This window comes from Ursus arctos, unplaced genomic scaffold (genome assembly GCF_023065955.2).
Source record: "Ursus arctos isolate Adak ecotype North America unplaced genomic scaffold, UrsArc2.0 scaffold_28, whole genome shotgun sequence".
Taxonomy (NCBI): Eukaryota; Metazoa; Chordata; class Mammalia; order Carnivora; family Ursidae; genus Ursus; species Ursus arctos.
This window is the reverse complement of record NW_026622963.1, coordinates 16,625,796-16,697,612: the sequence shown is the minus strand read 5'-3', so window position 1 is coordinate 16,697,612 and position 71,817 is coordinate 16,625,796. Positions and strand designations below refer to the sequence as shown.

General features: G+C 36.2%; 2 protein-coding genes and 3 non-coding genes across 14 annotated transcripts; all 5 read left to right on the top strand.

The window, feature by feature from the left end:
- Positions 1-13,449: 13,449 nt before the first annotated feature.
- SNURF (SNRPN upstream open reading frame) lies at positions 13,450-30,022 on the top strand. 2 transcript variants are annotated; one of them, XM_044388359.3, is made up of 4 exons: positions 13,450-13,551; positions 21,791-21,886; positions 27,123-27,248; positions 27,992-30,022. In XM_044388359.3, the coding sequence occupies exons 1-3, from the start codon at positions 13,538-13,540 to the stop codon at positions 27,226-27,228; spliced, it is 216 nt and encodes a 71-aa protein (XP_044244294.1). In that variant the 5' UTR covers positions 13,450-13,537; the 3' UTR covers positions 27,229-27,248; positions 27,992-30,022. The 2 variants fall into 2 exon arrangements, with proteins under 2 accessions (XP_044244294.1, XP_057159591.1); XM_057303608.1 differs by having other exon boundaries at positions 27,123-27,275.
- Positions 27,153-66,464, top strand: SNRPN (small nuclear ribonucleoprotein polypeptide N). Of its 9 annotated transcripts, none has more exons than XM_057303607.1 (15): positions 27,168-27,275; positions 33,626-33,772; positions 35,006-35,157; positions 37,054-37,165; positions 37,578-37,730; positions 38,172-38,310; positions 38,700-38,825; positions 38,930-43,098; positions 43,524-43,674; positions 53,226-61,504; positions 61,973-62,084; positions 62,588-62,691; positions 62,783-62,891; positions 63,246-63,395; positions 65,340-66,464. In XM_057303607.1, exons 2-8 carry the CDS (start codon positions 33,770-33,772, stop codon positions 38,965-38,967), a joined length of 723 nt encoding a protein of 240 aa, XP_057159590.1. In that variant the 5' UTR covers positions 27,168-27,275; positions 33,626-33,769; the 3' UTR covers positions 38,968-43,098; positions 43,524-43,674; positions 53,226-61,504; positions 61,973-62,084; positions 62,588-62,691; positions 62,783-62,891; positions 63,246-63,395; positions 65,340-66,464. The 9 variants fall into 9 exon arrangements, with proteins under 9 accessions (XP_048077205.1, XP_057159590.1, XP_057159589.1 ...); XM_057303606.1 differs by having other exon boundaries at positions 62,585-62,691; XM_048221242.2 differs by lacking the exons at positions 62,588-62,691; positions 62,783-62,891 and having other exon boundaries at positions 38,930-40,838; positions 42,438-43,098.
- Positions 42,629-42,701, top strand: LOC113263849 (small nucleolar RNA SNORD107). The gene has a single exon (XR_003319435.1). It is a non-coding gene; the product is annotated as a small nucleolar RNA SNORD107 (small nucleolar RNA).
- On the top strand, positions 45,421-45,487 carry LOC113263847 (small nucleolar RNA SNORD64). Its single transcript, XR_003319433.1, has one exon. It is a non-coding gene; the product is annotated as a small nucleolar RNA SNORD64 (small nucleolar RNA).
- Positions 47,245-47,315, top strand: LOC113263848 (small nucleolar RNA SNORD108). The gene has a single exon (XR_003319434.1). It is a non-coding gene; the product is annotated as a small nucleolar RNA SNORD108 (small nucleolar RNA).
- Positions 66,465-71,817: the final 5,353 nt, after the last annotated feature.

Sequence of the window (71,817 nt, the reverse complement as noted above, 5' to 3'; positions counted from 1 at the left end):
TCCTCTCCCAAACAAACAAACAAACAAACAAACAAACATACTTAATCTCCAAATAAAGATATTACCAATGTACTACTTCTGCCTAACATGATATAGCTATTTTGCGTAAAACTGAAAACTCACTAACCCTTTCCCCAGAAAAGGATATAAAGTCTTTGAGTGATCTTAACTTTTTTTTCTTACTATCCTGCAACTGAAATACTATGATGTAAAGTTAATGATACCTAAATAAAACATATACCCACACACCCACCCACACATATAACAAAATGGAGAGAAAATACTTATTACTATTATTGTCCTCCTTCCTGTGGTTTTAGCTGGTATTTAAAAGTACCTTCTTCCACTACCTATTCTGTATCCCCTTTGCCTTCAGCAAGCACCTCAGCTGGTTGTGGTTCTTTGCCTGGTGGTGTAACCACATCTTCATCTCTAAAGATTCTGGATCATGAGTAGTCTTTCCTGGTTGTTGTAGGTTTTTATTGGCTTTAATTATAGGATATAGTAATACTAAGAGATGTCCTAAGGGATATCCTGTCATCCAAACATCCTCTTCCTTAACTCTCTTGTGGTTAGTAGTCCAATTTTCCATTGGTAATTAGGAACAGTCACCCCAGCCAGCACAGTAGGTCCTTTATTGTTTTTGAGACATAAGGAGACCAAAGTAGCTGGGTGGCAGTCTTAACTTCCAGTTCAGTGGAATCACAATTTGTCTTCTTTTTGAAGTATTTTTTTTAAGATTTTACTTATTTATTTGAGAGAGATTGAGCAAGGGAGAACACAAGCAGGGGAAGAGGCAGAGGGACTGGGAGAAGCAGACTCCCCACTGAGCAGGGAGCCCTACACGGGGCTTAATTGCAGGACTCCAGGATCATGACCTAAGATGAAGGCAGATGCTTAACTGACTAAGCCACTAAGGCACCCCAGTATCCTTCCCTTTGGAACAAAAATCTCTAGGTCAGAAAAGCCTAGGTCATAGGGACAGGAAGTAAAAACTTTGCTAGTAGGTCACAAGGATTAATAAGGAACAGTGCCGCTCCCATTTCTACCCTTTAATTCCTGGATCCATGAATCTTGACTATCTGAGAAACTGTATCATATTAAATGCAGGTTCATAGCATATACATCTTCCTGGAAAATCTTGCCCCAGCCCTGCAAGATATTGCCACTAGCTGGCACTGCATCTGAGTCTTTCAAAGGCCATTTTACCATTCTATCAAGCCAGCAGCTTTAGGATAGTGGGAAACATGGTAAGATGAGTGAATTCCAACCATTGCTATACTTCATTTTCTGTTGTTGGGGAGGAAAAAGTTTTCCTTGACCCTTCTAGGGTCTCTGGCTGGATCTGAATATATTTTTAAGATTTTATTTACTTATTTGAGAGAGAGAAAGAGCACAAGGGGAAGGGAGGAGCAGAGAAAGAGGAAAAGGAAGACTCCTCACTGAGCAGGGAGCCCGATGTGAGGCTCAATCTCAGGACCCTGAGCTGAAGGCAGACTGACTGAGCCACCCAGGTTTCCTGGACCTGAATATTTCTAAAGGTACATTAACAGGAGAAAATCATGTAAATTCATTTAATATAAATTTTATGTAACATGGGACCCTTAGTAAAGAAATGAAGACCCAAAGAAACAGACCTGAGTATATTGATGGTAGGTTTGTTGAAAAGTGGGCGGTCATGGAGGAATACATTAAGACTTCTGAGGTAATTGCAGTAAATATGGGGAAACGTAATATGTCTTGTTTGTTCAGATTTTTCTCAGTATCCCTTTGTGTTCAGAGATAAGGGTGTTTATTTTTTCCGGATATTGGGAGGGTTTTATGGCCTGTTTTAGGGAAGAAGAGTGAAGTGGGGGATAGAGTATGTGTGAACTTCCTGATTCTGTTTTTTTTTCCCCCTCAAACTCCTTCATTTTCAAATATTCAATATGCTAAGGTGACATACTTGGGGGTAGCAGGTCTTGAACTCCATCACTTTGAAATGAGTTCCTTAATCAGAAGCAATGAATGTCAGTGGATACGATAGTCTATAAGTCTATGGATGGTAGTTTGACAGTTGGGGCAGAAACACTGCACACAGGGAAGGCAAATCCATATCCAGAGTAAGTATTTATTTCAGGAAGAACAATCTGTTGCCTTTTCTATGATGGAAGGGGTCCATGGAATCAGCCTGCCACCAAGTAGCTAGCTGATCACCCCAGGGAATGGTGCCATATCAGAGACCCAGTGTTGATCTCTGCTTCTGCCAGATTGGGTTCTCAGCAGTGGCTGCATCCAGGTTAGCGGTGGTGAGTGGAAGTCCATGTTCCTGAGCCCGTGCATAACCTCTGTCCCTGCTACCATCATCTCTCTCTTTATGGGTCTGTTGAGTGATGATGGGTAGCTGGGGAAATGGGCTGACTGGTATCCTCAGAATAGGTCATACTGTTGACTTGATTATTAAAATCCTTCTCTGCTGAATTCATCCTTTGGTAAACATTCACAGGGGACACAAATATCTTGACGTTGTTTGCTCATTCAGAATAGTCTATCTGTATGCCCCTTCCCCAGACCTCCTTATTGCCAATTTCCCAATCATGTTCTTTCCAAATCCCTGGCCATCTAGCCAAGCCATTGGCTATCACACAACAATCAGCATATAATCACAAGTCTGGCCATTTCTCCTAAGCAAAGTAAACAACTAGGAGTACTGCTAGAAGTTCTGCCCACTGGAAGGACTTCCCTTTACCACTTTTTTGTGGTCCTTCAGGAATGTTACAGAAAAGGGACATAGTGCTGCAGCTGTGTACTTTTGGGTGGTGTTTGCATATTCTGCAGGCCTGAGTTTTCTCTTTATCATATGATCATAGGGAAAATATAATCAGCCAATTTTATTTTATTTATTAGTTTGAGAAAGAAAAAAAATTGAGGGTATTATATACAGAGTCACCTAGAATCTTGCCTCTTGTAGTGTGTGATTAGGGTATCCAAAGTTTATATTTTGCATATCTCCATTCCTACATCATACGGTAGACTATCCATGTTCTCTTTACTATTAGCTATGGAACCCTTTAAGCCTAATCGGCTTAAAGAACCATTTACACAAGGCACCTGGGTGCCTTAGTCACTTGAGTGTCAGCCTTCTCTCAGGTCGTGATCCCAGGGTCTTGGGATAGAGTCCTGCATCAGGCTCCCTGCTCAGCTGGGAGTCTGCTTCTCCCTCTGCCTCCCTCTCTTTCACTCTCTCTCTCTCTGTCTCTCATGAATAAATAAATAAAATCTTTTTTTAAAAAAGAACTAATTACTGAAACCCCAGAACCAATTCCAAAAATCCATCCTTCAGATTCTGTTCCTCTAGAACCACTCTATGTACCAAAATCTGTTTTAAGGTTCTCCTGAGAAGCAGAACCAATTTGGTATGTGTATTGTTTGGTCAGTCTGGCAGTGTGTGTGTGTGTGTGTGTGTGTGTGTGTGTGTGTGTGTCCCTCTCTGCCCCTTTATTTTGAAAGGAAGAGAGACATTGATTTTAAGAAATTGACTCATGTAGGGTACCTGGCTGGCTCAGTTGGAAGAGCAAGTGACTCTCGATCTCAGGGTTGTGAGTTGGAGCCCCACATTGGGTGTAGGGATTACTTAAAAATAAAATCTTATTTGTTTTTTAATTGACTCATGTGGGTTTGAAGGCTGGCAAGTCCAAAATCTACAGGGTAGGCTAGGAGGCTGGAGATCCAGTGAAGGGTTGACGTTGCAGCTTGAGTCCAAAGTCAGTCTACTGGCAGAATACCCATTTAGGGGACCTCTGTTTTCTCTTAAGACTTTCAATTGAGGGGTGCCCGAGTGTCTCAGTTGGTTAGGCTTCTGACTCTTGATTTTTGGCTCAGGTCATGATCTCAGGACCATGATATTGAGCCCCAAGTCAGGCTCCATTGAGAGTGGAGCCTGCTTGACCTTCTCCCTCTGCCCCCACCCCCGACTTGTGCACACTCTGTCTCTCAAAACAAAACAAAGCAAACAAACAAACAAAAACAAAACAAAAAAAACAAGAAACCTTAATTGATTGAATGAGGCTCACCTACATTACAGAAAGTTATCTGCTTTATTCTAAATCTACTTATTTAAATATTAATCCCATCTAAAAATATATTCACAGAAATATACAGGTTGATGTTTGACCAAATATGTGGATATTATGGCCTACTCAAATTGACACACAAAATTACCATCACAGTCAGATAGTAAATATTTTTGTTTTGTGGACCATCTGGTTTCTGCTATGTAGGGGAGGAAGAGTTTTCCTCAAGCCTCTTAGGACTGCTGGCTAGGTCTGAAAATTAATGTTAAGTTTTATTTTATTTTTTTAAAATAATTTTATATCTATCTATCTATCTATCTATCTATCATCTATTTATTTATTTAATGTAAGTTTTATGTGGCCCAAAGCCTTTATTTCTAAGGAAATGAGGATCCAAAGAAACAGAGATGATTATTTTTTGCCATATTTGATGAAAGGTGGGCAGTCATGGAAGAATACGATAGGTCAGAGAATATGAGGTTAGTGTAGCAAACTGGGAGAAATTTAGCAAGGTCTGTTTGTTTGGATTCTTGGCATCCCTTTGTCTTCAGAAGTAAGGATACATTTTCCCTCTAGGCATAGGGAAAGTACCTCTCGCATGAGGATTCTATGTCCTATTTCAGAGAAGAGTGCGGAAGGAGATGAAAGTGAACTTTTCTTTTAGAGAGAGAAAGAGAGAGAGGGAGGGTGGGGAGGAGCAGAGGGAGAGGAGAGAGAGAGAATCTTAAACAGGCTCCATGCCCAGTGCTGAGCTCAATTTGGTGCTATATCTCACAACTCTGAGATCATGACCTGAGCTGAAATCAAGAGGGGTGCTTAACCAACTGAGCCAGCCACGTGTCCCCAAAGTGAACTTTTTTTTCTTCTGCCATTTTCTCAAACTCCTTTAGCTTAAATTATTCAGTATGCCAAGGTGCCATATTCTGGGGTAGTGTGGCCTGAACCCCATCAGCTGTAATAATTCAATTGTGAAGTTGTAGCCATAGATAAATATATAAACAAATGGGTATGGCTGTGCGAGATAATAGATAAAAATATATATCAACTATACTTTAATAAAAGAAAAAATATATATACACACACGCTCACAGTGTCTGGCACAGGGCTCCTAAAACCCTTGTGATTTTTTGATTGATAAGAACACTAAAAGCAACTCTTGTTTTAATATTTGGTCTTCAACCCCATCCCTGACACAGAGCTCCTAACACCCTTGTAAATTCCTTAGTGGTAAGAACCCTAAGAGCATCTTTTGTTCTGAGGAGGCAACTTTGGATGGGTTCCTGGATGGCTTCTGGATGGGAGCTGACCACCAAAAAGATGAAGTCATGATTTGAAGCTTAGAATTTTTCAGCCCCACCCCCCACTTCTGTAGAGAAGAGAGAGGGGCTAGAAATGGAGCTAATAATTGATCATGCCTCCCTAAAGAAGTCTCCACGAAAATCCCCAATGTATGGTACTAAGCTTTTCCAGGTTAGTGAAAACATCCATGTACCTGGAGGATGATACAGCCCAAGCTATGGGACAAATGCTCCTGCTCTTAAGAACCTCTCAGACTTTGGCCTGGGTATCTCCTCATATGGTTGTTCATTTGTATCCTTTTATCATATCCTTAATTAAACTGGTCAGTGTAAGTACAGTTGACCTTTGAACAATGTGGGGATTAGGGGTGCTGATATCTATTGACCAGAAGCCTTAGTGATAACAAATAGTTGATTAACACCTATTTTGTACATTACGTGTATTATATATCATGTTCTTACAACAACACTTTTTCTTTCTTTTATTAGAAAGCATTGGTATTTATTTTTATTTATTTATTTATTTTTAATTACATTCAATTAACCAACATATAGTACACCGTTAGTTTTTGATGTAGTGTTCAATGATTCATTAGTTGTGTATAACACCCAGTGCTCATCACAATACGTGCCCTCCTTAATACCCAGTTACCCCATCCTCCCAACCCCTCCCTTCTATAACCCTCAGTTTGTTTCTTAATTTTTTCAGTATTTTGAGGCTACATGGTTCACCTGCAAGATTTTTCAAATTGACACAAATCTCCGAAAATCTTTCTAATTTATTTTCTGAAAAAAAAAAAAATCCACCTATCAAAAGCAGACCCATGCAGTTCAACTTTGTGTTGTTCAAGGGTCAACTATAAATGTTTCCCTGAGTTTTGTGAGCCACTCTAAGACATTGATTAAACCAAAAGGCACAGAAAGTCACAGAAACCCCTGATTTGTAGCCACTCCAGACAGACGTGGGGAACTTTTGGACCTGCTACTTGCAATTGGCGTCTGGAGTGGGTGGGAGCAGTCTTCTTGGACCGAGTCTTAACTGTAGAATCTTGACACTACTTCCAGGTAGGATAGTACCAGAGCTGAGTTGAATTGTACAACACCTGGCTGGTGTCATGGAGAATTATTTGGTGTGGAGAAAACACCCCACATATTTGGTGACAGAAGTATCAAAAGTGAAGTATTCCAAGTGAATGGGGTAGTAGTGTGAGAGTAAAAGAGAAACACACAGGAGTGGAGAACTGGATTTTTCCCTTTCAGGAAGGAAACACTGGGCTTTTCTATTCAGCTGTGTTCTAATTACATTTTATTTATGGATAATGAAATTTGAACTTTATGTAATTTTCATGTGTCACAAAATTGCCTTTCTTTTGATTCCCTCCCAACTACTTAAAAATGTACAAGTATAGATGAGATTTGGTGTCCTTTGCTGAGCATCTAGGGTGTTCTTGCACAAAGCCTGGATACAGGGAGAGTGTGTGCAAAAGCCATGGGTGGAAGAGTGTCTTTTTTGTTACTTTTAACCTGCTGGAATATTCTCCAGAGGAGTAGGTACTTCCTTCCCCTGCTCAGCCTCTTCTGGAGCTGGTTTTGGGACTTTCAAGAATGCAGTTCCCCAGATTGGGGGAAGGGAGCCTATGGCAAAAATACCTCTTGGTCAGTTTTCCTATGAATAGATTGTGCCCATAGGGAAAGGCTGCCACCCAGTGCCTTGAGCAATGTGCCTCTAGGCGCTGTCTTGGGCTTTTGTGCTCATAGTGTGTGTTCTGTTTTGTCTTTTCACCCAGCTTTCTGCTTGGGCTTTAGGTTTGTGGAATTCGAATTACAGTGAAAGTCATTGCCCGTAATAGTCACTGCAACTTAGGGTAGTGGTTAAGAGCAGGGGCAAAGTAACCAGAGAGCTGGGCTTGAATTAGGGTTCAACTGCTTGTGAACTGTGTGACTTTCGGTGTTGTTCTGGTCCTCTCTGGGCCTCAGTTTCCTAATATGTAAGAGGGATGGAAATGCAAAGCAGCTCATATGGTGGTTGTTTGGATTAATGGTAAAATACCTGGAAAACTACCTGATACATAGTAAGCAGAATATGTGTTTGTAAAATAAATAAATGAATAATGAAAAATAGCTGCTAACATACAATGCAGACTTCAAACCAGGTAGTCTTTATTGCCTTGAATTTCTGCTTCTGAATTTTAAATTTTGTCATAAAAAGGACTTCAGTCTCTCTGCAGTATCATTTCAAATATTGTCCACTTTCCACAAATGTTTAAGATATGAAGTCCTTTTACCTGTATCTCAAATTATTTGCATCTTGTTTTATGATTTAAACTTTTATATTTGTTTTAGTTCTGATATGTTGGAATAAAAATTTCAAAAAAGTTGTTTTAAGGGGGTATGACCTTGATTTTCATACTAGCAAAAATGTTTTTGAATAAAAAAGGCAGATATCATATTTTAAAGACTTCCACAGAAGTCCTCCTAATGGCAGAAAAGATAGACTAGAGATTATCTAGTGGTCCCACCAACAAAACTTCATAATATCTTATTTTATATTTAAAAAATTTTATACCTTCTTCTGTAATATGGTTGTATTTATTTTATTTTAAAGTTTTTTTTTTTTTTTTAACCCTCTCCAAGGGGCTTTTATCCAAGTAGCAGGACATCTTATTTTCAAACCTGGGCAGGATTTTTATACTCCCCTCACATTCAGGAAATACAAAGCAATTTGTATGAGTCAAAACCATCACAGTCTATCACTCACTTTTCTATGAAAATTTATTAATGTTGTATTAATTATATACATTTTCACCATATAATAATTTCACAATATAACAAATGCCAGACAGAAATCCACTTTCAGACTATGGACTCTGAAAAACAAATTGAGGGCTTCAGAGGGGAGGGGGGCTGGGGGATTGGGCTAGGCTGGTGATGAGTAGTAAGGAGGGCACATATTGCATAGTGCACTGGGTGTTATACGCAACTAATGAATCATCGAACTTTACATCAAAAACCAGGGATGTACTGTATGGTGACTAACATAATATAATTAAAAAATGTTGTTATAAAAAAAAAAAGAAATCCACTTTCAAAACAAACTTTTTCTTTGTTCTTTCCCTTCCTCAAGCTTTTCCCCTAACATTGACTGAGTTACTTTAGAAAACGTCAAGTCTGTATATTTGAACTTGTCACTGTCTATTTGGATTATTTCAGAAAGCAAGAAAATTCAGAATAATGCTGTTGGGATTTATGCAGACCTTGCCCAAGCAGCAGATTTTCTAAGGACCAGAATGTGTGTGTGTAAATTGGAAGGCCTCATGGTTAGAATCCAAACATTTTCTTTTGGCTGGCTGCCTCTTGATCTCTTCCTATTTACCTGCTTGCCCTCTACTCCTCCTGATGGGCTCCACTGCTAGTGACGGAGCAGTCAGAGGAATTAGACGGGCCAAAGTGGGGAGTCTACCTGTTGTGTAGTTTTGACTGTGGCAAAAGCAGAAGGCGGGGAAGGACCACCTAGGTAGAGAGATCAGCAGCAGAGAGAGAGTAGAGAGATCATAAAGAGCAAATACATACAATGACTGAACATCCTTGCCCTTTTTTCTTTGAAATTCTCTTTTCCTTATTGATTTCTATGAGTTTTTGATGTAGTAGGTATATATTAAGTATATCACAAATGGATTCTCCTGTCTTTTCTAACTTTATCATATATTTTGCCAGACAAGTGTCCTTAAACAGCTTTTTGTGTATCATTTGATTGCTTGCTTTTTATTTGGCACAGTTCATAAATTCAAATGACAATGAGAAAAATAGACTTAGAGATACTTCAGTGGTACATCTCCTTTCTACCCAGTCCACCAGCCTTCTCCTTTGTAGGTGACCATGTTAGGAAACTTTTGTATGTAATTTCTGATCAGTTTATTTTCTTAATTAACTTTTTATTTCAGAACAGCTTTATATTTACATAATTATTTCAAAGATAGTGCAGTTATTCTATATCTCACACATATATTCCTCTATATTATCAACATCTTACATTAGTATGGTGCATTGGTTGCAATTAATGAACCAACATTGAAGTTCATATTTTATTCAGATGTCCTCAGTCTCTTCATAATGTCCTTTCTCTGTTCCTGGATCTCATCCAGGATAACATTACATCTAGGACTCCTCTCTCAAGGCTCTTCTTGGTTGTAACAAAACTCAGAAAACTTCCCAGACTTTCTTTGTTTTTGACAATTTTTGGATTACTCTTCAGGTATTTTGTAAAATTTCCCTCAGTTGGAAATTTAAAAAAAATTATAATGTATACAGCATAATATCTACCTTTTTAAAATTGTACAATTCAGTGATTTTTAGTATATTCACAATGTTTTACAAACATCCGTACTATTTAATTCCAGAACATGTTATCATTCTATAAAGGGACCCAATAACCATTAGCAGTCACTCCGTATTCATCCTTCCCCTATTCTCTGGCAATCACTGCTTGGCTTTCTGTCTCTATGGATTTGACTCTTTTGGATATTTCATGTAAGTGAACTCATATAAAAATGTGGCCTTTTATGTTTGGATTTTTTCACTTAGCACTAACATTTTTCAGGGTTCATCCATTTTACAGCATGAATCAATACTTCATTCCCTTTTTTGGCTAAATGATATTATATTGTAGATATGCCATGCCACATATTTTTGTTTATCCATTCATTAGCTGATAGACATTTGAGTTATTTCCTCTCTCTGTGATAATAAGGCTGCTATGAAAATTCATGTACAAATTTTTGCATAGATGTGTGTTTTCATTTCTTTTTGGTTATATACTTAAAAGTAGAGTTGTGGGTTATAGATAACTTTATGGTTAAATTTTTAGGTATTACCAAACTTTTTTCTAAAGTGGCTGCACTAATTTACATTCCTATCAGCAAAGTATGAAGGTTCCAATTTGTCCACATCCTCCATAACACTTGTTATTGTCTTTTTGATTATAGCCCTCCTACTGAGTGTGAAGTGGCACCTCACTGAGCTAATCTTTTGCATTTCCCTAATGACTAATGATGTTGAACATCTTTTCATGTGCTGATTGGCCATTTGTTTATCATTTTTGGGTGAATTATTTATTCAACTCTTTCACAGTTTATTTTATCTTTTTATGTTGAGTTGTAAGACTTCCTTTATATGATATTTGCAAATATTTTCCACCATTCTGCTGGTTGTCATTTTATTTTCTTAATAGTGTTATTTGAAGCAAAAACTTTTATGTAATTGGGATGAAGTCCACTTTCTTTTTTTGGTTGCTTGCGCATTAGGTATCCTATCTAAGAAAATGTTGCTTGCTTAAGTCAAGGTCACACAGATTTACACCCATGTTTTCATCTAAGAGTTTTATATTTTAAACTCTTACATGAAGTCTTTAATCCATTTTGATTTAATTTTTGTATATGAGGAGTCTGATCAGTTTTGCAGATTCTTTACCTTCAGTTGTGTAGAGAAAAGGTTTTGTTTTTTATTTTTTGTTTTTGTTTTTTTTATTTTGAGAATAGTTTTACTCCAGATTTGTTGTCCCTTAAGCTTATACCTTCTAGAGTATGACTTGGGGATAGGTCTAGACTTTGGAAAAAATGGAATTGTTGGGAGACACATCTGTCTAGCAAAACAGTCCTTATAACAAAGCGTATTGGAGAAGCCTCTCTCCCTCTCTCTCTTTTGCATATTTACTTCTCAATTACAGGGCATGCTCAATTAGGCTTGTAAACTGATATAAATTATACTCTTTAAGTATATGAGTGATCCAATATGGCAGCTCTCTTTGGATTGCGTGTAAGGCTCAGGGAGCTTATCCTGTCTTCTTTGGCATCTAAAGTCAGCTTCTTAAGGTGGTAGAGCAGCCAGAAAATTATCAGGAGTGTGGTCAGAATTGTCAAAAAGAGCAGGCTTGAAAGGATTTGAAAGATGGGTCAATAAACTAGATAATCAAGTATTTTAGAGTTGAGAATTAAGTATAATTTTGTTTTATCTTAATATTCATTTTTTAATTCTAAAAGTAATTATCACTGTGTAAAGTATAAACCTGGTAAAAACATTAAAAAAAAATACCCAAATTGTTACAGCCAACAGGAGCCTAAAGGGACTTGACTATTGAACATGTGTGCAGTATCTTGCAATGAGAAAATGACATTAAGAAAAATCTGAAGAAATATGATTAAGGTACAGATTTTAATTAACAAAAATAATATATATACCCAATTTTTATTTCCCAGTGGAAGTTACCACTGTTTAATAGTAATATTATTAAATATTATTAAATATTAAATAGTAATATTTGGGGCTGTTTGAAGAGCTAACACTTTTATAGTTTTGGTCTGAATCAAACCCTGTTCTATATATGCATATTAACTCATTTAGCTGTCAAATCATTGCATAAGATAAGTACAATTCCCCCATATTTTACAGACTAAAAAAAAAATTAGACACCGAAAGTTAGATAATTGCCTGAAGTAACACTGCTGTCAAGTTTCAAAACTAGAATTTGAATCAAATGAGTCTGAGTCCAAGGATGGTTTTCAACACTATAGTGTTGTGTATTGGTTCATACATTTTTTTAAACGTGCATATAAACATATATTTACATAAAATATTCACATAGCATTAATTTTACATAATATTTTGCTATCCACTCCCATGATCAGCATTGACTTTCTATTTATAGGGGAGTAACTAAAAATAGTATGCCAGAGTGGCATATTTTGGAGTAGTATGTTATGAACTCCTTCCTATGTTACTTCACAAGAATGTGTAAAAATGAACTATTAGTGCAATTTTGTAGATCAAAATCTGTTCAATATTGATAATTTCAAATGATTCATTTTTTATATGAGCTGAATTATATTTATATATATCAGTCTATTATTATTTCTATATATAGGTAAAATTTTACTTAGCCTATGTATCTTTCATGAGGCACATTACATAGTTTTCAAGATTTTATTATGATAGATGTCTGTATTGACATGTCTCTTCACAGTCGTTTGTGTAGCATAAGATGACTGGAAAGAGAGCATTAGCTTAGGGGGATGGGGAAGGGATTTTAGCCATTTAGTCACCATTAGCCCACCCTCACTCTCAGTTCTTTGACATGGAGAATTGAGAAAATAGCAAAGCTATGTAAAATTCTATGCAAATACAGCTTCAGGATTATTTCCTTAACTTTCTCTCCTTAGCATTGTCTTTTTCCATGTTACACATATGTAACAATTTTGGAGTTACCAAAGTGTCTCTTAAATCTGTAGAGGGTGTTATTAGGGGGAAAAAAAAATCATTGTATCTACTTGCTCATTGCTGTTGTGCGAAAGCGCTATCTTCCCCACTCCAGTTATCACTGATTATTGGCAAAAATTTCAATATACCTATGTAAAGGTTTTGTTTTATGTTGGAATCCAAGTTCATTTTTCATTTTATACGAATTGAGTAGACAACTTTTCCAATTTAGTTACTTATCCATTCTGTATTGAAGAGTTTAATTACATTATGATTGTTTTGGCATAATTTTCACAATTTGCAAAACAAAAACAAGCAAAAACACCCCAAACCCGTAGAAAGCAGAAAAAGAGGGAAAGAAATTGCACCAAATTCAAATAATATATCTTTTAAAAGGGATTGTCTTCTAGACTGGGCTTCGATTATCGAGCAATATAGGATTGACTGTGGTTTTGCACCAATTTAACTTTTCCAAATCAGCATTTCTGACATGGTATAGGAAGACATGAAGATAATTTTAAATCAGGATTGTTTGGCCCATGGTGTCTGCAAATATTTGTTGGGGAAGCAAGAATTATTTCCTCAACATTTTACACGTATTTAAAAAAAGAGAGATCGTGCCATTGAACGCCAGGGTGGTGATGTCGTCCCTGGAGTCCCTCTGCTAAGGCGCTAAAGCCTTGGTTATTTGGAGTCCAGTAGACATCAGGCCCTGGTAATTCCAGTTAGCAGGGGCGCTGGCACCCCTGCACTGCGGCAGGACCTCAGCACTGCGGCAAACTGTTGCGGTTGCGCAGCCAAAGCCGGAGGGGCGTTTTGCTGCGCATGCGCAGGTAGAACTGGTGTGATTAGTTGGTGTTGCTGCAGTGACTCAAGCGCAGAGTGGAGGGGTCGCCGGAGATGCCTGACTGTCTGTTCTGAGGAGCGGCTAACAGCGCGATGGAGCGGGCCAGGTTAGCTGTGTGGATCTGTTCCCTTAGGGACAACCTGGGGAATAGTCATTTTTATTTGTTCAGTGTTCCAAGTTTGCAGAACTTAATAGTATTGTTGTATATAGTGGGAATCTGGGCTCTAAAGTTCTTTGTTCTGGAGAACTGAATGGGACACTTTTGAAGGTTTGGGGATTGGTTGTACCTCCGTGGACGGTGCTCTGATCATGTTGTGTCGTATCGCAGCTGGTATACGCCACTGTATCGTGTCCCATCAGATCCTCTCTAGAGTGGCCCTTTGTCCTTGAGATCTGAGGCCATGACTGTGGTTGGGGAGGGTATATTGTGATGGCTGTGGTGCGAAGGGCAGGGGAAGGTTCGACGGTGTGGGATCAGTGGGGAGTCCACCGTACCAAGGAGAGGGTGACATGGTAGGGCATCCGGTATTGGTGACAGTGGTATCTGGAGGGGGGTAGCAGGGTGGCTGCAGTGGTGATAAGGAGGGGTCTTTAGGGTGAGGTGTCCTCTATGATGTGATCGTGGTTGTAGCAATGGTGGCCACCGTGGTGGTGGTGGTAGGGAGTATAAGCTGTTCTTGGTGGTGACGGAGGTAAGGGGGTAGTCACGGTGGTAGTGCTGGTAGTTCGGGGGTCAACGAGGTGGCCACTGGAAGAGATGGCAGGGTGACTAGTAAGGTGATCATGGTGGCTATGGTGGGGGGAGGCAGCGAAGTGACCGTCATGGTGGCGATAGGGAGAGGCGGAGGTGGTACGGGGCGGTGGGGGTGGCTGCCATGGCGGTGTTTGGGGGCGGTGGCAGGGAGGCTACCGTGAGGGTGATACAAAGAGGGTGACACGGTGAAAGGGGTGACCCACCTTGGATATGGTATGTGTGGGGGTGGCAAGGCAGCCATTATGGTCTTGACAGGAGGGGTGATTGGGTGGCAGTGGGGGCGGTGATGGTGGTGTGTGGGAACCCTTGGAAGAGTGGCCGCCATGCTGGTGGTTGAATGAGTGAGCGTGGTAAGAGGGGGCGGGGGTGGTGGACCAGGCGTCTGGTGGTGGGCTGACGGAAGGGGCACCGAGTGGTCCACAACCCTTAGTTTGAGAAAAAGGGAAGAACATTCACTTGTTCTCTGATCTGAAGCAGTCTTAAGAGTTTGTATTAGGGTGAACCTGCTATCCATTGCTCACCTGAAGGGATAGCTGCAGATTTGTCTTTAGATATTTTACTCCTTTATAATTCCTTCCTTTGTGGTTTTGGTGTAAGATTAGGAATATGCTGTGCAGAGCTTGCTTTATGAACTTGTGAGAGTCACGCCGGGTTCTGGGATGTAATACTGCAGAGGCGTGTCTTCTTTGCACTGATTTTCCCTGCATTGGGAATAAGGTTTTCAGGGGTCCACTGCCGCGTCACGACCATTGTGCGGCTCACCAAAGATGGCTGCCGCTGCAGATGTGTGGATCTGCGCAGGCGTGACAGAGTGGGGGGCAGCCTCCCCCTCCCCCAGTGCCGCAATGGGGGAAGGGTAGTCTCTGCAGCGTCTCCCAGGCAATAATTTCGGCGGCATCTTCAAAGCGCAGTGCTGAGGGGAGGAGGCGGCAACGTGGGCAGCTGCCCCCTCCCCAAAGTGCTGCAGTGGGGAAGGGTGCGGGATTTTGGGTGCGCAGGCGCAACGGGGAAGACAGCGTCTCCGCCCGGCAATGGGGCGGGCACCAGGGGAGGGGGTTTGCGCAGCGTCCGCTTGGTGGGGCTGGCAGCTACCCCCTTCACCTGTCTGCTGTAAAGGCTGCTCCTTTCCTCTTGTGCTGCAGTGGTGGAAGGAAGGAAGACACGGATTTGCTGAGCTTGTACCTTGGGACACCCCTTCCCCATAAGGCTACATTGGAGTGGAGAGGGCAACGGGGCAATGGATGTGTACATTCTGTGCCTGCCTAGACGGGCAGCCATGCTGTGCCCCTGCCTTTTTATTGCGCTGTAGAAGGGAGAGATGGGCCTACAGGCAGGGCACGAAAGGCGAAGTCATCCCATGAACCACAGTGCTACTACTTAAGGCAGTCTCTATCAGTGGTGCTGAGTTTAAGTGTTCTCTGACTTTTTAGAGAGGCCTGCATTTTCATTTTTGTAGATTCCCTGGGTTGTATTATAAGCAGTCTAATTGTTCTTAATATTCAAAGGGGATTCAGTAACCATTTAGAAAACGCCTTATTACATTCGATTTCCACTTCGCAGGTTTGATAATTGTACTACTGCATCACCTTTAAGGTCTGTCGTACTTCTTAATCTGTGGATGTTCTTTTTGTGATGCCGCTTTTATATACAGATTCCTTAAATTGGGGATCAGGGCTCCTCCAGGGTTCTTAGGAACTGAGACCTCTAAGTTTTGTTTGGTGAAGGGGAACAGAGAATCAGAAAAGTAGAATGCTAAACGGCTGTAAGTACACATTGGATTAGAGAATTCTTGCCCCAGTCAGGTTTTTAAAGTGATGCTTTTGATCCATCGTTTTTGAAGTTGGAGGTACTATAAAAATTTGGTGAGAATATATAATTAACAAAGTAACTATTCCAGTGATCTGTGTTCTTCCACCTTTGTAGGGGAGCATTTTCAAGGACTTTGTTTTTCTTTCCAGAACGTTGATGGGCTTGCCTTTTTTCTTTTTTTTCCCCCTCTGTCACAAACAATATGGTTGTGCTAAGTTGGAATGTAATGAAGGAAAATGTAAACCCAGAAGCCTTGGAAAGCTTTGTTGTGGAATTGTTTCTTTTTGAGTAGTTTTAAAAATAGCAGAAGGCTGGAATTCTGTGATACTTAACGGTTTGCTCATTTTTTCCTACTTGCATACACATACTGCTTCAAATAATTATATTTTGCTTTAACTTCTGATCATTTTAGCTATTTGCAAAATGAGTGTGTATTATCCTGGTCAGCCATTTTGTAGTTTTTCACACAGGCTCAGAATCTCAATATGGCGGATCCCTTTGGAAAGACCTCTGAGGTTTCAAGGTCTCTGCCCTGCCCACCGAATATTTGGCTTAGTATCAGGGCTTTTCAAAAATGACAAGGCAGTGTGAACCGTTTCTGTGGTTTAGTGCAAGGAAACAGTTCAGGGATTGTTGTATTGCTATTTAAGACAAGGTACTGTCTGGTTTGGGTTTATTCAGTTTACTTTGTATTATCTTGGTTTGCGCAGTGCATCTCTCCTATGTTTCATTGCTGAAATACTTTCCCCATGTGTGGTGATGCTACATCTTTATTCCTGCCCTTTCCTCTGAATATGCTCAGATTTGTTCCCCTTCACCTATTTTGCCCCCCCCCCCCCAGTTTCATCTCTGTACTTTTGGGTGTCTGTTTCTGTTTCTTTGTTTGCTTATTTTTTTTTTTATTCCACATATAGGTGAAATAATAAGGTATTTGAATTTCTCTGACTTATTTCACTTAGCATAGTACCATCTGGGTCCATCCATCTTGTCAAAAATGGCAAAATTTTCTTTATAGTTGTATAATATTGTATTTATATACTGCATCTTTATCCATTCATCTATTGACAGACATTTAGATGGTTGCTTTAATATCTTGGCTATTATACATAATGCTACAGTCAATCCAGGGGTGCATGTATGTTTTTGAATTAGTGCTTTTGTTTTCTTTGGGTAAATACTCAGAAGTGGAATTACTAGATCATGTGCTATTTCTATTTTTAATTTCTTGAGGAACGTATATACTGTTTTACAGTTTTTGCACTGGTTTACATTCCTACCAAGAGTGCATGAGTTTCTTTTTTCCACATCCTTACTAAGAGTTATTTCTTGTCTTTTTGATACTAGCCATTCTCACTGGTGTGAGGTGAAATCTAATTTGGTATTGATTTGCATTTTCCTGTTGATTAGTGATGTTGAGCATCTTCTCATGTGTCTGTTGGCCCTCTGTGTATCTTTGAAAAAAATGTCTTTTCAGTTCCTCTGCCCATATTTTAACGGGATTTTTTGATTGTGTGTGTGTGTGTGCGCGCGCACGTGTATGTGTTGGGTTTTATGTTATTTATATATTTTGGACATTAACCCTTTATTAGATACATCATTTGCAAATATCTTCTTCCATTCAGTAGGTTCCCTTTTCTTTTTATTGATGTTGTCCATTGCTGTGCAAAAGATTTTTATTTTCGTGTAGACCCTATAGTTTTAATTTTGATTTTGTTTCCCTTGCCAGAGGAGTCCTACATAGGAAAATGTTGCTAAGGACAACGTCCAAGAAATTACTGCTTATATTTTAATTAAGGAGTTTTATGGTTTCAGGTCTCACATTTAGGTCTTTAGTCTATTTTGAGTTTAATCTCTTACTTTGACACTGTACTCTGCTACTTAGCTATATTTAGAAAGAATCCTTGAATTAAGCAGGGTATGAGTATTGTCCAACATGACAGGGACAATGAGATTTTTTATCTTTCTTCAGTGTACATTAGGCTTTTCTTTCTGGTCTCCTTCGCCCCTTCCATTTTTCTGGCCCAGAGGCAGAAAGCTTAAGAGTTGTTGATGGTTAAGGTTGTCTCTAACTAACAAAGGTTGTGTAAGGGAGTCATTTCTTTGGTCTTCAGTGCCTGAATGTTGGCTGGCTTAGAATTTTCTTTTTGATGGTTCCACAAGTTTTGGTTTAGAGGCACTGATTTTCTCATGATTATGGGAATATCTGTAGACTGAGATTACCTCACATTTTCTTTTTTTCTTTTTCATTCTTGAGATCTGAGTAGTTGAATTTTACTAGGTTTTTGGCAGGATGTAAGGCATATATTTGACAGAACGTTAGTCTATTTGGAAAAATATTGTGTGATCTCATCATTTGTTGCTTCTCAGTGTATTTCCAAATTATTATTTTTTTTAATGAAAGTAATTTTGGAGCAGAAAATGAACATTGTGCACATATAACTTTTTCCCTCTTTTTAATTAACTTTTTAAAGTATATTCTATGCCCAATGTGGGGCTTGAACTCACAACCCTGAAATCAAGTCACATACCCTACCGACTAAGCCAACAAACCCCCTCTTTTTTTCCTTTAGTGTTTACTTATTTATTTAGGATTTTATTTTGAAGTAATCTCTACATCCAACATGGGGCTTGAGCCCACAACCCTGAGATCAAGAGTTGCATGCTTCACTGACTGAGTCAGCCAGGCACCTCTCTATTTTTCCTTTAAATGCTTATTTTCTGAAAGCTGGTTTCTAGGTTGGAAATACAGTAGGAAGATTATAAATGTACCCACATGTATGTATATTTAGAACAAACTTCCTATATTATGAAAACAGTGCTGCTCCTTGATGATTTTACATGTAGCTTTAAAAATGGATTTAGAAAATTGAATTGTATGGTGACTAACGTAACATAATAAAAAAGAAAAGAACAGGAAAAAAATAAAAGTGGATTTAGAAAATTGAATAATTTTGTGTGCTGTTTCATTTCTCCTATGAACTTAGACCTTTTCATACCGAGCAACTGCTGTGAAGGGATAAAGGAACTGAAGATTTTTATTTTTTTAATTTTTTGGTAATGGCGTATTTTCAATTTTACTATTAGAGTAATCATAATTATGGTCTATAATATGGAGGTCTCTGATAGTTCTTTTTATTATATAATTTTAATATAATATTTACAAATATATTTATGAAGCCATGTTTCATCAGTAAATCATTCCTTTTTGTCACTGAATGACATTCCATTGTATTGAATATACCATGCCACACCATATTTGGTTTGTCCATTTTTTTGTGGTTGTACTTTGGGTTGTTTCCACTTTTTGGCTCTTACAATTAATGCTGCTAGGAACATTCGCACTCAAATATATATATATATATTTTCTATTTTACCACCTCTTGTGCTTGCTTCAGCAGCACATACATATTTATTCCCCCTTTGAGTGCAGTTAGTGTCAAATACTAACTACATGGTTCACATTTTTAGGAAGTGCCAGAGGTTCCACCATTTCACATTCCCACTACCAGTTTCTCCACCTCCTCCTCCACTCCTGAGGTGTGAAGTGGTATGTTTGTAGTTTTTATTTGCATTTCGCCAATGACTGTAGTGATATTAAATATCTTTTGTGTTGATGTAAATTTGTATGTCTTTGGAAAGCGATCTGTTCCAGTCTTTCACCCATTTTTAAGTGGAATTTTTTCATTTTATTATTGAGTTGTAAGAGTTCTTCAGTATTCTGGATGCTGAATTTTAATGAGCTGTGTGAATTGCAAATATTTTCTCCCATTTGGCCAGTTGTATTTTCACTTTCTTAATAGTGTCCTTTGAAGCAAATATGTTTTTTACTTTTGATGAAATCCAATGTATGGATTCCTTTCTCTAGTACTTCAGGTATCTAAGAAACCATTGCTTAATCAAAGGTCAAGGAGATTAGCAAATTATGTACTTTTATCATTAAAAAATCTGATATGTACATATGTGATTTTTAAGTGATTTCTATTGTTTGATAAAAACACTAATTTTTTTTTTTAACACTAAAGTTTTTGAACCAGTAAAACAACTTGGGAAAGCTATTTGATTTGGTTACTTTGCATAATCTAACATGAATTTGAAAATAGCAGGGGTTCAAAAATTAGTTTTGGGGATGCTTCCTTTGAATTCTGCCGTGGAAATAGTCCATTGCATGACTTTTGTAAAATGCTTTTTCCTCTGTCTTCTCTGATTAACATTGTTAAATTGCAGCTTTAAGAGTGGTTCCTGTAGTTTCTAATCTCCCAGGTGGGAGATTACGTGCTCAGATCCCTTGAGCAGCCATTTTGTGAGCTGTTCAGCAGATCATAAGATGGTGGTAGCTATGTTGGTCTTCTGTATTATAATAATTTTTTGCTTAAGCATCACTTTTATTTCTTGTTTTGCAGATCCTAGGAAAAAAACATTTGCGCAGAAGTTTGCTTAAGGAGAAATTTTATAATTTAAACTTTATGGTTTATTCCATTATACTAAAGGATCTGTCCTAATAAAATATTTTCAAACCAGGGGCACCTGGGTGGCTCAGTTGGGTAAGTGTCTGCCTTCGGCTCAGATCATAATCTCAGGGTCCTGGGATCAAGTCCCTCATCAGAGTGCTTAGAGGGACTCTGCTTCTCCCTCTCCCTCTGCACCCCCAACTCCTGCTGTCTCTCGCTCTCTATCTCTCAAATAAATAAAAACATCTTAAAAATATTTTCAAACCAGCTTTGGAATCAATATTGCTATTTTTTCAGGGTATGTAGGTAGTAGCTTAGTGCATATAAGTATATCTCTAAATATATAGATTTGTATGTAAAAATAAGTGGAAATAAATATTTTTGCTTAATTCTCTGATATACACCCCCCCCCCCCCAGTTTTCTCCCAGATGTCAGGAGACTTTTTTTTTTTCTTTTTAAGAGTTTATTTATTTATTTGGCACACAGAGAGAGAGAAAGAGAACAAGGAGGGGGAGCATCAGAGGGAGAAGCAGGCTCCCCACTGAGCAAGGAGCCCAATGTGGGGCCGGATCCCAGGACCCTGAGATCATGGTCTGAGCTGAAGGCATACACCCAACTGACTGAGCCATCCAGGTGCCCCAGGGGGCTTTTTAAAAAGATTTATTTATTTTTTTTAAGAGAGAGAGAGAGAGGGTCCTTGTGAGTGGGAGGAGGAGCAGAGGGAAAGAAACTCAAGCAGACTGCCTGCTGAGCACAGAGGTCGACATGAGGCTTGATCTCACCAACCTGAGAACCTGAGATCATGACCTGAGCCGAAACCAAGAGTCAGATGCTCAACTGACTGAGACACCCAGGCCACCCTGATTTTAAGGGGCTTCTAAAGGGAGAAAGTGGCTTTAGGATAGATCCTGACTACTGCAGGATATTCTTATTAAAATTTTGCCTCATTTCTTTTCCCCCATTTTTTTTGAGATACAATTGATGTACATTACTACCGTACCTTGTTGTAATTAGACTACAAGTACTTTAAAAACTCCATCATATTAAATACAGTTCTAAATACAGCCGTTAGGGGTGCCTGGGTGGCTCAGTCAGTTAAGCGTCTGCCTTCAGCTCAGGTCATGGTCCTGGAGTCCCGGGATCAAGTCCCACATTGGGCTCCCTGCCCAGCGGGGAGGCTGCTTATCCCTCTGCCATTCACCCTGCTTGTTCTCTCTCTCACTCGCTCTCTCTCAAGTAAATAAATATTAAAAAAAATAAATACAGCCTTTAAATAAGTGGTTATTTTAAAGTTGATGAAGTCTTATGAAATAAATTCCTCTTTCTGCTTCAGGGACCGCTTACACCTGAGACGGACTACGGAACAGCACGTACCAGAGGTGGAAGTCCAAGTCAAACGTAGAAGGACAGCCTCACTGAGCAACCAAGAGTGAGTATAGTCTGGGTTGAGAACCAGTTTAGTTTAGAATTCTTGTTCAGATTTGAACGGGGTATTATGCAGTGAGGGGGTACTGAAATCAATTTAATTAATGAGAGAAACCTAGGTTTATAATATAGAAGATATAGCAAAACAGTTAAATCAACCTTAACCGTCCGTGTAGTACTAACTTATGTTAAAAATTTTAATAAAATGCATTTTTTCCCAATTGTGTAGGTAGGTTTTATCAATAAAATTCTACATCCTTCAACTATGATATTTACATTATTTCTGTTTTATTTGTTGTTACTAAATCACTTCTTCTATGTTTGAAAAATTTTTTATTCATTGACCGAATGCTAATTTATGTATGTATGTTGCATTATTCAGATTTTTATTTTTGGTTAATACATTTATCCAATTAAAAACTTGAAATGTGGGGCACCTGGGTGGCTCGGTAGGTTAAGCGACTACCTTCAGCGCAGGTCATGATCCCAGGGTCCTGGGATTGAGCCCCACAACCCACTTTCAGCTCCCTGTTCAAGAGGGAGCCTGCTTCTCCTTCTCCCTCTGCTGCTCCTTCTGCTCTCACTCGTGTTCTCTCAAATAACTAAAATCTTAGAAAAAAACTTGCAATGTATACATTTATTCCTGTCCTTACATAGGATATCTACACATAGATACATACACTTTTATTTTCTTAATTTTTTAAAAGATTTATTTATTCATTTGAGGAAGAGAGAGTGTGAGAGTGAGTGAGGGGAGAGGCAGAGGGAAAGAGAGAATCTCCAGCAGACTCCCCACCAAGCATGGAGCCTAACACAGGGCTCCATCCCAGGACCCTGATCATGACCCAAGCCAAAATCAAGAGTCAGACACCTAACCAACTGAGCCACCCAGGCACCCCCCCACACTTTTGAATTTAGGTTTCCAGCAGGGCAATTTTAATAGAAAATATGCCAACATTTTTAATGATCTGATACATAGTATTTATTGGATCTTGCATTTTGTTATTATCACAAATCTTGACAGAATTAGTGGGTACCTTTTTTTTCCTTTCCCAAAGCTGTTTTACTTGGTTATTTTCCAAAATGACAAATATTAAAAATACATGAATATCATCACTTTATAAAACACATAACTTTGACATAGAAAGAATCTACTTCAACTGACCATCAGTTCATCTCCTTCCCTCCCTAGAGATAATCCACAGATATGTAGATGTCTATACTTCCAGACCTTTTCCTGTTCTTTCATATGTATGCACACATGGAAGGGGGGACAGGGAGGGAGGCATACTTGTGATCTCTTTACATATGTGAGGTTTATTCTGCAGCAATAGGTCTTGGGGATCTATGCCAATGCATATAAATACTTTATTTATTTTACAAATTGTAGAGGATGGGTGGTTTAATAACAATTGCATTTATGATTAGCTTACTGATGGATAGGTTTGCATTTCCTAGCTATTAACAAAGATAAGGGCAGTCAATTTGAAAGTTAATATTCCTTATTAATATTATTTACATTTCAGTTCCTCAAATATAAAGCTTTTTTAAAAAAGCTATTATAAAATAGGGGTAGAATATTGTCTTCTGTTTTTGTTATTTGCTCATTTCATATATGGGTAAATTGCAATATATTGATTTGCACATTTTAAATTACTGGTGAGTTTAACAGTTTCCCGATCTTCCCTGTTTATTCATCTGAGCTCATTATTTTATTACATTTTTATTTTGGGAATTCCTTTAAAAGAAGTATTGTGAATGGATAGTCTATATAAATTGTTCTTTTTTTAAAAGATTTTATTTATTTATTTGACAGAGAGAGAAAGCACGAGCAGGGGAAGCTGCAGAGGGAGAATCAGCCTCCCCACTGAGGAGGGAGCCCGATGTGGGGTTTGATCTCAGGACTGTGAGATCATGACCTGAGCTGAAGGCAGACGTTTAACTGACTGAGCCATCCAGGCGCCCCTAATTTGTTCTTTTTAAAAAAGATTGATTTATTTGAGAGAGGAAGAGAGTGCAGGCCATTCACAAGTGAGGGTGGAGAGGGGCAGGAGAGAGAATCTCAAGCAGACTCCCTGCTGAGCCTGGAGCCCTAGGAGAGCTCAGCCCCACAACTCTGAGATCATGAGCTAAACCAAAATCAAGAGTTTGGCCACTTAACCAACTGAGCCACCCAATTGCCCCTATAATTTGTCCTTTATAATAGACTTTTTGCCTTATTAACTTTCTCCTGTAACGTCTTTTGTAACTTAAAAGCTTTTAAAAGTGGCTTTTTTTTTATAATGATTTTTTATTATATTATGTTAGTCACCATACAGTACATCCCCGGTTTCCGATGTAAGGCTCGATGATTCATTAGTTGTGTATAACTAAAAGTGGCATTTTTACCCAGAATCTTGGGAAGTATCTTGAGGTTGTTTAGAGATTGTGGTTGAGGTATGGGGTATTCTCTTGAGGGGTGATCTTTTGTTAGTGGGTAATGGTTCTATCATAGTTAAATTTCATTAGAGCCTTTATCTTATGCAGGACCAGTGTGAACCAGCATAACAGGTAATCTCATTCTCATCTTTAAGCCCTGTTTAGGTGTCATTTTCTTGTCCAAATCTATGGAAACATTTTATTGCTTTCAAAGAAGAAATAAATTCATTTCCTGACCTCTGATGTTTATATTATGTATAAATACTACAGGGTGCTAAACGGGGAGGGGAGTTTTGAGTTAGGGAAATAGTGTAATTTCCCCAGTCCTTTCTCTCCATTTTGAGAGTGGATTATAAAATGGGTAAGCAGTATTAATACTCACTAAGCCTTGCATACTGATACATATGCTCAGAATTCTCTCATAATTGGGATAGTTAATAGTTGCAGTCTGTTTATTTTAATGATAATCCATCAATATCCCACATTTTCCCAAACCCTAAGTGCTAAAAGTCAGTATCCCTGAGAAATTATGTGGTTACTGGTTCTAATGCTAATTAAGATTTGTGATTCATGTTCCATCCAAGATACAAGCAAAATTGAATAAAAAGCAAAACGATGCAGACAAAACCTCTCACAGGCCAACAATAATTGTTAATAGAAGCTCCTTGGTTTATATTCTTGGAATTGATGGTTATACCATCTTCCAGTAGATCTATAAAGTAAATCAATTTTTGATTTTTGGGGCTGGTGAATGTCTTTCCTGTTTCTTGATGTATTATGAATTTGAGAGAATTTGGGGATTGGGGCTGGAGAGTCTTTTGGAGAGTCTATTTTGTGTACCCTTTTAGATGTCTTTCTAAATTATATGCTGCATTTTATGAACTGAATGTTACGTGTACTGCATTTTATTTTATTAGTTTTAGTTTAGTCTGCAGCTGGGTTTCAGGTTAAATCCAAGAGGAACACTCCAATAGGAGTTTAAAAAAGCCGAAGGATATAATTTTTTTTTTTCTCTGAAACACTTCTAGAACCATATTAGGTCAGACTTTAAGTTGCCATTTGGTAATGAATTATTGGAACTAAGAATACCCAAATAAAAGTAGGACAATTTAAAAGCATGAGCAATGAAATTCAGAGTCTTGATGGAGTTAGTGCAGATTTGGCATGTTCAGGGTACAGTCCCTCCCTAAGATTACCCTTAATACAGATACCAGCTGCAAGTCGTAGACTTTCTAGGCCACCTGCACTTCTGAACAGCTGGATAGAGATTCGAAGTTTCCAGTATTTCCTCAGGTTCCATAATTTGTTAGAATGATTCATGGTACTTGAGAAAAGTGCTATACTTACTGTTAAGTTTACTGTAGGGGCTATAAATCAGGATAAGCCATACGTACAGGCTTATAGGGCAAGATCCATAACTTCATGTCCTTAGGTTGTAACACTCTCAGCTCATCAGTGTACATATATCACCAACCAGGAAGCTCACCAGAACTTTGGGTGCCTTCTAGAGTTTTTTGTGTTTTTTTTTAAGTTTTCATTTATTCACGTGAGAGAGAGAACATGAGCAGGGGGGAGGGAGAGGCAGAAAGAGAAGCAGACTCCCTGCTGAGCAGGTAGCCTGACATGGGCCTGGATCCCAGGACCCCAGGATCATGACCTGAGCTGAAGGCAGACGCTTAACCAACTGAGCCACCCAGGCACCCTGCCTTCTAGAGTTTATTTATTAGAGTTTCATTACTTAAACATGATTGAATCAGTGATCATGTGGTTGAACTCAATCTCCCTTGATGCCATCACTTCCCAAGAGGTCAGGCCACATCCCTCCACTCTAATCACATAGTTGGTCTTTGTGGATTGGCCAGCCCCTATCCTGAATCATCTTGTTAGCATTAACTCAGGTATGATCCAAGGGGCCCACCAAGAATAATGAAGATAGTTCTAACACTTGGTAAATTAGAGAATGTAGAGATGACCTCCCATGAGCCATGGACAAAGTCCAACCTAATTCTTTATTATATAACAGAATGTTAAAAATGTCATTTAAAAACTGTAGAAAAATAGTGGAATACCTTTTTTTGGGCCCATTTCCAAGTCTAACAGCTATTGAGTAGTTTCATAAATAGACATGTATACACACACTTGTATACACACACACACACACACACACACACACTTAAGGGCAGAATTGGTGGAGATTTTTTTGGTTTTGTTTTACGATTGTCTTATTAACTGGTAACACTTCCTACATCATTATTCACAGAATCAGATTCACAGCCAGATTACTGATCCATAGGGATATGTTGAGGACTTTTGTCTGGAATTCCCTTTCAAATAATTGGTAGTCAGTTTATATAGTTTGAGAGCCTAAAAGCCTGGGCTCTGGTAGTTCCTTGTTTCAGGTGATTACTCCTTGGGGTATTTAGTATGGATATCAGCCTTAGTGTCTTGCTGGAAATGCCTAGCAAATGCCTCTGTCTTCTTACTAAGGGTTAAAGAATTGTTTCCAGATAGGATTGGAAAGTCAGTAATGCATATGGTTCTGATGGTTTTTCCACGGGGCTTTTTAAAACAAAAAGAATTTTTTTTTAAAGTTTCTCGGGTAGTATCCCCAAAGTAGTAAGTATCTTTCTGTTCCTTGCATATTCTGTGTACAGAGAGACTCCTGTTTCTTATAGTCTCTTCACAAGATAATGGGAAGCTCTGACCCTAATTGAGGCTCTCTTTAAATGTAAGGGTCTCTACATTTTCTTTCTTATTGTTGCCCATATAGGCAAATCTCTTTCCATTTGTATTAATTTTTATGTATTGTGTTCTTGTCATAGGTGTCAGCTGTACCCAAGGCGATCTCAGCAGCAGCAAGTACCTGTGGTGGATTTCCAGGCAGAACTGAGACAGGCATTCTTAGCTGAGACACCAAGAGGTGGTTAAAGCAGTATTGGAACATCCAGGTAGCTGATTTCCAAGTGAAAAACCAGGTTAGAACTGATTCAGTCACAGTTAGGAATAAGTAAATAATGTGTTTAGAGGTCACTTAATTATTTGGGATATGTTAAAATAAATTCTTTCTTAAAAATTTCCTAATTGAATTTAATTAAAAAAAATCATGTTATAAGCACATTGCAGAAAGATTAAAAAAGTAAAAGCCAGCAGTAGGACCTTGGTCTTCTTAACCAGACACTTAAGTTTCGCAGTCATTGTAGTACATGCTTTTTAGGTAGCTTTATTTGTATCTAATTTCTATTGGTTTTCCAATTAATATTATATAAACATACTACATTATAAATGCTGCTGAATATCCTGGTAATGAATGTTTTGTAATTACCTTTTTTGAGAAACTTCATCTTTTTCCTGGTAGTTTCAGTAAAGCTTCAGTGAACTGCTGAGCATAACATACTAGATAGGATCATTTCCTCAGATATGCAGATGTGAAAATAAACTGGAACAGAAATAAAAGCTTAGGTACATTTTCTAAATTGTATTACAAAGTATTAGTCTCTGTTGCCCCGAGAAAATGGAATGCCAGTTACGATACACTACACACGCATTGGTGGTTTTAATTACATACCATTTGTGCCTACTGAATTATAACACATCACATTCATAATCAGATAAGCTAAATAATTTCCCATGCATATTTACTAATTATTCCTTTTTTTTTTGTTTTGTCTTTTTTTCACTTTTTTGTTTTCAGCAATGTATTTGAATCAGCTGACAATGTATCAATGTATTTGATTCAGCTGACAATGTAATAAAAATATTACCCATGATTTTTTTAATGTGATGTAGATTTATTTACAGTCTGTCTTTTTATGTTTTATGTGACCTTTTTTAAATTTTAAGATTTGAATGCCTGTAGTCCAAAGGGTTTAATACACTTTTTAGAAACTAGGAGGCAGGAGGCTTATAGATGAGTTTTCTTCTAGATTTTATTTCTGTTTTGGTATATATTACCCCTCAACTCACATTAATTAGGCCTGTTTACAGCCACTATTTTGTTTTAATTTAAAAGATAGAAAAAAATTTTCTGAGAATTCTCCCCTGCTGAATCCTTTACTCAGCATTCTCCAGTAATTACCTGGAGCTGATTGCAGGGCATGGGATTGATTTTGAACAGTGGAATCTGATCATTGTCCCTAGCTGTTCCCCAGAGTAAGGCCATTTTTAAATAATTAAGTGAGAAAAGCAAATTTTTTTTTTTACCAGGAATTTTTTGGATCTTCAGTGCAGTTAATACACTCTTGTAAGTTCCTAATTATAATTTAATTAATTTATTTATTTACATGGGGCTCAAACTTATGACCCTGAGATCAAGAGTCACATGCTCTACCAACTGAGCCAGCCAAGAACCCCTATATTTAAATCATACATTATGATGTGCATATAGGATCATCTGATTTTCTGATGCTATGTACTATTCTAGTCTCAAGTGCTAGTTAAACAGCACTGGTTACTAGGATTATTTTAGAGCAGGGTTAGTAAAGTATCTTACCCACTGACTGTTTCCCTAAAGGAAATTTTATTGGCATACAGCCATGTCCTTTCATTTGTGTATGGTCTGTGGCTGTATTTGTCACTACAGCAGCAGATTGAAGTAGTTGTGACATATTGAATGGCAGGCAAAGCTTGAAATACTATCTTCTCCCTTAAAATAAAGTTCTCTGGCATCTTTCTTAGAGAATTACATTTAAAGATGAAAACACCAAGTTGGGACAATGGGGAACTGGTGATACTATAAAAGGTGATGAAGAGAAAGGGGTTATAGGAAGGAAGGTATATGAAAGTAAATATTACAGGGTAGGGAACCAGATGAATTTCTGGGTTAGGGGTCAAGTCTAAGAATCATGTTAAAGAATCATGTCTAAAGAATAAATGTAGATGGGTAGTTTTTAAAGACATCTTAACAATTGGTATGTTTCTTTTTTACAATAAAAATCTAAAACATCACGACACATACCCTACTTAATACCCATCACCCTGATGAGCACTGGGTGTTGTGTGTAACTAATGACTCATTGAACACTACATTAAGAACTAATGATGTACTGTACAGTGGCTAACTGAACATAATAAAAGAATTTGGAAGAAAACCCTTTGCTCTTTTCAGAAATTATATTTTTAAAAATGGAAGTGAATCCAAATCAACAAGTCCAAAAAACAAAACAAACAAAAACAAAAAGTAAAACAAAAATCCAAAGCATCCAAGTGATAGACAAGAAAAATGGGGAAGTAAGCCAAAGATTTTAAAACCACAGCATAGGGTTGAATTTTCTTTCATTTTGCCCATTTGCTTTTTTTTAGTTGGAATCATGTTTTTAAATGAATTTATTTTGTATTTATTCCACTTAAATGTATATCACTAATGTTTCCTCATTTTATTATAGTCATCATAATTTCCCTTTGTAATGAATAAATGATAGTTCATTCATGATTTGCTTTTCCCTTGTACTTGTTTTTTTTTGCTAGTTTGCTATGTTTTTATAAATACTCTATATTTTAAAAGAGATATTTGGTATCTTAAATTTATTACGGTAAGAATCCAGTTGTGGACTGTAGGGTATACATATTAGTATGACTCCTAAATGTTTTGTTACATTGCTTCTGACAACATCATAAGCATTGTTAATTGCTATTAAGAATAATTACTACTAGTGCTAGTTTTTCAGTACCATCTTTGGTGTCATTTTTTTTTCTTTGATAAATAAACAATTCCAAAAATGGAAAATTGGGTGTGTGTGTGTGTGTGTGTGTGTGTGTGTGTGTGTGTGTGTGTATGGTTTTAATTGGCATTGCTTTGTGGATGAATACTTTTCCAATTATTTGTGTTTTCTCCTTTTTGCACATTTTCTGTGAAGGGTGTGATATTTTACCAGATTTGAATGTGAACTAATGCATTACCATTATTATATGATTTCTCTTTTGTTGTATGTATCGTGGCCAAGTTTGACCATCTTATCTTTTCACTTACATTTTTATAAAGTTCAATCATTTGAAAATCCAGGCTTTCCAAAAGTTTAAGAAATTCTGTGAGGAATTTCAGGATGTTTGAGTCAGGGACTTGAGGCCATTTATTTGTTTATATGCTTTTTGATATAAGGAGATTTATCATAACTGCTAATTCATCACCGTAGTATGTCACTGCTCTTATGCTCTTCTTCATGAAGCATTTTGCTGTCATTTGCTATGGAGATAAATTTGGTCAATCTCCAAAGTGAAACATCCTTTCCCTTATAAGGGTTCACGATTATGGTGTACTAGATTTAGGGATAAGAGATAACTTTCTAAATTTTAGGTCCTGTTCGTTAAGGAGGGTTTGTCTTAACCACTTCAGTGAACCCCTATTCTGAGCTATGAATAAAATGTATATCTCTTATTTATATAGAATATTCTATATTATATTACGTGTCCGTGTTCTCAGTTCTTTAGGTCTCCAGTTCTTTAGATTATGACTCACCTCTGCAGGTACACATTTATACTTGGTAACTGGTCAACAACATCTAGTAGATGCGGAAGGCGTTTGGAAACTCAAACAGGTTAGGTGATGGACAGAAACAAGACTGCAACTGGCCTTTCCTTTTTGCCCTTCCTCTATACAAGGAAATGTTTGAATTTGTTGGTTTCTTGTAGTTAAACTATGAATTAGGCCTGATAGTTCTGTGTTCACTAAAATGCCAGTTGTGACAGAACATTTAAACTGAAGCTCATAGGGAAATCTGTACTCGAATCTTTTTGGCGTCTGAAGGTAAACATTTTGTTTCTGCATTTTAAATTTTTACTGGAAAGGTGACTCCAAATTCACCTTAAATACAGATTTGATGTGGGGTTCCATTGCGTTATTCTTTAAATAAGAAACTTTTCAGTGATTACATTTTTTTCCCTTAAATGAAGTCTTGAAATCTAGCCTTACTGTTTTTTGTTTTTGTTTTTTTTCCCCTCTGTTCTAATAATCACAGTCTTGTGGCTCAGTGTTTGGTAGCATGCCTCCATTGTTGATGGAAGAGGAGATGTACTCCAGTAATAGTGTCTTGTTGAATGGTTAGCATTTTTTGTATTTTTTGTTTTGTTTGTTTTTTTCACTAATGGAGATATAAAAAGTAATGTTACAAACTTTGTACATTATGTGAACGTCTTGACGTTTTACATTTTAAAAATGGCTCTATTGATGTATAGTTTATATACCATAAAATGCACCTAATTTTTTCGTAAATTTACTGACTTTTGCAACCATTGCCAGGTGCTTTTAGGATGCTGTGTTACCAAAGTAAGATCCCTCATGCTCATTTACATACATTCCCTATTTCCGCTCTCAACTTCAGATTACCATTTAATTTACTTTCTGTATCTATGTGTATTTTTTCTATTTCTGTAGATAATTTACTTTCTGTTACAATGGATTGCTGAAGACTTTATATCTTAATAGACACAATATTATAAAAATGAAAATTGCTAAAAAATGAAAATTGCTAATTTAAAAATAACCAAGTATAGGATTTAGACTCTGCTTTATAGATAATCCTGTCCGGATTAAGAACATGTATATTATAGGCCTTAAACTACTCATATGTTGGCTAATTGAATTTAAATTATAAAAAGAAACTACATTTATTTGGGGGAAGGGAGGGTACATCAGTCTGCTGATTTGAAAAGATTTTTTGAGATCTTTACATGCCATTTTTATGCAAAACATTAATTCATGTACAAATACTGGATGCTACAAAAGGGGGTATCCCTGATGTCATTGTATCTTTGAAGACGAAGATTAGGTAGATGGGAGAAGAAGCAAGTGTATAGATATCATAGTCAGTTAAGATAAATGCTAGAGGGGCGCCTGGGTAGCTCAGTCTGTTGAGCATCTGACTTTGGCTCAGCCCCACATCAGGCTCCCTGCTCAGTGAGGAGTCTTGACTCTCCCTCTGCCCCTCCCTGCCACCCCACCCCACCCCCCTGCTTGTGTGCTCTCTCTCTGTCAAATAAATAAATAAAAATCTTTTTTAAAAAAGAAAAATGTTAGAGAAGAATGGACCATGCTGAGGATATAGGTAAATTGGCGTTCAGAAAAAATGCACAAATGGTACATGGCAGTATGCATTTGGAGAACAAAGGTTAGTAGATATTCTGAATAATAATGAATCTATTTTTTAGACAACCTGATACTCCAGATTCTCATACAAATGAATTTAACTACCATCAGATTTTTGTAATCTACATCTTACCACCCTTAACTGAATTATTTCTTTAATACCATTCTGTTCTCTTCTGATCTAGTGTCCTATAGTTCCACATGGAAAACTGTATCCTCAAAACATTCTTTTACCTTGTTTTGATGTTACAGTTCATACCCACTATTTTAATTATTTTATTTTCACATCCTGAAATAGATAAGTCATAATTTACTTAACCAGTGTACATTGCTGTTTGAAAAGTGTCTCTGTTGAAAACAGAGGAGAACAATTTTACTGGAAATGTCTGTATTGTTAAAAGTAAAATTATATCAGATTTTGTGTGTGATATGGGGTTACTTTTATGCATAAAGCCGAATTCCCATTCAAGTCTAATTTGTGTGTTTACGTTTCAAATACATATAATTAGTAGTTTGAGACCCTTTTCCAATTTTGACTATATTTGGTTGCCAGATCAAGAGCATTTCCTTTAGTATATTGGGAAAAATACCACCGTTGTAATAATGCATGTTTTTTTTTTTTTTTTTTTGATTACTAAGAAAGTTGCCCATATATCCATATAAACAAGTACTCAGTTGTACCCTACTTTAATGTAGGAAGTCATAAGCAGGTACATGGTAATGCATTTGATTCTTGGTAAAGAAAGATAATCTAACATTATTTTGAAGCAGTTTGGGCAGGGCTGAGGAGTGGGGGGGAGATTGAAGTTGAAAACATTTAGGTGGTTTAGCTAAGAAGGAAAAGTTTTAATGTAACTCAGAACAGTAATTCAGATGGCTAAATTAAGGATATCAAAGTATTGAAATTGAGATGACATGGTGGTAACTTGGGACCAGAAAATGAAACACTACCTAAAATAAGAATGGAAAGAGAAAAGATCACAATTTTTGGAATGGAAAATGAAATAATTTTGGAATCATTTAAAAATTTCTGCATGAAATAAAAATTTAATAAACTTTATCAATTTTAGGTGCATAAAATGGGAGAATTAAGGTAAGGGAATAGTGAAATTTGATGTTTACTTGATGGGTGTAAGAACATGGGAAGTCTTTTGAACATTCCTGTTAAAACGATTTTCATGAAAAATTGTCTGCCTGTTTTTAAACATGGTAGATCGCAGTGCAGCTAGATCATGCTTTCCTCTGCAGGCTCCATCTACTGTTTGAAGCTTCTGCCCCAAGCTTGCATTGTTTGTAGGAGAACCTGCGTCATACCTTTATCTGTAGCCTTCCCTTAGGTCTTAAGGATCCTGAAACCTTACTGTGGACATTGGATTTGGTGGAACAGCAACCATGGTAAGATCTATATTAAGATAGAAGGGTGAAAAGCTACTGGAAGGGCCTAATATAATGGTTTACCAGAGTGTGGGGTGTCTTTGGGTTCTTAATGTTAGGAATAAGGAATCAGTTTTTAGAGATGGTATCTCATTGTATGACAAACCAGCTGAAGAAGAGCTATGTCTGTTCTCCTATTGTAGGGAATAAATGGTTGAAACCATCTTAAGAGGGATTTTACATGTGAGAAAATACAGAAGAGAGTTTTCATTGTAATTTATAATAGTAAGGGACCATCCAGTGGGTGGAAGACTCAGGTTGTAATAGATGTAAAGTCTGCATTCTACATTAAAAATAGAGGAGTTTAGCAATTCATGATATGACAAGTACACACACAATAATAAACAATCCATAAAGATAAAACATCCTAATCGGTTTTGTGGTTCTGTTAAAGTTTAGATAACTTACAGCATGTGTTCCCAACAGGAAAGGAATCTCAAGGCAGCAAAAATTGATTTGGAGAAGTGGAAGGAATATTAGATTTTACAATAGCTTGTGGTCTTCCTAACGACTACAGTATATAAATAGAGTATTATCAACATACTAAAATTTCAGTGGAGTGGGTGATTTAGGATACAAATATTTTTAAAAGGTGACTTAGTAGGGTAAATGAAACTGAAGTTTGAGAAACACTGAGCCAAGTTCTGAATGGGAGGCGATGTGGGGTGTGATGTAACTAGGATAAAGGTCATTGGGGAACTAAATAGTAGTTCGTATTTTCATTAGGATGATAGGGATTGGAAAGTTTCTGATGGAGGTAGGAATTTCCCATCGTTTGGCTATGTGTCTAGGGGAAAAGAAATAGTCCACAAGGACAAGTGTTCTGAAAGAGGGTGGGATTTGGGATTAAAATTGGGAAAGGAAAGAAATTAGAATGACAGAATACTAACATGAAACTAGGTTCGTGAATCTGTTGGGGAAGAAATATAGTTAGGGAAATATTAGGATGGTGGGAAACTGCATAGGGAGACATTCTGAGAAGTTGAGGGTTCCACAGAGGAGTATAGTTGTCCTGGGCCTAAATTTGTTCCGGTATCTTGAAACTGTGAAGGGATTTTTGGAGAAAACATGGGAGGAAAGATGCGTTAAGGAAACCAAGTTTGGATTGATACAGGAATAGGAGGACATGGTAGGGAGGGTTATAATGTAATTGCAGACAGGCTGATGACTGACAACTTTTCTTACTCCTTTCAGACTGTGGGAAAGAGCAGCAAGATGCTGCAGCACATTGACTATAGGATGAGATGTATCTTGCAAGATGGCCGAATCTTCATTGGCACCTTTAAGGCTTTTGACAAGCATATGAACTTGATCCTCTGTGATTGTGATGAATTCAGAAAGATCAAGTAAGACCACTTTGGGTCTGGATACTGGGAGACTGAGGGAGAGGGTAATAGGAGTAAGGGATTATAGAGGGTAACTGAAGGAGGGAGGGAAAATGTGTCAGGGCTAGTCTATTGCCTAACCACCTAAACCATCACTGAATTGGATCATGGTCTCCCAGTCTTAAAGTCACTGTATTTACAGTACTGTTTCAAGTTTGCAAACATACTCATGAACTTAATTTGGAATAGAACTCACAGTATGAGCAGAATATCAAGTTAAATTTATTTAAAAAGTTATGAAATGTTATGAATAGGTTAGGTTCTGTAGCATTCCTTCAGACTGAAGGAATCTTAAGAATAACAGTTTTCTCTTAATGGTTGAGGAGTTGGGATATGATTAGAGTACTCCAGACTAGGTTTAACATTTTTTCTCCTAGCCTCTTTGCACATACTCCTTGTTTTGTCTAAATCATCATGTGCAGTGTTGATTTGGTGTCTATTCTTAACCTTCTTCGCTTATTGTATTTGTGATTTGCCCATTTCATTTCTTCAGGAATAACCTCTGTATTTGCGCCTTACCACATTATGCTACCCTCTTTTTATCTGTGACCAGGGAGCTTCTTTCACAGGGCGCTGTTAACTATCTGCAACAAGATCACAGAAATTGGTGCATCTTAGTGGCATCCTACTTCCACTCAGTTGACTTTTCATTTAGAGCAGTTGAGTTGGTGCCTGTGAAGATCTCTGGACATTCAGGATGGCTTTGTTTCAGGCTTTTATCATGGGGCAGAACTTGCGAGGCATCACCCTAGATTCTTGGCTTGATTTAGTTTATTTCCACAGTCAGTGATAAACTATCCAGAAGCTTAATTTGCCTACTTCACATAGCTTTTATTAAATTTGAAGAAAAAGGTGATGCTCAACACCAGTTGTCTACTGTACTCTTAAGTCAGTTCCTCTCGGGCAAAAAACATAACCATCATCTTTCCCTCTTCATGTATTCTCAGTCTCCTCCCTGCATGCCAAGTAGGAATATTTCAGATAGTCTAGGATGGTGGATATTTCAGTGTTACTTTGTGTGTGTGTGTGTGTGTGTGTGTGTGTATGTGTAAATAATCCAGATTTTTTCCCTAAAATACAAGAAACCCTATGATACTGAAAATTTTAAAGGTATTTGATGAGAGTTTTAGGCGTATTAATTTCTATGTTTCACTTTTCTCACTAAGTTATAGGGATAATTTCACATGCATAATGCTTTAAATTGTGCATTATCCTCTGATAATACTTAGGATTGTTGAATGGCATTGTCAATTGCTTTTACATGTATTATGTAATATATGCCTCATGAATGATTTTTGCTGCTGACGGTTGTGACTCTACACAAGGTTCCTCTTTTTTTTTGTTGTTGTTAATTTGTTTTTAATTCCCCATGGTTATATAGTAAGTGGTAAGTCCAGGAATGCATAGGCATCTCTTACTCAAAGCCTTTTTTTTTTCTTTATCATTTGTTATGACCTCATTGCCTGTTATTGTTACTATTTTAGTTGTCTGTCATCTAGATTTACTTAAAAAATGATTTAAAAAAATTTACACCCCATGTTAACATGAAAACACATTTCACTTGTCTTAAAAGTTTTAGCCACATTATTTTCATCTGTGTTTAACAAAGAAGAAATTAATCTTGCTGAAATACAACATTGAGGGAACATTCTGGAAAATTTTGATAGGAAAAGGGCTTTACAATTTACCCTTAATGTTACTGAGTCTAGTGTTTTTGTATTTTTTTATTTTCTCATTACTTAGTAACTGAGCATGAATGTCTTCCATCAGTTATTGTCTTAGTTGATACTTAATGAACTGTAAAGTTTAGTGGGTGATTTCTAACTTATCTTAACAAAGTTTACTTGTGATTTATAGGCCAAAGAATGCGAAGCAGCCAGAGCGTGAAGAAAAGCGGGTTTTGGGTCTGGTGTTACTACGCGGGGAGAACTTGGTTTCCATGACTGTGGAAGGACCACCCCCTAAAGATGTAAGGAAGCTGTAGGGTAGGACAGAACATTAATGTGGAAGGACATCACATTATTTGAGATGTTTGCTAAATTAGGGTACAGTGAGGCACAATAGTAGTATACATTTGTCAAATCAAGTGTGCCCAGCACTTAATGTCAGTGCTTACTTGTCCATATTTGGTGATTAAGGACTTTCTTATGAATTATTTTATGCTGGGGACTATATGTGGTTGATTATATGTACTCAAAATTTGAGATATGTACATTTAATCTGTTGAATGCCTCCATGCTGTACTTGTCTACTCCTTTGAATATAGAACTAATACAAGATAGGTGGTATGGGAAAATAATAGGAAGGAGTGCTCTTTTAGGAATAAGATTATTCATAATGTTGGTTAATCATTTGATTTCAAATAGTTTTTCTTATTTCAGACTGGCATTGCTCGGGTACCACTTGCTGGAGCTGCAGGAGGTCCTGGTGTTGGCAGGGCAGCTGGCAGAGGAGTGCCAGCTGGTGTTCCAATTCCCCAGGCTCCTGCTGGATTAGCAGGCCCTGTCCGAGGGGTTGGGGGGCCATCCCAACAGGTGAGGAACTAGGAGAAGATTTTATATTATTGAGAGAAAGTACCTAGCGGCTGACTAGATTTAAAAGCCTGAGCGCACATCCTATTCTATGTAAGCAGCATATGCTGTAGACTGTGCTGAAAGACAAATACACATTGAGGGGAAAGGATTAAAGCCACCTTGATAAGAAGAGCTTACCACTATTGGTGAGTAAAGGGAAATGTGGATGGGTAAATCAGAGTTGAGAAAATCTGAAATGACTTAATAGGTTAAAATAGGGAATGTAGGGTTTTAGGAGAATGTATTAGTGTGCCAAGATTTTTTAAATGAAAATAATGGGAGAAATACAAAATTGCTATAATTATTTCATATTTAACAGGCCGTGGTATCCACCAATTATTTTGTGTTTAAATAATGTGAGGAGGTGCCTTTTCTTTACTATATCTGACCATGCCTTCTCAGGTAATGACTCCACAGGGAAGAGGCACTGTAGCAGCTGCTGCAGTTGCTGCTACTGCCAGCATTGCTGGAGCCCCAACTCAGTACCCACCAGGACGAGGGACCCCACCCACTCCTGTGGGCCGAGCAACACCACCTCCAGGTAAGGAATCGATCCAGAAGTAAGAAAATTTGGAGATACGTATGTGTGTGTGTGTGTGTGTGTGTGTGTGTGTGTGTGTATAGTTATCTGAAAAAATTGTATTATCTGGAGGAAGTGATGACTAAAAAAACTCTTAAGAAGATACTGAACTATGGAACAGCCTAAGTACTGAACTAGTTGCTTAGTTTATGTTTCCTACTTTTAAACAGTAGTTTTTAATGAAAAGCTGTGGACTCTATTGAGTTGGGGATAGCTTACATGGTAATGGTCCAGAAGAAATTGTTCAACCCTCTACTTAGTATCTGGGCCCCTTTGTTTAAATATTATCTTGTATTTTATTCTGTCAGCTTATTTATGAGGCCTTTATTTCTACCATTTTTCTTGTATAGGCATTATGGCTCCTCCACCTGGTATGAGACCACCCATGGGCCCACCAATTGGGCTTCCCCCTGCTCGAGGGACGCCAATAGGCATGCCCCCTCCAGGAATGAGACCCCCTCCACCAGGAATTAGAGGTGAGTGGCTGCACTTTTGTGCAATGGTGGCAGCCGGGCCCCTTAATATTTATGTGATGTTTTTTTTAATGGTCCCATGGAATTCTGCTTTTTTTTTTCCCCAGGTCCACCTCCCCCAGGAATGCGTCCACCAAGACCCTAGGAAACTGTTGATCCTTCTTAAGTCACTTTTTCCCCTGCAATGTGTCTTGTGAAACTGTGTAGAGTGTTTGTGAGCTATTGTTCCCTTCTTGCTGCATTAATATTAGCTAATAAATGCACAGAGCAATTAAACTGCGAGGTACTGTTGTATGTTGTACATTTTTTTGCCTGTTGATTTTGTTGAGGTAAAAGTGAAGACTGGTATTTTTCTGGGATTGAAGTTGTTGTGGATGTGGTGAATTCTGTTAAGCACTGCATTTAAATAATTTTCTCTTTAACTCTTAAGATAAAATGGTTGTGATACCTGATTAAGCTTCTTAACTTTGATTTTGTGCATTGACTGATTGACTGGTATCAGTCCGTAACCTTGAAAAGAAAACCCTTAACCAGGGGTTTAAGTGGCTAGGGTAAGACTCACATATGGCATCTTCCTCTTTGCTATGTCATACATACCTGAAGGGAAGAAGGGATGGGATGAAAGGCCTTGTAAGTCCACCTATGGAAGGAAACTGTGGTACTGAATCAGATTTCATTAAATCATTTGGAATTGGAGATACTCCTTTTCATGGATATTTATCTCAGTTGATGAGCTTTTACAGTGCCCTGTGTCTTGTGTGATCAGAGTAGATGATATCCTGGAATGATCATCACTACCTACAAGTAAGTATTTACTTAAAAATTTTTAAATGAATGGAAGAGCCTGGGTACTGGGAGCCAGGGAGATTTCATACTTGGGATAAGTTGTATTACTTAAAATACAAATAACTTATACCCTAAAATGTAGTTTATACTCTTGAGTACAAAATATCCAATTGCATCACTTAGTGATGTACTGGAAGTGATTAGAGGAGTGGACAGTTTCTTCCAGTTAAATAGCTAATGGATGCCCAAATATCTAGGTCCAGATTGAGTTGGTTATGCAACAGTGATGAACTCACTTTTAAAAGGAAGAGAGAAGAGGTTTTTAGGTTTTACTGCTAAGCTTTCAACTGGGCAATGAATCAGTACTTATTGATTGTAAGAGTAGCTTGTAAAATATGAGTTAAAGATCGGTTTTAAGTCCTTACTAACATCAGACTGGTAGATTGATTGTGACCTCTCCTTTGATTTTACCAAAAAACGTAGTATGTGTATCAGCATTTCCATCTTTTATTTTTTTATTTTTAAATTGTTTTAAAGATTTTATTTTTAAATAATCTCTATACCCAAAATGAAGCTCCAGATCACAACCCTGAGACCAAGAGTCATATGCTCTACCAAGTGAGCTTGCCAGGTGCCCCTCCAGCTTCCATATTTTAAATCACGGCCTTTCAACTAATAGTCTCCCAAGGAAAAAGGACTCCCAAAATTACTGCAGTTGGTGCCACCAAATTTATATGGTCTCTTCCAATGTAGTTTTCTAGTATTGATGGCCACTCTCAGGAAGGGAACATAAAGTAGCCAGGTCCTCCTTGGTTTGGTTGGTTTATATAAGAGAAATGTGATACTTATTTAAGAGATTGTGACTGTTACAATGGAACTCCTTGGTTATTAGAGCCCCAGGCAAAGGACTTTATCTATCTCTGAAGGCAAAGGAATTCTGTTAAGATAAAATTGACTCTGATATATATGACTTTAGAACTTTTGCTCTAAATTGTGTGGGTGGTATGCAAAGAGCCTTGTTTTCTATCCAGTTGGTTCTCAAGACCAACTTTTGAGTAATTTATGGTACTTTTTCCTGTTTTGAAAGGAAAGCTTTCAAACTTGCATAGATCTGCTGATATGGATGGTCCTTAGATTTTGGCATGAGTAAGATTGTGCATCATATTCAAAGGAAACCTGTTCTCTCATATTTCCTTAAGTAAAGTTGATGGCCACTTTTGCAAGGTAGAGGTGAGTGACAAGACCTCTAGATTCTGCAAGATGCTTATTTCTAGTGGGTGTTTCGATTTGGCCATAATATTCTCTGCCTAGAACTTCCTTGAATTGTTTGATAACCTTGATTGTGGGAACATACATTGAAAAAATACTTGGCACAGATACTCCTGTAATTGCATGTGGAGTATAAGATGAATGTGGATCTTTTGTTATGGATTGCTAGATCTAAGCTTCTACAGAGTTCCATTGTGAACACATAATAACATAAGAGTTTTCAAACATTCATGGCAGTAGATACTTGTCCCTTAGGGTTTTTCCCATTCTGCATTCACACGAATTGCACTTTATATCTAAAGCACAGTTGGGCAACGACTTCTTGATTTCCCAGTTACATTTATTAGCAGTAAGTTCATAATTATGTACCCATTGCACATCAAAATGGGTTTTTCATTGTGGTTTAAATAACAGTTTCAAACAGAATTCTGGGATTTAATAATTATGCTACCTTAAATTTTCATGGTTTTGAGTTATTTGTGATATTCTGTGTCTATATGATATGATGGGTAAACTGGGACTTAGTAAACAGTGTGTAAAAAGTGATGTGGCTTCCTGCCTCCATAAACTCGTTACTCTTCAATCATGTAAAATTTTAGAAGTCCTGTAATTTTCTTCAGCTTTATCAATATATAATTGATAATATTGTGTAATTTTAAGATGTGCTACATGATCATTTACTATACACCTATATTGTGAAAAGATTACTCCAACAAGGTTAGTTAACACATCCATCACCTTCCATAGTTAGCTTTTGTGTGTGTGTGGGGTGGGGGGGAGGGTAACATTTAAGATCCACTCTTGGCAAATTTCAAATATTATAATACAGTACTGTTAACTGTAGTCACCATGTTGTACATGAGATCCCTTGAACTTACTCATCTTATAATGAAGTCTATACCCTTTAATCAGCATCTCCCCATTTTGCACACCCCATCAGCCCAAGGCAACCACCATTATAGTCTGTTTCAGTGAGTTTAACTTTTTCAGGATTCACATGCAGGTAATAACAGAACTCTTCTTTTTATTTATTTATTTTTTGTTGGGCAGCAAAGCAAGGTTTATTGAGTGATAGCCAAGTGGTGCAAAGCTCCTATGGAGGGAGGGGACCCGAGGGGGTTGCCCAGAAGTCTTGTAATTTTTGTAAACCTATCTGATGTTTTATTTATTGCAGGTCTTAACTTGTAGTAGAATAATAATGTAGTAGAAAGTAACTTATGTAATTATGTGATACTAGTAATACTTGTCTAGAATTTTCATAATCTGATTTCAGAGATTAGGAAAACAATTTATTGTGTTCATTTCCAATAAAAGTTAATTGATTTCAGCAAATAGTCACTTACAGCCTCTGTGTTAATTGATTTCAGCAAATAGTCACATGTTATCTAGTTGATAATACATCGCCACATTCTTACTCATCTTTGCACTCCAGTTCCCTTGGGACTGGCCATTCATAAAATAAAGCTCAATATTTGAATTATAGTAAATAAGTAAAGCAAGATATTATTTTTTTGTATTGCAGTTTTTTTAGTCTTATGAAGGTCTTTTTTTCCCACATAGTTGATTACTCTGAGAGGAGGAGAGAATTTGAACACTCAATTATCTGACATGTCAGTGTGGATCCTACTCAGTAGTATCGCAAGGAAGCTGAAAATGGTGTTAGCTGCGTTTAGGACAAACATAAACCACTCCAGGTAAAATAACCTTGTAAAAAAAAAAAAAGGAATAGTGTATTATAGAGGCCTTGGCTAGGTTTGTGATGACAAAGGACCTTGTCTGAACATAATGATTTCAAAATTTGAGCTTAAATGACACTCTGAAATCCAGTCAATGTGCCTCAGTAGACTTCTAAGAGAATATTATTTCAGTAGAAAATTTGGCTTACTGCGAAAACTCTGAATACTTAGAAATGGCAGGTGTAGCAGTATACATTGCCAATTCCTCAGACAGCTTTTTTTTAAATTTTCATAAGATATTCTGAGCTCATTATTTTTCCCTTTTTTTTTTAAACATACATGCTGATGAAAGCAAAAAAGGAAACACATCCTTAGATCCCAGAGGGCACACACATATGCTGAGATGGAAGCAAGGACATGTGAAAGGGAGACGACTACCTCTTGGATCAAACATTGAATGCCAGAATTAGAGGTGTCTAAGTGATGTCCAGGAAAGAGGTGAACTAATATTTGTGGAACGTGTGTTATGAAATGCAGTGAGTATGGTAAGTGAACACATTTGGTGTTTGAAGACAATTTATTTTGGTTTTGTTTTTTTTTTTTTTTCAGTTGTCTGTAGTGATCAGTGGGCATAGAGCCTATCTCAAAGTAGATGTTTAAGAAATGTGTCAGCATTACCAATTTTTTAAATGTTCTGGTGCAAGTTTTTAGATTTATTATGGTTCCTTCCATGTAGTGGAATGTCTGTGATTAGAATCTATGCCTATCTAATATCGAGCTCCATAATCTTAACACGGAAGTGGTGAGCTTTTCCTAAATAGGAGCCAGTCAAAACTATTCGGTGTTTATCTGGACTTGTTTTAGTAAAGCTAGGTACTTTGTCATGAAGTTGACAGTGTGTTTGTAGGGATACCTTTTAGTCATTTTTGGTCAAAAAGTAGAAATAAGAAAGTTCTGTTTGATTTTACAGGGGTGAGTGTATCTCTCTTGCGTAAGTGAGATGATGAAGGCCCAGTAAGAGAGCAGTATTTGAGATCCAAATCCAAGGATATGTTTGTTCTAGATGTGAATGTTGATTAACAGCTTCAGATGTTAATGCAGCAAGTCCATCTCTGCCAAAAGTGAGTAGACCGTGAAGGGGAGCAGCTGGGTGTTGGCTACAGTATACTTCTTTCAACTTCTCAAATGATAGATGAGGAAACCTCAAGGGACTTTCCTTATACTAAAAGGGATGTGCTATTTTGACCCTGGTATCCTCTGGTGGCAAGGATGCAGACTGGAAGAAACAGTCTCAGTAGTTTCTTCTGCATTCAGTATCACTTGAGTTTTGCTTTGGAATCCATGTTGCTAACATTATGTTTTTTGGCTATAATTTAGGAAATTGTAATGTGGAATAGAAGTGATTCATAGGAGAAGACTTGACTAGGTTAATTTTCTTTGGTGAGCAAAATTAATCTTAAAAAGTAGATGAGACAGCCAAAATTCAATAAAAAGCCTCATAGATCAGCCAGATATTTGATGATTTTGAATCATTTGTGTTAGATTTACAATTGGTGAGGATAACACAATGACCCAGAGGGGTTAGGTATTTGTACATCTGAAATCACTGAGCTATCTGTTCCTGTATTTTTTAATTTAAATTCAATTAGACAAGCTATAGTACATCATTAGTTTCAGATATAGAGTTCAGTAATTCATTAATTGCATGTAACACCCAGTGTTACATCATGTGCCCTCCTTAATGCCCATCACCCAATTACCGCATCCACCCACCCACTACCCCCTAGCAACCCTCATTTTGTTTCCTATGGTTGAGAGTCTTTCATGGTTTTTCTCCTTTAATGACTTCCATTCAGTTTTCCCTCCCTTCCCCTATGATCCTCTGCACTGTTTCTTATATTCCTCATATGAGTGAAACCATATGATAATTGTCATTCTCTCCTTATTTCGCTCAGCATAATACACTTCAGTTCCATCCATGTTGATGTAAATGGTAATATCTGTTCCCATATTATATGAAATTTATTTGTATCCCTATATAGAGAGTTTCTTTTTTTTTTTCTTTTTTAAAAAATTGTTTTTAAGTTATAGTTGGTTAACATGTAGTGTAATATTAGATTCCGGTGTACAATACTGTGATTGAGCACTTCCATACAGCACCTGGTATATCACAAGAGCACTCATTAATCCTATCACTTATTTAACGCATCCCCCTACCTCCCCTTATTTGTGCTATTATAACAGAAAGAAAATTAAAAAGTACACTTCCTGATAGGAATAATTTATTGTCTATTAGGAGATCTATATCAGGAAAAGGAGTGTGTGCTCTATTATTTCCATGATGGATTGGATTATATTACCATATCACTTCTTTGTATTAGAGATGTTAGACCTCCTTCAGGATCGTCAACACCTTGTATCAGTGGACTTGTTGGACTTTGTGTTTTATCTGTTTGATTTGCCTTAATTTTATTTGACCATTCACATTTATTCTCACTTACCTCCGCAATATTTTGGTGGATGTTTTCAATGTAATCTAGGTCCTTAAGCTATTTGAATATATCATTTTTCAATTTGTTGAATGGTTTGGTTGTAGAAATAGATTATAAACTATTCTATTTAGTTCTAAGATACCAAAGATCTTAATGTTACTCTGTCACATTGCTGGGGTTTTATTGTCTTTAATTTTTCCCATGTTTTTACCTTAATTCTGTGTCAGTTCAATGATTTGCTTCCCTTTAACTTACATTATTACACGAAGATGATCATTTTCCTTAGCTAAAAGACTTTGCATTAGTAGAAAGGTGCTGTCTGCAGGTATTAATTCCTTCACAGAGTTGCAGTAGTTGTTGGGAAAGACCTTAACTGGGTTTATGCTGAGTTATAATTACTGACCATGATGGAGTGAAGCTCAGTATGAGTACTCTGAAGTGTAGCCTAAGACTCAGTCCAAGTACTTGGGACACACACATTCTGAACATAAGTTCTTAGGCTGTTAATTTCACAAGCTATTTTGAGCAATACTGTGCAGATCAGGGAGGACAGTAGTGTAGGTTTTTCCAGTGCGATGAAGGGAAGTGAATTCCGAATTGCACTACTGCAGTTTCCTTTTGTAGAGTGTCTTCTATGTTTGTAACATTTGTATATCTCACCTGTGTTTTTCATTATGAATTTCAAGTAATAATTTCAGGAGAGTAAAGACTTGATAGCTACTATGCTGTTTTTTTTTCTTTTTTTTATATATATTATTACCATCATTCAGCTCTAGCCTTATTCCTGTTTCCCAAAAGCATGTCCCCAAACTATGAGGCAGCTCCAGTTACCACACGAATAAGTAAGTGCTAGTTTGTTGTTGAGCTGTTGCTTTGGTCTGAAATAAGTTACACCTTAAGCAGAATGCTAAAGATACATCAGATGGATTACTCTAATTTTCTTAATAAGGTACTACTTTCTGTATCTTAGCAAGTCCTAAGTTACACCTTTAGCAGAATGCTAAAGATACATCAGATGGATTACTCTAATTTTCTTAATAAGGTACTACTTTCTGTATCTTAGCAAGTCCTACATGGAGATTTAGAAATTTTGACTGTGATTCAAGGGGATGAAAGTGGCATTTTGCAGTTAATACTGAGCCCTAGAGAGGAACTGATTTGACAAGTACCATGCATTTTGTTTTGAATCAGGACTTTAATCTCAAATTGTTCTTAATTTATCTTTACTTGAATGAGTAATGGACCTTTTGTTATCTGTGATTGGCATTCTATGATTAGGTCCTTGTGGTTTGCCTATTTTAGTTTTGAAGGAGTTGAGTAGGAATTAAACAGGTAATTCAGAAAAAAACCTTTATAGAAATGTACCATGGATAGCTGAATATACCAAGATCTTATTCTTAAATAGTTATCATAACCTTCAGGAGTATGTGTGGTGTGTGTGTATAAATAACATGGGTATTGATACCATGACAAGTGATAGTTTATAGGGAAAAGCTTTTGAGGTTCAGAAAAATTACATTCCTTTTTTTTTTTTTTAAGAGCAAGATGGATAAGTCTTTTCACAGGTATTTCCCTTACTAAGTCCCTGTTTCCCTGCCAGAAATTTTAGAATATTTATAACCTCATACTTGCTTGGCTTCTCTCAGTGTTCCTGATTCTGCCCAAATAGGGATATGCTGGATGAATTGAGAGAAATGTGCTACCCTTTCTACTAACTGAGTTAGATTAGAAACATACATTTAGATGAGGAAGGAATAACTGTGAGGAAGCATGCAGTGGTATTTGCTGGCTCAGCCATATCCAAATAACTTCATTTTTAAATTAAATTAAATTAAATTAAACTAAATTAAATTAAATTTATTTTATTTTATTTTATTTTATTTTATTTTATTTTATTTTATTTTATTATTTGAGAGAGAGAGGCCTAAGCGCACTCAGGAGGGAGAGGGGGAGAGAATCTGAAGCAGACTGCACTGATTGCAGAGCCCGATGCAGGACTCAGTCTCATGATCGTGATATTAGGACCTGAGCCAAAACCAAGAGTAGGCTTCTTAACGGGTGCCACCTGGGTGCCCCCAAATAACCCCATTCTTGGGGTGCTGCTGCTTTATAAGTGATCTAAAGAAAATCCTCTATAATAGGAATCTCTAGAAGATGATCAGTTCTTCAGTTTTTATTTTTGTTTTGGGGGGGGAGTTGACTTGATGATCAGATTCATTGTTTCTTGAACCTGATGATAGTGTTCATTCCTACAAAGAGAATCTGGGGTTCAGCCAAGCTAATTTATGATAGAGTGCTTTGTTGAGAGTATTAGAAAGAATGAGTTAGCAGTAGGTGGTAAGAGCATTGGTGAATGAAAGGAAGGTAAGAAGGAAGAAAGACAAGGTGTAAGTGATTATAGCATGTCCTTAGTGTTGTAGAAGTGTGATGGAGACCAGTAAATTGAGAGCAGTGTTAGGATTCTTTCAGTTGTTGGAAATAGGAAAGTTCCCCTGTTGGAATATTGGACCAGTAGGGGTAGGTTAGGAGTCAGAATTAGCTACCATTTACCCTCTCCTTTGTCGTTAAGTGTATAGGTTTCAGCAGCTTTGGAATGTTAGATTCTGTGTGCCTTTTCTTGAGGTGACTAGGCAGTATTACGTCCTCTTTTGAAATTACTGTGATTAGCAAGATGTGCTGATCAAATATCTGTTCATTATACACTTACTGGAATGGGTAGAGTTGTATATTTATAGGCAACTTAGATTAAATCAAACTTTCTTCAACTTCAGTACACTTTAAGAGTCACTGGAACGTTGGGGCGCCTGGATGGCTCAGTCATTTAAGCGTCTGCTTTCTGCTCCAGTATCATCCCAGTGTCCTGGGTCAAGCCCTGTGTCAGGCTCCCTGCTCAGCAGAGAGTCTGATTCTCCCTCTGCCTCTTCCCCCAGCTGTGCGCTCGCTCTCATTCTCTCTCTCTCTCTCTCTCATAAATAAATAAAATCTTTAAAAAAATAAAAAATAAAAAAAAAAAAACAGACACTGGAAGGGCTTGTGCAGTTTGAGTGAGAGTTTCTGGATCGACAGTAGGTCTAGGTCTGAGAAGTTGGCAGATGATGATTTGACCACCACATGTAGAAAACACCTGGGTTTTATTCAGAGAACAAATTGCCAGTATACATTTAAATTATGTACTTCATTTGAGGCAGTAAATTTCTTTTTGATAATGCGTCAACTACACAAATTTTCACCAAGTTCACATTTGGTAAAATGACCAATAAACAAAAATTTACAAGAAAACCATGAATGTTTTTTAAGACATTTCAAAAGTAGATGTGATCTCAGTGAATAGTGTGATTACCAGGACATGGTAATTTCTGCATAATAATTCTACTTTTGGGGCAAGGTTTATCTGTTTTGTGTTCTGTTAGTCACAGAACAATATAACTTGAATTATGTTGCATTTGGCCATATGTTTTTTTCTTTTAAGATTTTATTTTTAAGTAATTTCTGCACCCAGTGTGAAGCTCAAACTTACAATTGCCCCAAGATCAAGAGTTGCATGCTCTACTGTCTAAGAGAGCCAGGTGCCCTTGTTTTGTTTTATTTTAAGCATCCACTTCTGGATCATTTCAAGTAGGCCAGAAACTGGCAATACGAATGGATTTCTCTGTGTTGAGTTTGGGATTGAGTCTCTTTTCTAGGGAAATTTCAACCACTGTGTTACAGCAGGGCTGTGAATACTCTGATGGCTCTATTTGATCATTATTCTAGTGCTGTTTTCATTCATTCTTTTTTTTTTAAAGATTTTATTTATTTATTTAGCAAGGAGAGACACACAAGCAGGGGGAGTGGGAGAGGGAGAAGCAGGCTCCCCACTGAGCAAGGTGCCCTCAATCCCAGGATCCTGGGATCATGACCTGAGGCGAAGGCAGATGCTTAATGACTGGGCCACCCAGGTGCCCCAAGTGCTGTTTTTTTTTTTAAGTTTCTGTTCTTTTTTATTTCTTTTAAAATAAACTGACAATTGTCCTGCTGTCAAGACTCACACTAAGACACCATATGCTTTGTTTTTTTGTTTTGTTTTGTTTTTTTAATAATAATTTTTTATTACGTTGTGTTAGTCACCATACACTATATCCTTAGTTTTTGATGTAGTGTTCCATGATTCATTATTTGCGTATAACACCCAGTGCACCATGCAATACGTGCCCTTCTTAATACCCATCACCGGCCTATCCCAATCCCCCACCCCCCTCCCCTCTAAAGCCCTCAGTTTGTTTCCCAGGGTCCATAGTCTCTCATGGTTCATTCCCCCTCTGTTTACCCCCCCTTCATTCTTCCCTTTCTTCTCCTACCGATCTTCCTACTTCTTATGCTCCATAAATGAGCGAAACCATATGGTAATTGTCTTTCTCTGCTTGACTTATTTCGCTTAGCATTGTCTCCTCCAGTTCCATCCATGTTGCTGCAAATGTTGTGAAATCGTTCTTTTTGATGGCTGAGTAATATTCCATCGTTTATATGAACCACATCTTTTTTTTTTTTTAAATCATTCTCGACACATAGCAAATGCCTTTTTTTTTTTTTTTAAGATTTTATCCATTTATGTGACAGAGAGACAGCCAGCGAGAGAGGGAACACAGCAGGGGGAGTGGGAGAGGAAGAAGCAGGCTCATAGCGGAGGAGCCTGATGTGGGACTCGATCCCGGCACGCCGGGATCACGCCCCGAGCCGAAGGCAGACGCTTTAACGACTGTGCCACCCAGGCGCCCCTTGAACCACATCTTCTTAATCCAGTCGTCTGTTGAAGGGCATCTCAGCTCCCTCCACGATTTAGCTATTGCGGACAATGCTGCCATGAACATCAGGGTGCATATGGCCCTTCTCTTCACTACGTCTGTATCTTTGGGGTAAATGCCCAGTAGTACAATTGGTGGATCATAGGGTAGCTCAATTTTTAACCTTTAAAGGGACCTCCACACTGTTTTCCAAAGTGGCTGTACCAACTTGCATTCCCACCAACAGTGTAAGAGGGATCCCCTTTCTCCACATCCTCTCCAACATTTGTTGTTTCTTGCCTTGTTTCTAATGATGCTTCTTCATGGGAATAGTGTTATAATGGACTGTCTACTTCTACTTTTAAACAACAAAAATTAGGCAAGGATTTCTCTAGGCTTGAAAGTGCTGAAGAATAATGATACAGGTCAAATCAGAATCACTTCCCCATGCTATAGCAAATAAGGAACCTGTAATTGAAATGAGGGAATTTTTTTTCTGTGACTTGGAGTGGGTAAAAGAAATTACAGAGGATATTTTTGTTGTTTTTCGTTTGTTTGTTTTGTTTTTTGTTTTTCTTTGGCTTCGTCATATTTTATTTATTTGTTTGTTTGTTTCTTAATTATTATGTTTAGCTAGCCACTGTATAGTACATGATTAGTTTTTGATGGAGTGTTCAATGATTCATTAGTTATGTGTAACACCCAGTGCATGTCACAACACATACCGTCCTTAATACCCATCACCCTGTTATCTCCTCCCCCTACCCCCTTCCTTCAGAGACACTTAGTTGTTCCTGGGGTCCATAGTCTCTCATGGCTCATCTCCCTCTCTGATTTCTCCCCCTTCAGATTTCCCTCCCTTCTCCTGTGGTCCTCTATGCTATTGCTTATGTTCCACATATGAGTGAAATCATATGGTGATTGTCTTTCTCTGCTTGACTTATTTCACGTAGCATAATCCCCTCCAGTTCTATCCATGTTGATGCAAATGGTGGGTATTCATCCTTTCTGATGGATGAATAATGTTCCATTATATATATGGACGACATCTTCTTTATCAATTCATCTGTTGAAGGGCATCTCGGCTCCTTCCACAGTTTGGCTATTGTGGACATTTTTGTTATGAACATTGGGGTGCATGTGCCACTTCTTTTCACTACTCTGTATCTTTAGGTTCAATACCTAATAGTGCAATTGCTGGGTAGTAGGGTAGCTCTATTTTTAACATTTTGAGGAACCTCCATACTGTTTCCCAAAGTGGCTGTACCAACTTGCATTCCCACCAAGGTAAGAGGGTTACCTTTTCCCTACCTCCTCGCCAGCATTTGTTGTTTCCTGCCTTGTTAATTTTGGTCATTCTAACTGGCGTAAGGTGGTATCTCATTGTGGTTTTGATTTGTATTTCCCTGATGGCTAATGATGTTGAGCATTTTTTTCACAGATCTGTTAGCCTTTTGTATGTCTTCTTTGGAGAAATGTCTGTTCATGTCTTCTGCCCATTTTTTACGGGGTTATTCTTTGAGTGTTGAGTTTGATGAGTTCTTTACAGATCTTGGATATTAGCCCTTTATCTGTAACATCATTTGCAAATATCTTCTCCCATTCCATGGGTTGCCTCTTTGTTTTGTTGACTGTTTCCTTTGCTGTGCAGAAGCCTTTTATCTTGATGAAATCCCAATAGTTTATTTTTTCTTTTGTTGCCCTTGCTTTTGGAGACTTGTCTAGCAAGAAGTTGCTGTGGCCCATGTCGAAGCAGTTATTGCCTATGTTCTCCTCTAGGATTTTGATGGATTTTTTAATATTGTAACTTAGGATTTCTGAACATAAATTATTGCAGTGAAACTGGTTTTCTTATTTTTGAAGAATCGCAGAAAATATGGGCATTGTATTTTTCTTATTTACATTTTGTATAATACATAACCTTCTCTAGTGAGCTTATCTGGACAATGGCTTTGTAGTTTAGATAGATGGCATGTTTTCTCATTTTTTTAAGGTTTTACTTGTCCGAGAGAGAGAGAGCAAGCGTGCACAAGCAGGGGGAACAGCAGGCAGAAGGAGAAGCGGGTTCGCCACTGAGCAAGGAGCCCTATGAGGGACTCGATCCCAGGACACTGGGATCATGACCTGAGCCAAAGGCAGCCTCTTAACCAACTGAGCCACCCAGGCATCCCAGATGGCGTGTTTTCTCAACTGAGTGAATCATGGCTCTAAGTGATATCAAAGTAACAATAGAAATACTTGTTTCCTCTAAGATTGCTGAAGTCACAATGGAGAAGCAATGCATAAAAGCCCTGACTTAACAAATAATATTTGTATGTCTAAGATTATAACATGGAAGATTCATAAAAATGGTTATAAGAAGGCATAGACTTATTCTTCCCTTATAGGGAGAAGAAAACAATAATTGGAATCTAGAAGGAGTTTGGAAAGTTAGCAATTATTGTTATTTGGTATTTTGTTAACACGGCTATTGGTAGAATCAATACATAAATGAACAAAAGGCACAAAAAATTTTCCTTATGGTATAGGCAAAGCTTGACTTCATATTAAAGCTCAAATTTTTCATTCTTTGTGATTTTTTTGAGTCACGAAACATGGACATTTTATTGTGCCACATTCCTGGGAGCATAAAATTAGGTGATATTATCTTAAAGTCAGCTTGCCCATTCTATCATTTAGAGAGTGCCAAATTTTAATTTGGGGCCTTGGTGGAAAGGGAAAAGGGTGCTCCTTAAGGTTGTCTACTCTTACTGGATATTTCTACCTGTTTTAGTATAACTCACAGGAAAATAAATCTTCCATGTTTAAATATTTAAAAAAGCACGTGTTCAGTTGAAATTAGCCCTTTGTGCATATCTCTTAGAAATCAAGAGAGCATTGTTGTTGAGGATATAAGACAATTTACTTGTCAGTAGGAAAGAGTGCATGGCCACATAAAAAGATGTGAAAATGTGTCATTTTTTAGGTTGGCAAAATATATTGGTTCTTCCCTTTGTTTTTGTAATGTACATAAACATCTGTACAACTCTAAAAGAAAAGACTTGGAACAATTGTATTCAAAGTGACAAAAACGTACAGATAATTCAGAGAAGAAAATGATAGCAAGTAAAATGAAATGTCTAAAAATCACTCATAAATATTCTTAAAAATCATTGTATGATAGATTTGGTTATCAGTTTTACATACATGTAAAAAGGCAGTGCCAGCTAGGTCAGGAAGTGGCTGTCATTCATGGACATGAATGGAGCCTAAGAAACATGGACACATATTTCATCCAGAAACTTAGAAAATTTTTTGGACAGTAGATGCTGTATAAACTCCATTAGATGGTTGTTCTGAAGCTGCCTTTCTAGATCAGTTTTGTTGTTATTGCTGTCTTCTGACTGTATTAAAACTTCTAACTGGTCCCCTTACTTCTAGCTTCAGATTCTCTAATTCATCTGTCTGCCAGAGCAGTCTTCTGGAAAAGATGACAAACCACATCACGTTGCTTCAAAAATCTGCAGTTGAAATGTTTCAAGAGTGTTAGAAATAAGCAATAATCAGAGAAGAAGACAAAGATTATATAAACCAATAGTATTTAGAGCATCTTTTGCCACTGACAAACTGGAATTTTTCCACTTTTAGTCACTGAACATTTGGATTCATAAATTTCGTGATCTTCCTTTACTTTTATCCCCTGAATAAGACGCCCCTGATAAGAATCTGGAGAAATTTGTGCAGCAAGAAACAATGTGATTAAAATCCAGGATGATGTAGGATAATGTGCAAAACTTTCATCCAATAACATGAACAGGAAAGGATAGCTTGAGTACCTCTGCATTGATAAAATTGTAGTTTTCAAATTCTTCTGGAGTATCCTGTGCAATTTTACTTATGGACTGCTATGGAAGTCTAAACCTGATGCTGATTTAAGGGTTCATTGACCAGGACCCTCCTGTAGAGACACGCTAGATCTTCTACTCTATTTTAATTTCATGGTCCAGCATGATCAGCACAGCATCTCTCATTCCAAATTATTCCCCAAAATGCTGTTGTGTGATACCGAATTGAAAATTATTTCAAGTGGATGGCATTTGTAGTATTGGTCTAGTGTGGGCAAATCAAGTGAATATAAGCCAGCCTTCTAGGAATATGTGGAAAGAAGGGGAAGGACAACACATCCTGAATTCAGCTAGAAGCTTCACCAACTTCAAAAAAATCACAGACAAAATAAAGATATGTATAGTCCTGAAATTCATCTTGCCTTTCAAATATTTATATTTCATTGGCAGTCTTTGGATTTGGAAAAAATATCTCAATATTATTCTTTCTATGGGGTGTCAATTTGCCATCAAAATATTCACCAGTAAGAGCCCTGCTTATTTGACATTGCGTGTGTGATAAACACAAGTATTAGTTTTCGTTCTTTTATTTCCTTCACCTGCCATTTTAAAACAGCTAGGAACCTAATCTATTAACTAATTTACTGGACATATATAGCTTAAGAATTCAGTACTTAAGAAAATTGTGATTGGGTAATGGTATTGAAATGGAAATATAAAATACTCAGTAAATGATGAATATGCATGAACTGTTCACTGGATGTTTGGAGGTGAAGAGAATGAAATTCAACATTTGATAGTTTTTTATTGTATTTTATTCTTTTTTTGCTTAATCTTTTTTGGAATCTAATGCTCAAGCACTGAGGCCTGCATTTATAAACAAATCTATTGTTTTTAGATACTTTTAAAAATGGTTGCTGCGATAATAGAGCTGGTTTCCTATGGAAGTTTCTAAAAACATGTTTGGTAAAACTGCCTTCTGGAGAATATTTTAGAAGGGAATGGGCCATTTTGTAAAGATAGACTCAGTCCTGTATTTATTGTTTGAGTGCTTATGTAAGGCAAAGAGGAAATGGCCATGGGGAGTGTTTACTACATTTATCGCGAAAAAATGTAAGGCACTAGTTATTTATGTGCGTTTTGAGAATATTGTATATGAAATAACCAAATACAATTGCTTTGTAACCATAAGGCATTGTGATTGCTAAGAAAGCAGTTACTAACATATGTAGAAGAGATATTTTTAATACGTGACTATAGAAATTGAAGTTACCTCTGAATGATGGACATTTAAAATCATTTGATTCGATTATTGCTGTTGCTTTTTTGGGGGGGGCCAGGGATTGTTCTATATGCAGTTGTCACATAAGTTTCGTTAAGGCTGCTATATGTGGATGTAGATGTTACTCTGTTAAGTGGTCTTTATGTTAATATTTGTATGGTATGAGATTTAATTCTCATGATGGAATTCCTGCATTAGAGGCCAGCCTCTATGCATATTTGATGGGCTAGGATTTGATGGGCTTTTTTATTTCTCTGTATATAATAGAAAAAAGGACTGTGTTAAGACCTCCTATTAAGCATGGTGATGGCTGACATTTGGGGCATTTTAATTGTTAGAATATAATTTTGTTGGTTACTGAGAGGAGTTCTAGACTGCTTTGTTTGTACTAGACAAATAAAAGCAGAATTTAAAAGGTAGAGAACAGGGAATTTTGAGGGCTCTATGTATATGCGTATGTACAGAGATAGTTCTTGAACAGCCAGGCTTTACTTCATGTTCAGATATTGGGAATCTACATATATTTTACTAATACTGTATTGTTAAACAGGTGTGGGTTTTTGTTATTGTTTTAACCAGTGGAATTATTGAATTGCCTCTTAACATTAATTCCTTTTCAGTAGATATTGTTATACTTTTTCTTACAATGTTATATATAATGTAACATTTTTTATTTAACATCTAATTCTCTACATGTATAGGCATCTCTGTAAATACCCATCACCCTATTAGGATAAACATTTTTATTTCCCAAAAGTGGTATTATATCTAGCCTCTTTGTGTGTTCATCAGATCTTTAGGCTCAATTTTTAGGTTGTGGTAAATGTTTAGTATGATATCTCATTGTTTTACATAAGATTCATCATGGTGGAAATGGCATTGTAACTGGTGGTCTACCTTTTTTCATGGTTTTCAGATGTTTGTATACAAACAAAATATAGTTACTTTTTTTTTAGAGGTGTGGTTAAACATAACAGGTTAGAAAAGTTTTCATGTCTGTGGAATTTGACATTTAATGGTAACTGAATTGTTCTTGTTTTAAAATACTTACATCTAGTTGTATAGGTGTAGGTGATTATAAGTTTTTATGGGGGATGTTCACAATTGTCTGTCAGACCTATGGTCATTAAAGGCTGGGTTGATCCAAGAAATGTTTTATACGATGTGTATATGATAGACACAGCTGTTATGTTTTCTTAAAGCCAAGGAACTATTATATCAGCATGTTTTGTATTTATTATATATGGAGTGAAAATTACCGTAACAGTTGTCAGATTATCTCTTAGTAAATAATTGGGCAGCTGAAGTTTGGGGTATTTTGTTAGATTGTTCTGTGTATAATAGTTAGAATACATAATAGTTTTGCTTTAAACTTTTAATCCTTGTAGGGGTTGCTTTCATGTACGCCTGTATATAGACTCACAGGTGTATTGTATAAATGTCTATAAAATAAGTGTTTATTAAAAATCATAGCAAACACTTTTTGGCCAAGTAATTATCACTCGGCCTTAGTCTGTTGTTTGTGTTGTTTTGTGGTTCATGATACAGGGAGTTTCAGTTTGAGCTTTAGTTGCTGAAGATATTGTTAGATTGCTACCTAAATTATAGACCGGTGTTAGTTTTTGTTTGAAAACATCTGCATAGGATTTGCTGATAGGCACATATTTTTTGAATACCAGTCTGAGAGACAATGTAAAAACATTTTATTTTGGCAAATTGAATCACTATACCATGTCTATTTGGGATGGTGATGGAGATTGTATTATTATTATGTTTTTGGATATAGAAGATCAGTGTCATTTTAGAAAACATTGTTGGATATATGATTTCTGTCAATAATTTTGGAAATACATTTTCATTGAAATGATAAAGGTAGAAACATTGAGTATAGATAGTGAGCACCTTCATGAGTTAGGGTTGATTTTGATGTTTTTTTTTTAATTTTTCTGTCCTTTTTAAAAAGTTTTTACTTAAATTTCGGTTAGTTAACATGCAGTGTAATAATAGTTTCAGATGTACCATATAGTGATTCAGCACTTCCATACAACACTCAGTGCTCATCACCAGTGTACTCCTTAGTATCAATCACTTAGTTAATCTATGCCCCCCCTCCCCCCGCACTCTCCCTCTGGTAACCCTCAGTTTCTTTATAGTTAAGAGTCTGTTTCTTGGTTTGCCTTTCTCTTTCTCTCTTTGTGTTATTGAGATATTTTTAGTTAGACATTTTTTGTTAAAGTACAGAAATTATTGCCATTCATATTTTTAAATATGAAACTTGAATAATTACTTATTTCAGTATAAATTTTGGATGTTAAATGTTGAGAACAGAGCAGGAAGCCTTTCACTGCTACATATATAATACACAAACTTATATTAAATCTTAATTTCCTAGGTATGTAGAAATAGTCTCTACACACGCGCATGCACACACAATAAATCTATTAACATTGAACAGCTATGGCAAAAAAAAATATATTACCAATAGAAGTGTTTCGAGACCACGCCCATGTGTTTTCTCTTGGTGTGTGTGGGGTTATTAGGTAGTAATGCACATGTGATCAGCTCTTTGTTTTTGTACCATATAACTTTACAGATGTGCAGACATTTCTGTTTTATATTTGAATATATTTCACCTAAAATTAAAGCACATTACCATTTGAAATGGTAAAATGAGCCTCTATTGTTAAGTATGATTCCTAGAATGCTGTGTATGTAATTATTCATAAAAACGCTTACTTCTATATCGACATTGCTGACAAACATACTTTTAAATAGTCATACTTTAAAAAATCAATATAGTAATTAATTTCTCTGCATGTTAGTGGTTTGTTGTGAGGAATATGGATGTAAGGGCGGTTGTTTTCCAATATTGTCTATAAAAATGTTTGATTCTTTTGCTTCTTAACTATTCTTTTTGGTTTAAAGAGACGTTGAACATCATGTGTATGTTGTAGTCATGCTATTGATAAACCATAAGTTTGACAAGTTTAACATTTGCAAATTATTCTAAGAATTCTGTATGGATGGCTCCTTGTGGTTTATTGTTAAACAGTAGTATTTATAATAGTTACTTTATAACCTTGACTTAGGAAGTATATAGAATCGTTGATGAACATAATGGTAGAGGGTAGAAACCGTTTTCTTTTGATACTGTTCACCCTTGTATAGGATTACATAGATTGATGGGATTGTTAAAGACAAATGACTTGAAAATTGATTTAAAAGATTCTGAGCTACATTTTTGTTAACATTTGTGTGCGTTTATACACATGCACACACGTATATAATCAGGGAGGACAGAGTGGTTAAAAGTTTTTTGTCTCACAATTTCATTTAGAAGAAAAACTAGACTGCAATAATTAAATTTTACCCATTTTATATAAAAATATTTCTGCCTACTTAGGGGACATATAGGTATATCTTATTTTCTCAGATGTACTGAGGTTTTTGATGAAATTCATTTTTCTGAAGAATAGGTTATAGAATCTAAATTACAAAATTCTGTGTTCATCTGTTATATGACAATAAGACAACTTTGTAATTAATTGGCAAGTGAAATATTTATTTTTCAACATCTAATATTTCTAGATATATTGAGTGTCACAGTATATTATATATTTTTCTTGTAAATGTGTTAGGATTATTGTCTTTTAAAATCAACATGACAAAGAAATTGATCATTGATATACAGGCTCTTGGAGCAGTGAAACATTTATCATATTAGTTTGGTTCTTAAGAGGAGAAATAGAAAAGATTGTGCGTTTTCCCATTCTCATAGTAGAATAGTATATGCCATTGTATAAGTACAAATCGTATATTAAAAAACTTATACCATGTGAATTCATTTGATGTTTCTGAATGTATTATAATGTATTTCATTAGGATCTTCTTTTATTATTTTTTTGTTAGGATTACTTTTTGGAGCAGATTTAGGTTCACAGCAAAATTGAGGGCAAGGTACAGAGATTTGCCATATAGCCCCTGCCTAACACATGCATAGTCACCCCAATTATCAACATCCCTTACCAGACCAGTACATTTGTTACTACAGATGAATTTTCATTGACATATCATCATAACCTAAAGTCCATGGTTTGTTATGGTTAAATCTCCTAAAAATTCTCTGTGCTCCACCTATTCATCCCTCCCCCATTTTATTTTTATTGTTATTGTTTACATTGGAGATAAAAATGACTTCCTTAAAAAAATTTTATACTACCTCTTGGAACAATACACAGTTCTGTATGTGTTCCTTTGGTTGCATGACAATATTCAAGACAACTTTGTAAATAATAGGCAGATACAATTTTTTTAATTTTTAACATCTAGTCTTTCTAGATGTGTAGAGTCTCACAAAGTATAATTTTGTAAATAATTCATTGTAAAATTTCATAGTCATTGTTATCAAGTGTTGTATTAACATTGCAATTGACACCAATTTTAGGTTTCTTGAGCTATACATATTTTGGTATCTGTTTATTGAGTTGTTAGGGGAAAGAGAAAGTTAAAAGGGTGTACTTCCACTCTTGCATTCTCTAAAAGAAAATTTTATATTTTAATCACTGTTTAGTCTTTTTATTTACTATACATTAAAAATCCTAAGTCCTAATGTTATAGCTGTATTGCTAATAGGGCATTATGTATTTTAGTCATAAGAAATATTTATATAAGAAATTTTATTCTCCCTCTTCGAGCTATTCAGTTTTGTATTTAACTGAACAGCATGACAACATTCAAGACAACTTTGTAAATAACAGATGAATATATTATTTATAAATACCTAGTTTTTTCAGATGCACAGAATTTCACAATGTATACATTTACAAATATTTCATTGTCAAATACCATAAATTGTTTTTTCTAAATATTCTATCAGTGCAAGAAGTAACTAATAATTGTTCTTTTAGGGTTATGTAACATTTTGATGTTTGTTAGGTGGGTTTTGGGTCAGAGAGATAGCTTCCTTTTTGTTCAGATTGTTAGGTTCTCATGTACAAGAAAAGATTAGATTCTGTACTTAGAAAACAAACGAAAATACCCCGGGTGTATTTTATCCTTAGAAAGAAGCAGGGAGACTTGAGAAAGAGAATTGTTGTTTAAAATCAGAGATATGTTCATAGTTAAAAGATAATTGTATTGCTAAGTAATTGTTATTTTATTATGTTATATAGATCTACTCGTGGCAAATTTTTATGTGTATGTGCATATACATATATAAAATAAATGTTAAGCACCTGTATATAGTAAAATTAGTTTTAGGAGTATAAATCTTATAGTGTTTTCTTTATCATTTATTAGCTTATTGCTTTGCATTTTTTTTGAAAATTATGGAAATAGTATTTCAAATCTAAGCTTAAAACGTTTCTATAATCCCACTTATGATATATCTAAGTGTATGTTGTTTTTAATATAAAATGGATAAGTAGCTCTATATGTTTTCTCTTCTGTTACCCTGTATATATATACATCTAAATGAAAACAGAATTTCTGTGATTATGAATATTTATTTTATTATTCTGAGAGCTTTTTGAAGGTGCCCAGTGTATAGTTACATTTATATGTTACGTGATAGTCAAACAATGTCAAAAGTGTTCCATCTTAGTAGACTGTAATAAATTATGAAAATTTCTTAGAGCAAAATAAAAAGTATAAACGACATAAATTAGTATATTTTTTGAACAGCAGTTTGGCAATAAAAGTTGAAATTCAAGTGTGTAAACATTTGAAGTGGTATAACTTGTTGGGATTTTATCTATTCCTAGTCTCAAATTTACAAAGAAGAAAGTATGTTCTACATTGAGTATCAAATAATTGGAGCATGTGAAATATATATCCGTAAAAGGTCATAATGGTTATATCTTATTCATCATATGAATATAATTTACACAATGGAAGATATTCTGATATGAAAGGGTGTTTTAAATGGATATTTTAAATTATGTCATTTTTGAACAAACATCAACTGATAGTGTGTTTACAGAGGTATGCCCATATGCCTCTAGTTGTTCTAATGGAAATGTTAATGTTCACTATTCTTGAGGAATGTTAATTATTCTGATGTGATTATAGAGTTAAGTAATGCTTCCTCATCAGTGTTATTATAATGGTGACTATTTTAGCATTCTTCTTAAGGTTTTTGTACATGTGTAAGTTAAATGGCAAAACATTGTTAATTATCTGTATATTGCTACTTGACAATCTGAAATGAATATATGAATTGTTGAATAGAAAGTTGTCTGGAAAATCATATGGCAAAAATTTAACATTGTGTAAAGAGTTGGGAGTGGAAGGACTGCTTCTGCTTCTACATTCTGCATTTGAAATTTTAAAGATATTTCAAAAGGAACATTTAAATAACAAAAGGGGATTTTAAGGATACAACCAATTTGTGCCTCTCTGTATCGTTGCCTATTGACATCTTGGGAGTATTGGGCTGTTACATCCAATTTTGTATTCCCAGTGGCCATTATGAATAGTTTGTGAGTGATCAGAAGAACGTGTGATTTAGAGACTCTAGTACAGCCGAGAGTTTTACACACTGAAACAATATTGTGGGATCCAAGAAAAGAATATGGGAGAAGATGGGATTTGAGGTAAGTGCTAAACAATTATATTTGGGTTTACAAACACATGAATGATTAAAATAAGTCATTGGAACTTTATAGAAAGGGTAATTTTCATAATGTACTGCCATATTTGTGGTTAACTGACTAGATCACATTGTTTGAGGGGGAGTTTGTTGGAGTAAGTTGGAAGTTACTCTTAATTAATGGTAGTAATTGGAGAATGGATTCTTTACTTTCTATGGTAGTTGAGTCTGTCAGAAGGATTTCAGGTAGGTCTTTACATTTTTTAAATATTATTCAGAATAAGCGTGAAAAACCTTTCAATAAATTTGTGGTAAACATTCACTGATAAGGGGAGAAAATTTTTAAGAAGTTACTGTGCTGTTAACTGCTTGTTTATCTCCATTCACTATTCCTGATAATTCTGAAGTCATTCTAACGTGTGTGTCCTGGTGTCTCATTTGTAACTGGCTATATTGTATACTTACTTATCAGATGTACATGATGAAAAGAAGAAATTTATAGATAACCTGAGGGCAGCTGATATCAGGAACATTCCTCATGCTATGGACTTCCTTAATTTAAAAGTCTTAACTGAGAACCACAGGTAAGGTTCTGGATCAAGAAGTGCTTTTTTAGGACAATGCTTTGGCTAGGCTAAGGAAAATATTACTGGTGCAGACTTTGGAATATTCAACAATGTTTGAGAATTAGTGAGAAAATTAATTCTTTCCAAAGATAATTTTACTGAAATAGAGATGTGGAGTATATGTAGAATGTGGGAAATTATTTGTGTATTCTTTCAATTAATTACCTTATTTATAATCAGATGTGACATAATGTTATAAAGGAAGTCGTCGATTGTTCATTAGTTGGACAGAAAGAATTTTTGCAAGTATATAGTGTGATAAAGGGAGAAGTTCATGGAAACTGAAAATAAAGGGGAACCTTCTGTCCTGTTGGTGGGAATGCAAACTGGTACAGCCACTGTGGAAAAGTGTGTGGAGGTTCCTCAAAAAGTTAAAAATATGATTCAGCCTTGAGACATTGACTTAGAGACTACAAAAGTACTAATTCAACGGGATACATGCCCCCCCTTGTTTATAGCAGCATTATCTACAATAGCCAAACTATGGAAATAGCCTAAGTGTCCATCAACTGATGAATGGAAGGAAGAAGTCGTAAATAAACATGGAATGTTACACAGCCGTAAAGTAAGAATGAGACCTTGCCATTTGCAATGAAGTGGATTGCAGTCATATATTTGTCAATAAAGAAAGGCTAATACCATATGATTTCACTCAGGTGAAACTTAAGAAACAAAGCAAACTAGCAAAGGGAAGAAAAAGGCAGAGGCAAACCAAGAAACAGAGTCTTAACTACAGAGAACAAACTGGTGGTTACCAGGGGGGAGGTAGGTATGGGGAATGGATGAAATAAGTGATGGGAATTAAGGAGGGCACTTGTGATGAACAAGGGGTGTTGTATGGAAGTGTTGAATCACTAAATTGTATATCTGAAACTAGTAGTACACTGTATGTTGACTAGCTGGAATTTAAATAAAAACTTAAAAAGTATTGGTAAAGTAATGGCTGATGTTGGAGAGTTGCATCAGCTATGGGATTGATTAATGAGGAATTGTTTCTAAGCATTAAAAGAAATTTATAACAAATTTTAAGATGAGCCTCCACGTAATCTGCTGCTTTAGTTATTTTATGAGAATGGTGTGTATCTTAGCTTAACAATGTTTCTTCTTTTTTCCTATCAGGAGATGATAGTTCCATGAAAAACCACTTCTGCCCTTGATGTTTGTAATTGCAAGAATTGGTATCACCAGACCTCTCGTTGGCAGTATTATTCATTCAAGTGTTCTTCATCTCTATCTCTGGTCCCAGGAATACCCCTTGGCAAAATTATTGTAAGAACAGATAAGTGCTCATTTGATTCAAGGAGGGACACTTTGGTTAGACAGGAGTTAATATTATGCTTTTATTAAGATTAATGAATTTTTGGTGGCAGCTAGTAGAGAGTGAGATCTGTTCAGGTTACATATTGCTGAGTAATAATCCTGAAACTTGGTGGCATAAAGCATCTATTGTGTTGTTGTTTCATGAATTCTGTGTGTGAAGATTTCTGACAGTGCCAGAATGTGGAGTCAGCTTGGAAGAACCAGTGTTTAACAATGATTCAGACAGCTACGGTATCTGGATCCTCCTTCAAACATATGTTCTGTACTTGGTTTGGGATGACTTGAAAGGCTAGGCTTAGATAGAGCACCTTCATACAAGTTTACCCAGAGGCAGTATCATAAAAAAGAAGTGATAGAGCCTTGGGAAAGTGGCATGTGACCTTTATGGTCCAACTTTAGAGTGATGTAGTATCAATTCTGGCATATTTTGTTGGCTAACATTGTTATACGACCACCCAGAATTCTAGTAGAGATTCCATCTCATGGTGGGGGTAGGGTAGTGCCAAGGTAACTGCTGACCTGTAGTTACATGTAAGACCATATGGAAGAAGGCACAGTTGTTAAGACCTACAGCTGTGGAACTTTAGAATTTTTTTCAATTTTGGAATCCATTCACAATATTCCTATCAAATCCTATATCTGTCTTTATGAGCTCAATTAATTAATTTTCAGAATTTCATGTCTCACACATTTTGAATTTCTTGCAGATATTTTTCAACGAACATCTTACACATTACCTGTCATAGAGTAAAGTTTTACTGAATTGTTTTGTGACTTTGGGAGTAAATTACGCAAAAGATAAGAAATTGGAGAGAGAAAAAAAATCACATAATTTTTTGGATTAAGTGAGTTTGAGGAATGTAAAAGAGGGAAGAGCTCAGGTGCACTAAGCTGATGCTTAAATATTCAATCTTAGAAGTAACTAAAACAATGAACTATAAAAACGGTGACAGGGAGCTGTTGTTAAGGAAAACATAGGTGTTATAGCAAATAGTGAATCCCAGCTTCTGATGGATCAGGAGTTCTAGGATTCTCATTTTTCTTTCATTTCCCACTGTGCCCCTTTAGAAGGTTAATTCATGGGATATGAGACTAAGCATGAATGCAGACAAATTATTTAGACATTGTTTTTCAGAGAACCTTGGCTGCCTACCTGTTACTCTCAGAATAACCTTAAAGGTGAAGGCTTCAATCATAAAGTATTTTGTTCTTAGGATTAATCATTACTAAATAGAAGATTAAGGACTTCTTGGTGGAAGTGCCTACTCAACAGTTTTTTGGTAGTCAGATGGAATAATGGGTTAGGATCCAAATCTATTCCTAAATTCCATTGTAGCATCTGTATCTTTAGTAAAGTTACCATTTTTCTCACCAAGTGGACTGAGGTCCTTTTGGTTTTGTTTTTTGTTTTTTTTTGGAATTTTTTGGCACTGTTGCCCAGTTTCTTATACAGAAATGCATATAGATTACATGAAATAATTCTGTGTGTGAATGAGCGCTCTAGAGATATAGGAAGCCATTCCGATACATAGTTGAACAGAGACATAACATGAGAATTATAAAAGTATGGGAAGAAAGAATACCAATAACTGGCTTTTTAAAAAAGTTGACGTACAATGTTGCATTAGCTTCAGGTATATCAATAGTGAATAGTGATAGTGAATCAATGCACATAATGCATTATGTGCATTATGCAATAGTCAACACGGTAAGTGTAGTTATCATCTCTAGCCTTCTTACTAGAAAGTTCCAAAAGAATTTCTGATCCTTCTGTTATTTCTTCACAATTAAATGGCTGTTGGATTTCATTATACATAATTTTATTAGCTCCTACCGATAATTGCGTAAAAGTGTGTTTCTAACTTTTACCCATTTCCTAATGTGTCCTCTCAGGTGATGACAAACAGAAAACTGATGCTATTTCTTCTGCCACCATCTCCAAATCCAAAAGACAGTCTTCATAATGTATGGAGACTTCTGTTCCATGTGTTGGAGTGGATACTCCTATCAGATCAGAAAAATGGGACTGAGAAAGCTCAAGTTTGGAAGTTAACTAAACAGTGTCATTGGAGGGAACTGTAACCAGGCATGTTGACTGTTTTCATTATTGACATTGGACTAAATCTCAGGAGCTTGAATGGTGGAGATGTTGTTACACAGAGAAGCTCAGGATGGTGTGATTGCAAGGCTTCATTTCAGTATTCCTATAAGTTTAAACTGCACATATTTATAATTTTCACTTATTACAGGGTAAATTTAAAATCAATTGATAAAAATTATCTTTTTCCAAATTACAAAGGGCAAAGAAATTTGTGAAGGATAGTATTTTTACTTCTTAAATGCTTTTTCCCCTTCTAATTCTACTCTCCAACATTATCTACTGTTAATGGAGTTTTGTGCATATCCTTTTGGGGTATATCACTGAACAAAGTGTTATGCTAGTAGTATTTTGGATGTAGCTACAAATTTTCTAGGCAGTTACATGCTTTATATAGAAATTACTTTTAATTTCTCTGGCTAATTTGTTGAAATAGTCCTAGTATTTCCACCTTATTGGAATTAAGCATATCCAAAATTTATGTTCTGAGTCAAAAGTATAAATTCTCCCCAAATGGTATAGATTATCCTTATCAGTCTTGTCTCCCAGTGTTTGTTTATGAGACTTCTGTTTTCTTAAACAGTATAAACATTGAATTTCAGTGTTTTAATCTTTGACAATGTGGTATTACAAAAAATTTGCTTTTCTTCTCTTACTGTTCAGTTCAGTCATCTTGGTATGTCCTTAAACCTTATTAGTCACATGTTATTTCATTTTCCTCTGTGTTTTTTTATTCCATTTCTCAGAATATTAGAGTTTTTGTTACTGGTTTCTAAGATATCATTTATGATTAAGGATGTTAACCATTTGCCATGCATTGCAAATGAAATACCATGTGTTCTCACCACCATTTTACTGTGATGTTTTACTTTTTGGTTGTACAGACATTGTGTATTCAAATATAATAATGTTCTGCTTTATGCCTTTTGAGTTTTGTGTTTTTATTTAAAACCATGTGTACATCACTATCATGCATTCTTTCTATTTTCTTCTGTTCTTTTTGTCAATTATTCTGTCATTTGATTTTTTCCATTAATCATTACTGTGGTTTTAAATCATTACCTACTCAAATTATTTACCTTGACTTAAGCAGTTACCACTTATGTTAAATTCTACCATAGTTATTTAGAAATCCCCACATATAATCACCTGCGTTTCTATTTGTTTGCCTTACCATCTGTTGATACTTTAAAATTACTGATGATTTTTAGTCTATTCCATTGAGATCTATCTCATTTCTCTTCTTTTTTTTTTCAGAATATTCCCTGTCTGTAGTCGCATTTTTTTTCTCTCGATGCTTAAAATTATTTTGCAAGTTGGAAAAAAAATTCAGTTTTAATTTCATTTGCACCAAATTTAATAGATTAATTAGGAGAGAATAGATCTCTTTAAAATTGAGTCTTCCTATCCAACTGCAAGGTATGTCTTTCTATTTTTAATCAAATTATTATGTTGGGAAACTGCTGGTGTAATTTTTTTATTCATTCCCAGTCATTTCATAGTTTTGTTAATGTAGTGATGGGGATTGTACAACTAGTTTCTTTCTTACTTATATATAAGAGCCATTTTTGTTTATTTTTCTAGTGGGATTTCATTAAAATTCCAAAATTTTGCTTTTCTTTCTTAATTCCTGGTTCTTACAGAATATATGGAAGCAGAAACAGCCCTTGCTTATTTGACAGTGACTATTAATCCTATTAGTTTAAGGTTCGTTTACTTATGGGTCATTTTAGGTAACTTTCGTATCTTTATTGGGCATTTATGGCAAAATTTGTGGACAGTTTAATAAAATATTTTATATTTGTCGTGTATTATAGGTGATCATACTTGGCATTATAATTATTGATTAGGCTAAAAATCACTTTTCCTAAAAACGAACATTCTTGAACTACATTTTGTGTATGTATGAATGTGCATGTCTATTTGTGTATATATACATTCATATATATTTTCCTATTGTTACAGTTTTATTTGCAATTTCTGAAAATATGATCCTAAATAAACAGCTTATATTGTTCTGTTTTTGGTAGGTATTTATATTTGGTTTACCTGCTCTACCAAAATGTTTGGAGTGTTATTTTTTATAGGCTGGAAGCAAGAAGTATTCGCAATAATTCTTTAATTTTTATATTCAAATAACTTCTGGCTTACAAAAATGTATATTGTTGTCTACCTTCCTCTTATATTAACATCTTTCATATGCATTAATACAGTTATCTAAACCAGGAAATTGATACACTACCGTTAACTTTTTATAATCCATGATTGAATGTGGAATCCCACATTGCACATAGTTATCATAGTCTCCTTAATGTCCTTCTGCTTGGGGCAGTTGCCCAGTTTTCTTTGGTTTTCACAATTTTGATGTTTTTGAAGAGTCTACAAAACATCTAACTATTTATGTTGCTCCCTATGGGTTTGTGTGATTTTTGTCATAGAAATTGAGGTTGTGCATAAGATTACTACAGAAATGGTACTCCCTTTTCAGTTCATCACTAGAAATCACATACTGTTGATAGGCCTTGTGACTAGTGATGTTAACTTTGATTACATAGTGTTACATAATAGATATCTGTAGGGGAAGATAACTACAAATATTGTTTTACTTTTATCTGTAAATTTTAGACTGTATTGTTGTTTGCAATAATTAATACACAATGGTGTTTTTTTTTTTGACAAAACAAGCTTATTTTTTTAAGTTTTTTTAAGTTTCAGAGGTAGAGTGTAGTGATTCATCAGTTGCATGTAACACCCAGTGCTCATTATATCATGTTGCTCCTTAATGCCCATCAATCAGTTACCCCATCCCCCCACCCAGCTCCCCTCCAGTTTGTTATAGTTAAGAGTCTGTTATGGTTTGTACCCCACCATGATTTTGTCTTAATTTAATTTTCCCTTCCTTCTTCTATGTTCATCTGTTTTATATCTTAAATTACAAAATTACATGTATGAGTGAAATCATGATATTTGTGTTCCTCTGACTGATTTTTCTTAATAATACTTTCTCGTTCTATTCACATTGTTGCAAATCATAAAATTTCATTTTTTTGATGGCTGAGTACTTTTCCATTGTATATATGTACCACATCTTTATCCATTCACCTGTTGATGGACATCTGCACTCTTTACATATTTTAGATATTGTGGATATTGTTGCTATAAACATAGGGGTGCCGGTGTCCCCTCAAATCTATATTTGTATTCTTTGGATAAATAGCCAGTAGTGCAACTGCTGGGTCATAGCACTATTTTTAACTTTTTGAGGAACCTCCATAACTGTTTTCAAGAGTGGCTGCAACAGCTTTCTTCCCCACCAACAGTGTAAGAGGGTTCCCCTTTCTCCACATCCTCGTCAACATCTGTTGTTTCCTGACTTGTTAATTTTAGCCACTCTGACTGATGTGAGGTGGTATCTCATTGTGGTTTTGATCTGTATTTCCCTGATGCTGAGGGATGCTGGGCATTTTTTCATGTTGGCCATTTGTGTGTCGTCTTTGGAGAAATGTCCGTTCATGTCTTCCGCCCATTTCTTGCCTGGATTTTTTTGTTTTTTTGGGTGCTGAGTTTGGTAAGTTCTTTATAGGTCTTGGAAACTATCCCTTTATCTGTAAGACATTTGCTAATAGGACCCAACAGTACATTAAAAGGATTATTCTCCACAGCCAGGTGGGGTTTATTCCTGGACTTAAAAGGTGGCTCAGCATCTGCAAATCAATGTGATACACCACATTAATTAAAGAAGGATGAGAACCATATGATCCTCTCAATAGATGCAGAAGAAGCATTTGACAAAATACAGCATCTTTTCTTGATTAAAACCCTCTGTTGTATGGGGATAGAGGGAACATACCTCAATATCATAAAAAGCATAAACAAAAACCCCACACCGAATATCATCTTCAGTGGAGAAAACCTGAGAGACTTTCCCCTAAGGTCAGAAACACCACAGGGATGTCCACTCTCACAGTATTGTTCAACATAGTAGAAGTCTTAGCCTCAGCAATCCGACAACAAAAACAATTACATCCAAATCAGCAAAGAAGTCAAACTTTCACTCTTCAAAGATGACATGATACTCTGTTGAAAATGCAAATTGTGATGTTTTAAAAATTTCTGAATCCTACATTTTATTAATTGGAATTGGAATTTTGTACTATAAGAGTTAATTCCTTATCCCCCAAGTTTGGATTATTCATTTCTATGTGGACTCATGGACATTTTATTTGCCATACAGATGAAATTCATTTCTCTTCTTCAATAAAATTGTCCCTCATTTGGAAATTCTGGTCTCTTGTTAGTTGGCCTCTGTGTCTTAAGTTGGCTTCTGTGTCTTGACCGCATGTCCATATATCCTTTCCTGAGGGCTATTTACTTTCTGGCCACCTAACAGGATCCAGGTTTATTTTGTTCTCTTGCTCCAGTTGTGGAACCAGCAATTTCTCTGAGGATACCTGGTTCCTTACAGGGAATGGTAGTTAGGAAGTAAATCATGTATCAGAACTTCATTTATTTTTATGTCCCAATAATATTCCAACGTTTATATACATCCAATTTTATTAGTTTTTTAACACTTGGATGTTTCTCCTTTTTTACTTTGTGAATAGTATGGCTCCTGGCTGTCCACGTTGAATAATGCTGCTATGAATATCAGCATGAAAATGTCTTGAGTCCCTGTTTTCATTTCCTTTGGGTATATATCTAAGAGTAAAATCGCTAGGAGTCATGTGGTATTTTCATGTTTAATTCTTTGAGGAATGGATTGTTAGTTTTTATTATAAAATGTTCATATTCAGAGGCACCTGGGTGGCTCAGTTGGTTAAGCTTCTGCCTTCAGCTCAGGTCATGATTCCAGGGTCCTGGGAGGGAGCCCGTCATTGGGCTTTTTGCTCAGCCGGGACCCTGCTTCTCTCTCTCTCCCTCTGTCTGTTGTGCCCCCTGCTTGTGTTCTCTCTCTCTGTCCATAAAATAAATCTTAAAAAAGAAAATTTTTTCATATTTATATATGAGATAATAACTTAAAATGAGCAACTAAAACTAATAATTATCAGTATTTTGCCATATTTTGCAAGTTACAAATTCCATGATCTTTCAATCTTGAATTGTCTGTATGCTTATAGATAAGAATTTTAAATAACCACAATATTCCTATCTATCATTATTAAGTAGAGTCCCTTAATGAGTTTTTAAATATTCTCATGTAAATTTGTGAGTTGGTCCAAAGATATCACAAGAATTGGAAAAAAAATCTGGATCCAAGCTGGGACCATGCATTTTTATCTAGGCCATTAGTGTCTTATTTTTGGTTATTTGTAGTAATTTATTTTTAATATTTTTTAAATCTCTTTTAATATAGGACATTTTCCCTTGTTTTTTTGTTTCATATGTTAAATATTTTTAAAAATACTTAATATTTTGCAATTCATTTTATTTGGGAGGAACTTAATGTTTACTTTTCTTACATTCCTATAGATTTTACCCACTATTTCTAGTGTATTAAATGCATTTTGGTGAGCTAAAGTGTTGCACATTATTTCTACCTTGAGGTTTCTCTCTCTGTTTCCTGTATTCTCTGTCACATATCTATATAACTATCTATAAACATAATATTTAGAGAGTGTATAACTATCTGTAAACTATATATAGTTTTTATTATTTTAATGTATTTTTATTTTAATGTATTCCCAATAAATACTTGTGTGTGTGTCTACATAAATGTACATATATATATTTATGTAGATGTACATAATAATGTACATTTATGTAGATTTATGTAGACCATAACAGAAGTATAACACATCTATTATGTACATTTATGTAGACCATAACAGAAGTATAGCTCAGACTTCTAAATACATGAGGGGTATTTGGAAAGAGGCATTGTCTCCAATATACAAAGCACTATAAGTAATTGTGACAGGTTCACTACTGTAACAGATTTGTTATAGATTTCTATACCTATCTCTATTAGGGACCATCTTAGTCTTACTATTACGACTTGCCATTGGTGTCCCAACCTCAGTTTTCTTTTTGTTTCATTTCATATTGAATATTTGACCATTTTGTCAATTTTCCATGAGCATTTCTTACACAATGCCCAAAATATAATATCAATATGTACTTACATTTTCTCATGTCCTATCTTAGAAATAGTAACTAAGGCCTACATTGCTTTTATAATGTCTTCTCAGTGTACTTTGCTGTATTGCCTCATTTGGGGACCCCAGTACTTGTAAACTATAGTCATGCTACCTGCTGAAAACTGTAAAATATAAT

Excerpts from the sequence above, each read along its gene's own strand:
- SNURF (XM_044388359.3), top strand. Across the intron at positions 21,887-27,122 it reads GCCTCACTGAGCAACCAAGA|GTGTCAGCTGTACCCAAGGC; the intron begins GTGAGTATAGTC and ends TTCTTGTCATAG.
- SNRPN (XM_048221248.2), top strand. Across the intron at positions 37,166-37,577 it reads AAGGACCACCCCCTAAAGAT|ACTGGCATTGCTCGGGTACC; the intron begins GTAAGGAAGCTG and ends TTCTTATTTCAG. Across the intron at positions 38,311-38,699 it reads CCGAGCAACACCACCTCCAG|GCATTATGGCTCCTCCACCT; the intron begins GTAAGGAATCGA and ends TTTCTTGTATAG.